Source organism: Zonotrichia leucophrys, chromosome 9 (assembly GCF_028769735.1).
Source record: "Zonotrichia leucophrys gambelii isolate GWCS_2022_RI chromosome 9, RI_Zleu_2.0, whole genome shotgun sequence".
NCBI lineage: Eukaryota > Metazoa > Chordata > Aves > Passeriformes > Passerellidae > Zonotrichia > Zonotrichia leucophrys.
The window spans coordinates 11,980,468-12,048,006 of NC_088179.1; the positions used below are offsets into that span (position 1 = coordinate 11,980,468).

At 40.0% G+C, this 67,539-nt stretch overlaps 1 protein-coding gene across 2 annotated transcripts; it reads right to left on the minus strand.

Moving 5' to 3' along the window:
* Nucleotides 1-2,275: 2,275 nt before the first annotated feature.
* Nucleotides 2,276-50,512, minus strand: PLOD2 (procollagen-lysine,2-oxoglutarate 5-dioxygenase 2). Of its 2 annotated transcripts, XM_064721202.1 has the most exons (20): nucleotides 50,231-50,512; nucleotides 35,592-35,683; nucleotides 34,191-34,327; nucleotides 28,615-28,778; nucleotides 27,387-27,499; nucleotides 25,460-25,523; nucleotides 24,635-24,732; nucleotides 22,862-22,963; nucleotides 18,117-18,242; nucleotides 16,369-16,490; nucleotides 11,792-11,896; nucleotides 11,407-11,532; nucleotides 10,085-10,226; nucleotides 8,835-8,897; nucleotides 7,348-7,461; nucleotides 6,875-6,940; nucleotides 6,321-6,425; nucleotides 4,854-5,000; nucleotides 4,502-4,627; nucleotides 2,276-3,469 (listed from the first exon to the last, which is right to left on the minus strand). In XM_064721202.1, exons 1-20 carry the CDS (start codon nucleotides 50,325-50,327, stop codon nucleotides 3,314-3,316), a joined length of 2,265 nt encoding a protein of 754 aa, XP_064577272.1. In that variant the 5' UTR covers nucleotides 50,328-50,512; the 3' UTR covers nucleotides 2,276-3,313. The 2 variants fall into 2 exon arrangements, with proteins under 2 accessions (XP_064577272.1, XP_064577273.1); XM_064721203.1 differs by lacking the exon at nucleotides 8,835-8,897 and having other exon boundaries at nucleotides 50,231-50,510.
* Between the last annotated feature and the right edge of the window lie 17,027 nt (nucleotides 50,513-67,539).

Sequence of the window (67,539 nt, forward strand, 5' to 3'; positions counted from 1 at the left end):
AGGCAAATTCAAAAAAATACTTACTCATTCCAGAACTGAATCCACTGAAGACCACATCCGAAATAAATCAGATAAAACTGAAGTTCTTCAAAAAGCTCATTGCAGTAGCTGAAGAGAAAAATCTAAACCAGTTCTTTCAAGCAGAGAAACAAAAGCAAAACTGGTTACACACATGTGGGAGGAAAGAAGTACAAGGGTCCTTTCTAGATTTTCTGTCTCTTTAATATTTCTATCACTGCAAAAGAGAAGCTGCTGTGGAAGCCCTGCACTGAATTAGCCTTTAGTCCATGAATACAGCATTTGTGGGGGAAAAGTCATTATAAAGAAACAGGCACAATCAAATAGGTTTCATTATTATTGCCTCACTGAAAAAAACCTATTCTTTTGGGGCTTGTCAGTCTTACTCCTACCCACTCACAGTAAGCATGATACAGTAATCCTCTGGGAACAAAAAAATGAACTGCCAAATTGATATTGGAATTACTTGTTGAACACTGATGTTAAAGAAGATTAAACATGTAAAACACAACCAAAAGCACTGAACATTTCTTAGGAGTACAGCTGGAACAGCTCACAAATATGAAATAAAACCAAGCTATATTCAGTATTTTTAAGCAAAAAGAGACTTCAGAAATCTATTGCCTATACACTGTTCTCTTACCCACACCACACTCTCTCCAAGCACTTAACAGTGAAAAGTGAAGCCTGATGAAAGCAGAACAAACAAAATACTTTACAAATGCCTCATCTGCTGCAGAGCACCCTTATGTCCCTGTACTCCCGAGGTTTCTCATGCACTGCTGGAATTCAGGTTGCTGCTGTATCCTCTATGCCCCAAAACAAACTTTGCTAAAGAGATATCAGTCAAAGGGCTTTTAAAAGTAACAAAATATAAAGAGAATCTTCTAATAGTGGCACTTCTGTTTAGTCTATGTGGTTTCATATCCTCATGTTCCAACAGCAGGGCAAAGCTTTCAGAACTAATTCAGGTGAACTGTTCAGAAAAAAATTCTTCTCCTGGCCTCTGTGAGTTCCCAAGGAGTTAATGAGAACACTTCCATACCTGTTGCTGTCCACTTGAATGGCAGCTGCCACCTTTTGCAAATACTTTATTGAAAGAATAAGTAAGAGAACGTTAGTAACTCAAACATGGCAATCACATTTTCCCTTCCAGCAAATGTGCAGCACAGTAAACACAGAGTTACTTGTTACTACGTGACAGAGTGAACTAAGAGTGCAAACACAAAAATTTAGCAGTAATTAAAGCCCTCAGGGTTTTCCTCAGGCAAAATATACACAAAAAAGATAAATTTTGCTGAGAATTACAGAATGCATAACTAAAATACAAGTTATAGGGGGGAGGAAAAATTCTGCAGAAATACAGAAACTCCCCTGTGCTGGAGTACTTTATTTCTGTGATTTTTTTCCAAGAAATCTCCTCAAAACAATAAACTGCCTGTTAACTGATCCAATGGTAAAAAACATTATTCTGTTCTAGGTTAGCCTAAGAGACCACAGACAAATGCTCAAAAAAAAGATTACTAACAAAGTCTGGTTTCATTCTGAAGACTTGAAGACTTTCTTATCTGTAAGGTTTGTTTAAGCACAGGCAGTAGAGAGAGAGACACTGAGACAGCTGTTCCACACCAGGAAACAAAGCTGAGGGATAGCAACCCCCAAATATTAGCCTAAAAAGCAAAAAAGTTGACAGTGTTAAGAGAAATTAAAAGAAAGCAAAAAATTTCCTGTCAAAAGCCATTCCTTTTCAAACTAGCCCATTTTAATGTATTATGTGGGTTAACTCACTTTGATGTATTTGCTTCAGCATAACTTTAAATATGGCTAAAACTCATTCCTCAAAACTGCAGGACAGGGACATAAGCAGATGTGGTTATTTCCAGTGAAAGACGAATCTTTGAAACTCTCTCCCAATCCTGGCAGCTGCAAATAAAGTTTCTGTTCAGAAAGTGTGATATAAAGCTTCTCCAAAGATACACAGTTAAAAAGTGAAGTACTGTTTAGATCATCAAACAGCCTCCATATAAAAACAAACCCAGGAACCATCACTCCTGCTGGGATTGTTCTGCAAGTGTAATGCAAGGCTCCATGGTACACAGGAACTCACTGAAATAACTCCAGTAGCAAACAACCCAAAATCTGACATGCCCATCTCCCATCTACAGATCATTAGAAAATATTTGTCAGTAAATCAGTATTTTAAGAACAGTCATAAATGCAAAGAAACTACCTGATACATCAAGTAACAGCTGCTCCATTAATTTAAAATTACCCTTTATTTTTCTCAAGGTTTTCCAACATGTTGTGCATTTTGGCACGGTAGACTTTGAGACAGTCAGCTTCAAGTTTCTTTAAATTACAAACAGTAGATACAGTAGGAATATTTTAAACCAATTTTTTCAAAATAAATGTCAAGTTAAGACCCTTAGCTTTAAAAGAGACTGCCACCATTTCATTTTCCTGATACAAAATTCAAGTAATTTTAAGAGTAGAAAACTGTCCCTATAAAACATCCTAGTAAAATTTACCAGCATTCTGAAAATAAGCATCAAATTTCCAGTATCCGTTGGGTGCAACTACACATTTAGAAAAATAACTCACTTTAAACAAAGGTCACTTGCTGAAGAAAAGTAAGCTTTCAATAGGATAAGTTCTCAGAACAAATGATAAAACATTTCCTCCTTAGATAACTGATTTAATCCTTGTTCCATCTCTGCAATTAATTTATTTTTTCTTCTAAGGGTGTACATTTCAGTATTGACAACGAATACAGAGATGTTTTCCCTTCGGTATAAACCAGCATATGGAATTATTGCTTACCAGAAACAACTGTAAACAAGATTCATTTGATTTTGTTTTTATGCTGTGATTTTCCTTTCTTTGGTTGGCATCAAATATACAGACCACCACACTTTAGCTGTGTCACTTAACTGACTGAAAACCACGATCAATTTTTCCGATGATTTTGTATTTAGCGTTCCTTGGGGTTTGGGTTTTTTCAATGAAGAAATGGGTTCACTGTGCTTTTCCATTTTCTCTCCTTACCCACTCTTTAGGACAGCAGAATGGAAAAACAAGTAGGACATGTTTACTTTGGGACTCAAGGCTCAGAGCAGATATCAAGAAATCTCCAACAATATTAGAACATTTTCTGTTTTCCTCCTTTTAGCCCAAAGTACCTCTGTTGTGTAGTAACAGTAACTTAGTTTCTTTTATCACCATCTTCCAGAAGAGATCTATAAATAAATGTTTATGTAAAGAACACTGTTGTTGAAGAGGACAAAGAAAAATAAAATTAAGGATCAATAAACGATACTGCAATGTATCTTGTGCCATTCAAGATAGGAAGTCCTTCGTGTAAATGTGTAAGTCTTCCTGGGTGCATGAAGCTCCATCCTTTCCTGGGGGACTCAATGGAGCAGTTGTACCTAAGGAATTTACATCCACCTCCCTGTAGTAAAGACACAAACAGAATAAACCCCAAACATTTATCTTGTGCTTTAACAAATTCATTTTTATATATCCATCACTTCAAATAATTTGCTATTATTAATAGGCTGAGTTTTTTCTTTTACCTTCCCTTAGCAAGGTTGTTTACATGACACTATCTTTAGAGCATTAATTAACAGACAAGTACTTGCAACTAGATTTCCCCTTGTCTTATTTAGCATTCACTGCATAAAAACTAATTCAAGCAACAAATCTGACAAACAGATCCTCAATAACTTCACTATAGATTCTAGCAGAGAGAAGCAAATTGCATTCACAGGCCTTGTTTTAGGACTGCACCCCTACCCAGGACAGCATTTAAACAAATCTTAATTAATCTGGCTGCTGCTTTCACTCTGAAGGTGTGCTTTTTAAAATAGTAAGTGTGCCAAGCACATTTATTGGTGTTAAGTACTATGAATGATAAAAGGCTCATAAACACAACAGGTTAAATTTCTCTGTCAGTAAAAGCTAGATATTATTGCCACTGCTCTGCCTAGCTCCACACTCTGGGGACTGTTTTATTTGAATCAGTATCAGACCAGAAAATAATTTAGCTCAGAAAAAAAAATGAACAGACACAATAGTTAAATTTCATTCTGTGGCTGATCTAAAAAAGAACCATTAAGAAAAATTCTACAGAAAAGAAGTCACTTGAGGCAACTTGGCACTATTTACACTCTTTTGAAAAATTAGTTTTCACTGTACAGAAATGAAGCATTTCAGAAATGTTAAAAATGAAATGACAAACATCTCCTAAGTTTTTCTTCAAACCCCTTCTCTCCCACCATCTGAAACCAGTTTGATCAATTCAGCCTGACTGCATCAACAGTTCTGGATCCTGGAGTTGAGCAAATACAGTGCTTGTCAAAAAGCCACAAGGCATAATGTATCTCAATTTGTGATGTGCATCTATTCCTTCTCAGCTGGGTCTCTATGCATTTGGGCTCTAATATTAGATACTCAAAGAACATTTTTTAAGGCAGTAACTCACCTGGAAGTCCTCTCCTACTTTGTTGAGGGCGATGTTGATGGTGAACGTGGAGGAGTCGTGGTGAGGTCTGAGCGACCGCTGTCTGTCAGGGCTGTATTTCACAACAAAGTTCAGCAGAGCATAGCCCTGCAACAAAACACAGGCAGACCTCAAGCTGTGAGCTGCCAAGTCACACACAGGATTCCTGGGAGTTTGTTTAAAGCTGAGTTAAAATAAAACATCAACAACATTCACCTTTAACTGCTGTTATGCCATATATAAACTCCCAACCAAACCGAAGAAGCGTATTCATTACAATACTTAAATTTAGTCACACCATGGAGTAATTTCTGCAAAAGCTTTTAACTCATACCTTGGTATAGTAGCCAGCAAAGACTTTTAGTGTGACTGGGGCAATGAACTCTCGTATGAAATGCAGCCATTCATTATCCAGTCCTATTTGCTTCATGTGAATGTCATCGGTTGGGACATTTTCATAACCTCCAGAAATGCGGCTGTCCTAGTGAAAACACCACAAATAGCTTGGAAACAGGAACATGGGATGTTTCTGACATTTCAACAAATATTTATTTATAATCTGCAGAATCACAGAACTGCAACAAAGCAACATTTCAGGGGCTGTCTGTACAGCAAATTCCACAGCTAACTGCCAAAGAAAGAAGTGTGCTGAGAGCAAAACCTCGAAGTTTTTATAGGATAAGCCAATATTCAGATGTGTCACCTGTAAATAAAAGGGTTTCTTGGGATAAAAAGTTTTATTTATTGAGCTGCAGATGCAACTGAAATTCTATCACATCAAGAGACTTCAGGCCTCAACTTGACAGGGTAATATATGATGAAATAATTTGAAGATAAAAGTATGTTAAAATTCTTTCCAGAGGCTCCTACCTACATAATTATGACTATAGTTTCTCATGGTACCACATTTATGAATAAGAGAAGCATTCGTCTGATTTTAGTGGTAGTTAATAAATACCTTGAATTCTCTGAGAATGTTGACACAATATCTCCTAACATTTTCAGGTAACTCCTTAAGGGGACAAGTCTGACAAATCAGTACTTAAGAGGTAAATGAGTAAAACTTGTCTGAACAGTTATCAACAGCTGCCCAAAATCAGCCTTGGGTAACTGTCAGGTACCTGCTCCAGAGCTGCACCCCTGTTGGTGTCTAATGTGCTGATTCCAAGTCTGCACTGGGTTTATGTGGCACAGCTCGGGCAGCAGGGGGGCTGCAGGGGTGGCCTTCGTGAGAAGCTGCTGGAAACTTCCCGTGTGGAGCCAATGCCAGCCACACCTGCCCCTGCCAAGGCTGCGCCCAGCAGTGACAGAGACAGCACCTCTGCGGCGGCAGTGCCTTTCAGAAAGGGGATAAGTGGGGAAAAGGTGTTTTTAAAATGTTGTTTCATTGCTCATTGTATTACCAATTGAACCAGAGTACAAAGTAAACTAATTTGCTCACACTGAGTCTGTTTTGCCCTGTGTTGGCCATTGAATGATCTTTCCTTGTCCTTATCTCTCTAGTAAAACTCTTCTATACTTTCTCTCTCCAGTCCAGCTGAGGGCAATGACAGAGTGACTTTGGTGGGTGCCTGGCATCCAGCCTGGGTCAGCACCAAAACATTAATTGAAGAATGCCTCTAAATCTACTGGAGAAGCAGCTACATGGTAGACTAAACTAAGCACTTCTTACCACAAAGCACATGTTTCAGACCATTGGCAATTGTTGGGATGTTTGTTTGTTGCAGGACACTGTGACTTACTGTTGTAAAAGTAGTTAAGATCACTCATTAAGATTATGTTTATATAGGATGACACTTACTTGGTGTTTTCCACCAGACCATTGCCCAAAATGTTCCATTTCTTCTACTAATTCATCACAGGCAGTGTCAGAAAATATGGGAAACCAAAACACATCTGGACAGGGCTACAAGAAAACCCCAAACAATTAGAAACTTGATTCTCAAGCACATTCTCACAAAAGCAAAAACACTAAGAGTATCAATGCACCCAACACCTTCTGTGCCTTGTGGCTCTTAATCACAACTCTGGTCTTCCCCATTACAGGTTAAGATGGAAAACAGCTTAAAACTTAACATTGCTTTACACAGAGAAAACTTATCCCAGCGTTTTAGAGAGGCAATGTTCATTAAATCACTGTCCCCAGTTGTCACAACTGATCATCCAACACAAGTGCTCTGCCCAGATCAGTTGCATAAAGCAAGCAGTCTATATCAAATGGCAGAAATTCAGTTCTAATCCAAAACATTAAAAAACTGTTTGGTCACAGACCAAAACAGTATTTGCATGGAAATATTTACTGCATGCCAATTTATTATCATTCATGCAAATTTCTAAAAAACTACTTTTACTCACCTGTTCTACTATGTTATCAGTGAAGATCTTTGAGTAGTTTGGATTTATGTAAGTTTCCTTCCAATCCTAAAAAAAACATTATTTAAAAACATTACAGCAGAACAACGATATTTGTAAGTGATAAAAAATAATTTCTATTCTATTCATTTGCTCTAATGAAAGCACCTGAAAAAATTCAAAATTTTTTTTTATTCTCATAAACAAACTCATTCCCATCATGTCAAAAATCATGAAACCTGTTACCTCAGGGCCACATCTCCAATTTCATGCTCTGGTCACCAGCTGGCTTACTGATATGATATATTGTCATTTGCGGGGATGGGTAAGAACCTTTTAGCACATGATCAATATTTAGCACACAGTAAACAAAAGTTCTCCACATAAAGCCTTTAAATTTCAAGTCCTTGATAATATATAAATTTATACTTTTTTTTTTAAATGAAATAACTTTTTAACAATCATTAGATGCATACCACAGGATTCTCAAAGATTTGCCAGAGGTCATTGTTGTAGTGGGAAGTATTGTAGTTGGCTGTAGAAAGAAGTCTTCCAAATTCATGTCTGTTGGTAATGTACATGAAAACACCCTATACCAATTAGAGAAAGCATCATTAGCAAAACTGTCCATCTTAGCAAAGCTTTAAAAAGGTTTTCATGATTGTGCTTTTATAAAATATAACCACACATTTGCACACATATATTGTAAAAGTGCTGTTAATTAAGCATCCTAATTTTCAAATGGTTGATTGTAATCACCAACTACTCTTCATAACTTCTTGTTTACAAGCATTTACTTGCATTTATTTTCCAAACACATTAAACCAAGACATATTGTTGAGAACATATGTAGAGTTATAGAAAGGAAAAAGCAGAGGAGTGATTGGTCGATTTGCTTTCCAGAAAACTTAAGCAGACACTGAAAGAACCTGATCTCAAACTGAAAATGCTCACAACACAAGAAAATCAACATCTAGGGTTTAGTTTCAAATTAAAACCTGAAAGAATAAGCTAATAATCAAAGGACTCATGAGAGTCAGAACAAGAAACTTATTTCAGAGTATTCACTACATGATCCGTCTGGTGAATTGGCCTGAAATAAAAAGATATTGGCAAATACAGCACACAAGAATATTCAGATCAGCATCCAAAACAGCTGAGCACTCTGAAGTCTGTTCATGTAATTATATGGAAGATATCAAGTAAGATACAGCTGTATTATCAAGCTATTAACAGAAGGTATTAACAGAACTCTCTTGATTAGAAGTAGTAGCAGAAAATAGTATTTTTAAAAGAAACTTAGGTTTTATGAAAAAATGTATTTTGAAAAGAAACTTAGGTTCTAAGTTTCTTTTAGAAACTTAGAATTCTAAACTTTTTTCGTTTAAGGTTTTTCAGACTAAAACTTTTTTTCTGAAATATTTGTGACTTTTGGATTTGCAGCAGATGAAGGCATTACCATTTGGGTACTTTGGTACTTCTATGTTTTTGTCTGAAAAAGAGTTAAACTGTTAGAAAGATAACGATTATGTTAAACATGCCCAGCTCTGGGCACTTATCAAATCATAAAATAGCTGCAGCAGGGAGAATAAGGAGGGCCTGGGTGAAATAAACCAGCTTAAAGTGACAATGTGGTCACAGAGGGGGCCTGGCAGACCTACAAGTGATCTGAGCTTCACTCCTTCCTAGGACTGCTCCATCCATCTCAGCTACAGAAGCAGTGTCAGCACACCTTGACCTCAGAAGCAGTGAGGAACCCCCTGAGGAAACCAAGAGCCTCTCTGAGATGCTTTCAGCTGGCATGAAAAACCTGTCCTGGCAAAAACCTGAACCTCAGCAGACTGGAGAGAAAGCCAGAGCAGTGTTTCATCAGAGGAAGTGGACAGAGGAGAAGTATCTTCCTGTGGTAGAGTGATACTGCATGTAACAATAACTAATGAATAAAAAACAAATAAAGCAACACCTTTGGGGCTCTGAGCATATGGAATGTTTCCGAAGAGGGGGAGTCTTTTTCCCTTTGTAAAGTCTAAAATGAAGGAGAATCATCACATCAGTTTTCTGACACAATCTTTCTCTTTTCCCAACTAGTTTTAGGTTTCCACAGGTACATCAGGGAAATAGCAGCCTTTGACCAAAGCTGATCAACATGCATCTCCAAGCAAAGCTCTTCATACACATGTCAAAGCTGTTTCCACCAGCCCCTTCTTATCTGCTGCAGTACAAAACCAAGCACGTTCCAAACCCTCCTACAGCCCAGACTGACAGAGGAAAAGAGGAAGCAATTTTCTCATGAGCCAGTCAGATTAGGTTAATGAGCACATGGAAAGCACAGGTTTTGCAGGGACTGATGCTGAGGAGGTTTGGATACAACAGGACTGGACGGGGATGTTCTGAAGAATCAGCACCAACAGAGGAAATCATGCCTTGTTATGAGGGAATAAAAAAATTAATACTTGCCAACTTTTCTTGTTCAATTCAGCAAAAATATTTTTCAATGCTATAGTGTCTGGAAATAGGTCTGGTTTAGGTCTTATTTGTCTCTGTGCTGAAACTAGTGTAAATATCAGTAGAAATATGGATTTACAGATTCATAACTTTACAGTACAAATAAGTTCTCTCATTTCTCCCAGGTTAACACAAGTAGCATTTATCTGATACAGTTTTAACCTATCTAGAAAAATTAATGAGTATTTCCTGCTCTCTAAGAAAATTCCTACAATTTCTTAAACCACCTAGGTTTTTATTTACCACTGCCCATCATTAATTTCAATATATATCTACTTAATAAAAAATAGCAAAATATTCCAACTTAGTCTGGTGGAAGTTTCACACTGTATAAAAATGTGCACAATAGAGATTATCCAAATGCATTGGTAAATTTTAAGTCACATACAGCAGAGCAGTTGAGCTCTCTTTCCTCTACTGAGGTTGTGCCAAGGAGAAAGATATTTTAACCTCAACAGAAATTTTCAGGGAATTTAACTAGAAAACACCATGCAGTCATTGTATCAGTGCATTGGCCTTGAAAAAACCTCTGTTCTCAACAATTTCAAAAATACACCTGAAGGGTTTTATCACACAAAAATTGGCCAGTACTTTGAATTAGAAGTAAAACATAATATCCAAGATCAATCAAGTGAAGCAGTCTATGAGTACAGCAGGACACAAAGAAATGTGTGTATTTGCAAGCAAGCTGTTTCAGATACACCTTACCATCTCCCTGGCATTCCTGCAGAGTGCCATATCAGGATCCAGCTTATCACGCATGAAATAGTTCTTTTCTTTCATCTCAGACCTCAGAGTCTGTCCCTTAATCAAGTATATATTAGCCATGTAAGGGATATTCCATACTCCTCTGTTGAAAAAAAGAAAAACGAACACAAAAATAGTTTAATGCTATGAAAACTGATTTGTTGCCTATTCTATTAAATCAGCATCTCTGTATTTGCTGACAATACTAAGCAAGTTGCAAGGAGAAGAAGTTGAAAGGTTCCCAAGACACTTGGAAAACTACATCTGGACATCTCAAAAGTAGGCGTAGGCAGTAATTCAATTTTCATGAAATACTGTTATAAAAATATTGCAAGGTCAAATTCTCTATGGAATTTTAACTACACATGTACTTCATGTTTCCATAGTTAAGGCCATCAGTCAAACTCTCATTTAATATTATTTTACAATACCAGATGGAGAAAGTAACTCCAAAACAGATTTTTAAATGAGTTTAAAGACTTCACTGAGACTCCACACAGCTGGTCTGACCTCCTCACACAAACACCCACAGACCACAGTAGGCCATGTATTTATGAGAGTTGAGCCAAATTCAACACAAAAGCATTGCTTTCAAAATGCTCCCGCTGCAGATTTCCCCCCTCTCAGTGCCACAAGCACATCTTTTAGAACAGTAGGACTGAAAACAAGCCAGCCCTATTCAAGCAGTCTGTTTCAGACCCTTTTGTTCTTCCAGGGCAAAGAAAAGCATCACCATATGGAACAGTGAAGCTTAGAACAACTGAACATCACGTTAATTTAGGGGAGGGATAAACCCAAAAGTTTATCCTTGACACGAGTATTGCTGAAGAGCTCCTTAAGATATACATGACATCATATATACACACAAAGAAGTTATAGCTGTTCCATTGATTAAGCATTTGCCCCAAGGAGATGACAAAGTCATTTAATGAATACAACAACCATTCCTTTTGCCTGAGGTTCCAGGGATGTAGAGTTTTGGGTTTGCTTTTTGTTTATCTTGCCTTTTTCTGTACTGGTGCACTGGTGAGCACCCAGACACCATCAGACAGGTACCAGTAATGGCTGTGTCCAGACCTGACACCAGCTCTTCACATTAAACACTTGGCTTTTTTTTCAAGCTGTGAGTGGGAGTAAACAAGTGTATTTCTATGAAACAGAAAACACAAAAATATAGCTAACCTCATCTCTCCAGGAGTAATACCATACTCATATCTTCATGCAATATGTTGCTAATAACCACTGGGTGCCCTAATTTTAACAATTAGTTTGCAGTTACTTACACTCTGTTCCCTTGCACAATGTCCACATAATCTTCTGATCGAGCATAATAACCATCAGGGCTCAGAGCACCCCAGAAATTAGACCAAAGCTTCCCGTGGCGAGTTACGAGTGGAGCAATTATCTTCCTGTGAAGTGACAGATTGAATAAGAAAATATGAAAATCTGAAATTGAAATTCACATCAGGAATTGCTGTTTTACAGGAACAAAATGCTTTGTGAATTGTTGGCCCTCAAGCCTGTTATGAACTATGGCAATGAAATACCACAAGTAAACAAAGAGAATTTAACTCTGCAAAAATAAACAGGATCATATTTTCTCTGGACAGACCCCAGAGAATCCTTTCAATTTAGAGGAAATTCTACAAAATAGGAGATTTACTATACCTGTTCTGTTCTATCAGTATTCTTAAAGTTTTTGGGTTTGTCAGGACAACATCTGCATCTATGCTTAAGTAATATTCACACGTTTTATCCTGGCGACAAAGGTCCCTAAGAGACAAAAAGGAATTATTAACTCATGTTAATAATAGTGTCCACATGGACAGAAAAAAAAAATCACAAATAAAACAAAGATTTTAAAAAACCCCAATCTACAAGTAAGCACTGAACTGATTCAATGAACTAGAAGTCCTCTGCAGCACAGTATTGTAAAGGAAGGTATCTTTAGACTTCAGTAGTTTCATTAACTAGAGGATTAAAATACATGGATTAGATGCCTTTTATTTTCCTTTTAATTAACTAAGTGGCCTCTAGCTTTTACCAAGTCCACTAATGCCTTCTATAGAGTGCCCTAATAGAAAATGGGGCAGGGGAAACATGCCATTAATTTATATGGCTGGGTATCAGTACAATCACTTAACAGTGAAGTATGACGTTATTTAGTAAGCTCCTCTAGCAACTGGCTGTAATGCTGTCTTTGGAAAAAGATTCCACAGATGCAATCCAAATGATAATTGAAACCTTATGGAGAGTGTAAGACAAAAACTTATAAACCTTTATAAGGAAACATATATTTAAAGACGTCTTTGTCTTTTTGACCTACAAGAACAACAAAGTTGGTAAAGAGAAATATAAACCAATTGCAAAGGCAGTGAATTTATACTGGAGAAAGTAACTGAATGTCTCCATACACTATTTCTATCAGTGGTGAATTTGATCTCAGAAGAACAAACTGCACAAATTCCCATGCCTTCAAGAGAAAGACAAAGAAAACACATTCTATTGTAAATATGAAAGATACACAGACTATGTTTGTATGTTTCTGGCAGGATGGACTTGCTAGGCCAAGACTTGGTATAGTGAATTCAGCTTTCCTATGCCATCAGAATAATAGGAGATTATAAGTAATCAAATAAACTTTTAGAGAAGGTGGAACAATTTCCTCAAGTCAATACTACAGAAATAGCTTCCTATCATACAGTTGGCATTATTAAATTTGTCTATTTTCCCTATTTTAATTCCACCATAACAGCTTGAAACATTATCTTAATTCTTGTTTTAAAATATCTATAATCAGAGCTTTAGTTAAAGTTCCACTTGATTTGATACCTTTTATACTGCACTTGGCATTAGATGTATTTTTTTTTCCAAAAACATTCAGCTCCTTTATCCTTATTCTAGTGAGGAAAAGAGACTTGAGACCAGATTTGATCCCAGCCACAACACTTTCCAGCACTGCCCCAAAAGCAGGTAAACCCTCTGCTGCTAACAAAAACATGAAGAGAATTCATTTTAATGATAAAAATGTGATAAAGTGGAACAAATTTATATTTAGTTATAGGCAAATATACCTAGAAAATTAATTACATAATAGCAAAATGCATTGTCCTTTAACTTTTGTCTGTTTTTCTGCCCCCTCATCCCTTTTAAATCCAGACCCAGGAAATTCTACTCCAACTGGTCCCTGTGCTTAGTGTTAGAAACCCTCCTGTGCCTCATTCACATAACAATCCAAACCACAAAATAAAAATTAAAACTTTTGGTCACACTCAGTCATTCAGTACTCAATTGAGAGCTCTCTAAAAGCATTCCGGTTCTAAATAGTCAGGAAATTTCAAGGTTACTATTCTGACTTATTTTTTCTCCTATTTCTTTCTCTACAGTGTTGAAGATTGGATCACCCCATGGCAGAACTTATCCTTCACATCTGACATGATGGCTTGTATCTGAAAATGCTGGAAGAATTAGGCTGCAAGCATGAAGTTCTGCCATTTGGTGATCCTTTGCACTTTAAGGTCACTAAAAAAATCTCCCCAAATCACTACAGGTTTCACATGGAGGGAAAGACAGTGATAAAAGGTTCAGTCAAAATTAATAAAGCAAGCACACCCTCCAGAAATTAATGCATCTTCTCTTCAGGCTTTCAGTGTTGCCCAGTAGCTTTGCCCAAGGAAATAAATGTAACCCTTTCTATCCTCATGGAATACTCTGGTTTAGAGTACTACATTCTTACAGTGCATGCTAACCTCTCCAGAGGTAGAAATCCCAGATTATATGTGAAACTATTTGTATGCATATCCACCTCACTCCCAGGAACAGTGGAAAGTGTTTTCTGGCAAAGCTCATGTATAAAATGCTTCCTTATCTACATTCAAAGGCTAAACTCTTCAATCTACTTGCTTTCTACCCCACCTGCTCTGAAGTAAGACCAAATGTTGAAAAGAAAGCTGTGTCCTTGTACATCACTTAGAGTAATTTCAATGCAGCAATTAGCAACAATTCAGAAGAAAGCCAAGAGTTTTGGTTGGCAGTGTGAAGCTCAGCAGTTTAAAGTATTTTGCAATCAGAGTGATGTCTGACTGAGTTTACAAACCACAATCCATCTGGAACAGTGACCTCATCTGAAAATGGGAGAATGTCACAGCTCTTCCCTTCATCACACTTTCCACTGAGATAGTCCAAGGTTCTGCTTGGTTGTGACAGAGACAAACTGTCCCCCCAATTCCTCTGCCATTGAACCTTCTTCTCTTTTTTTTAGACATAGTTTGAACTTGATTAATTACAAGTTATCATTTTCAGACGTCTCAGTTTGGAAATACAATTCCAAATATGCACTGCAAGGCCAGAAGGAGAACACTTAAATAATTTGACAGATCTCTGAAAGAAAAGGTGTTCCAGATACAAGTCTGAAGCCAAAACCCTGGGTGACATATCCTGCCATTTAGGGTTACATTTTGCATCTCTCTAGACAGCCACAATGAGCACATTCCCAGTTAAAAGCTTAGATAAATGACGTTTTTTATAAAGTTTTGGAAAATTCCTACCCTGTTCTGCTACTAATATTTTTGAGGGAAGAACAAAAAAGAACCAACTATCCTAAAAGAGAAATCCTGAAGGCTGTAAGTACCAGGAGAAATAAGATTATGGAAAACATACTTTTTATAAATAAAAGCTCAGAAGTGAATATTTCCCAACTTTCTGTTATTACTTGAACATATTTAATTGCTTTTCATGTTTTCTGTCATAACAAATTCTGTAACAGCTGGCTGAAATCTCATCTGCAACAAAGGCAAAAACAAAGATGATTTTTCCATCAAGAAAAAAAGAACTAGCTGTAAGAACTCATACCTTATACACAAAGGCCAAAAAAAAAGAAAGATATGGAAATGCCACTCCAGTGTTTCAAGTGTAAAGATGACAGGTTTCCAGGTCTTTGGGTGAGATTTAGTAATACTATAGACATTGATGACACTGAAGATTCTGCCTCACGTTGTCCATATAACAACAAAAAGGAAAAGGCAACTCCAGAAACTCCACCTCAGTTACACACAATATGCACCAAAAAAAAGTTTGTCATGAGTGTACATCTGCTTTAGAGAGTATTGGAAGCAGAGAAAGAATGATTTATAAATATGTGAATGGGTGCTTAGACTACCACTGGCCATCTGCAGCATTTCCTAGAAAGGCGAGGGGAGAGCTGTGGACCTCAGCCAGAGATCAGCCTCCAGCACAACAAAGCTCCATTCAAACCAACTTCCAAGAACACCACAGAGACTCAAGACCTTAATTCTTTCAGCTGAGCCTATGAACAGCCTATGCTCACCCTCTGAGCAGAAATGGCCTTTTGAAATCCACTCCTGTGCTCTGACACTCAGGGAAGATCTGGCAGAAGTGTGAGTCCAAGTGTGATCATGGAATGAATCCTGCTGCAGGGCCACAGCAAGGTGCTCCTGACCTTGCTGGGATCCTGGGCTGAGAACTGAACTCCATCATCATGTGGCTGATGTGCTGGGAGAGCCACAAGCCACTGTGCAGGAGCCAAGCCAGCTGCAGCACTGAAGGGACCCTGCGACAGGCAGGGCTGGCAGGGGACACAAACTCCAAGGCCCAACTTTGGGCACAGAAAATGCCAGGTTAAAAAGCTAAAGTTTTGGATAGTCTAGTAAGAACAAAAGAAAAAAGCAAGACCAAACAAAGTCAGTTGCCTTTGTGAGAAACTTCTGCTTGAGCCCTTCTGAAGGATATTCCTGCCTCTTTGAACCACAGGAAGAAAGAGAATTCAGTCACCCTCACATCCAGGTCAAGCTTTAACCATATGCTTATTTAAATATAATGTCACTTAAGAAAAAAAAAATAAAAAAAACAGAGGAAGCACTGGGACAAAGAGCAATTGTTAAAAGCTATCCAATGCAAAAATGAAAAAAATTCTGCAGTAAGGTAGCTGGAAAATAAAAAAAAAAATACTATGCCTTGTCTAGGCCATCATCACAAGATAAGATGACAGACTGTTGGAGTAGCCCAAACCAGAGAGATTTTTCCACAACAATCAACAACTTTTTATATTAGACAGAAACCATAAAACATTTGACAATTCATGTCTTATGTCTAGATCTTTTCTACCACAAAAGCTCCCATTTTCACAGGGGAAGATGTAAACATTAAAGGCACAAATAATACACGTGGCAAGATGAAAAAATGTGAGTGCATTCATCACTATAACAGATTTATAGATTAGAACCTACATTCCCATGTTCCGGGCTTCTGCTTGACTCAGGTTTTCTTCAGGTCCAACAATTTTAATATTTCTGATAATGTTCTTGGCTTTTTCCCAGAATTTCTTGATGTGCTTTTCATGGTAAACCTCCTGTAATCATGTAAACATTTTTTACTGCAAATGCAAGGCACCAATAGGTATGAATCATGAACACAGTGTCCAAGAACACACTGTATTCTGTCCTAAAGAAACAGATGCCAAACAGTGTTTGAAGATATTCCAGGATATCTGTCATTAAAATGAACCTCCTCTGTCCAAAACTTTAGGAAAATAATCCCACACATCAGCAGTATTAATCAAAGCTGTACAACAATGTAAAATTCACAAATTATCAATGCAGTATTTTTCAGGATATTTATGTTACAGTCTTTAAAACCCACCCTACAACCTCAGTGGCATGCAGGAGTTTTTTATGCCCCTGCAGAATCACTTTAGAGAGGGAGCTGAACCTGTACCAAATTGTACAGGCACAGCCATTGTTTCTTTAAAATGCAGTCCCACTAATTGTTTCTTTAATTCCTATTTACCCTCCTCCTTACCTTTCTATTTATCTCTATTTAAGAGCTCTCAGCTGCACACAGTCCTTCCAAACCAGTGCCCTCATTGTAGCTTTTGCCTACTATGGCTGCCATTAGAATAATTGAAATATTGGGTAGGGGTTTTCCCCCTCTATAATAAAAAGCTGTTCAGTCTTTATATTCATTTCAAACACCACAAAACTTTTGGCTGAAGCTACAAAACCAACACAGCCTGCAATTCCCATGTGCCCATCACATTTATACCCTCAAAATCCCCTAACAAAACCACAATGAATACTTTAGAGATAAGCTCTACTTCTATTATTGATTCCCTTTTTGCTGTCATATCAACAGCAATGCATGCACGCTGAAAAGGGGTACAACTAAATTTTACTCCCATTTCTCTTCCAGCCTCATTTTTTTTCCAAAATAATTGCACACATTTGACATCTCACTCATTAAAACCACAGAATTATTTGGGTTGGAAGGGACTTGAAATATCATCTCCTTCCAACACCCTTGCCTTGGGCAGGGACATCTTCCATTGGACCAGGCTGCCCAAAACAGCAATACTGACTGGAGTCACTGGGGAATTATCAGCAATGCCAGATCATTAGGTAATTAGCAGGGAGTGTTCAAAAACAACTTATCTGCAGCGCCAGTCAAAATATATCTGAACACACCAATCTTTCCATGGATGCAGCAGGAGTGCCAACAGAAACAAAAATATCAAAAATTTCACTGGGATATTAGCAAGATGAAAGCAAGGTCCCATGTCAACTATCAGTTGTTAATACTTTGGTGACAATTGTTAACAATTTGGTGTCATTGTTGCTCAGTCCTGAGCAATGGTCAGCAGCTGGCCCAGATGGTCACTGCAGGCCCCTTCCAGCTGGAACTGTTCTGTTCTTATTTTACTCTATTCTTTTATGTCAGTCAATACTTCCTCCAGAAGCACACACTTCAAAATACATTTTTTTCATTAATTAAATAATCTAAGCAATTTCTTTAAATAGACTTCAGTAAGTCCTGACACAACTTCATTTAATTTTTCCAGCTCTGCATACTACAATCTGAAGGATTATCTCTTCCTATGCATTTTAACTGTGTTCTTATATCAAATCCATGTACTCCACACTTTGATTCATTGCATAATTTCCAAAATTGAAATTTTGTACAATGATAAAGTCATACTTACATTATTATGAACGAAGATACTGAGTGCCTCCCGTGGATAGTCCAGAGTCAACAGTCTGTCTAAAAATTTAGTTAGGAAAGGAGTGGGTTGTTCAATGAAAACACCAATTTTTACTCTTGGATATTCCTAAAAAAAATGATATTTTGATACAACCAATAAGACTTGCCTCTTTTTTAAGATTATTTATAGTAAAGAGCAACTAACGTCATGTAGTAAACTTAGTACACACAGCTTTCAAACAATCAAAGCCAGTGTGCTCAGAAGTGCTATGCACCCCATTTATTTCCACTGGCTTCACAAAATAAGCAAAGATAATAGATTTAATATTAGTATGAAACACACACTGGAAGTAGAAAAAAATGTAATATGGTTTTTAAATTATTACTTAAAAAAAAACTCCACTAAAACAGCAAAAGAATCATTTAAGGAAATACATCTAGAACAGAATGGCAAATTTTTTTTTTTTTTTTTAAGGAACAGACACAGATTACATTTATAGGAAAATATAGAGGAGAGCAGTTTTTTAAAAATAGTCAAAGAATAAATACCACTAAATACTTTACTCAGCTGTACCTTAAGCCAAAGACTGCAATACCCTTCTATAAGTGTATATGCACTATTTCTCCTCATTCATTTTAACTGGGCTCTGCATTCCTTCCCTACTCACTGATTTTAGAGAGATCTTTCATAAACTAACAGAGTATCCTTACATCCAAGAATACTGAACTTTTATGGCCCTTATCTTAAAGTGAATTCACATCTTTTGATGGTATTTGGCTGCTTTGTATGTGCTTGATAGAAATCATGAGATCATGACCACTAAAAGAAACACAGACAGCACTTTTTGTAGTCCTGAAATGTATTACTGCAGTATGCAAGACAAAAAAATTTAAGCTTCAAAGGCCTCAACTCCTACACAAAGAAATACACTGACTAGAAATTATTTCCATCTCTAAACCAGACAATTACTATAAAAGTCTAATCCATTACAAGGCTCAGAGAGAAACCTTATATGAGCATAAAAGGCTGCCAGCTAGCTCTTTAAACAGGCCAACACCCACTTGAGAAGTGTCTGGATAAAGCATCAACACATGCTGAGGTTTCACAGTGTCTACATGGGAACCCAGAAACACCCAGTGCTTGCCCTGACCCCTCCTGCTCACAGCTGCAAACCTCATAAGGACTGCTGGGGAAGCAGAGGCACACAGACACCCCAAAAACTGCAGAACAATCAGCAAAGCACTGCTGTGTCTCCACAAAGCACCTGTGCCCCTCTCTGGTGGCACTGCTGAGGCTGGCACAGGCACTGGTGCCTTTGAGCTTGAGAGGGTCCCCAGGATGAGGTGAGAGATGAGAACCCATGTTCTTAGAAGGCTGATTTATTATTTTATGCTATTACATATTATATAATATATGGCATAATATATAATATAATATATAACATAATATATTACACATTATGTTGTAAATTGTACATTATGTTTATTATAATATAAAACATAATATGCAATATATACCATAATATACAATATATGTTTTATATTGTATTAATTATATTAATTATATTTGTTATATTATATCTATTATATTAATGCTATACTACAACCATACTAAAGAAAAAGGATACAGAGAGAAGGCTTAACAAGAATGAATAATAATAACTCATGACCGACTCCTCAGAGTCCAACACAGCTGATGGTGATTGGTCATTAAGTAAAAACAATTCACATGAAACCAATCAAACATGCACCTGTTGGTAAACAATCTCCAGCCACATTCCCAAGCAGCAAAACAGGGAGAAGCAAATGAGATGATGTTGGTTTTGCTCTGAGGCTTCTCGTCTTCCCAGGAGAAGAAATCCTGGCGAAGGGATTTTTCAGAAAATGTGACAGTGCCAGGTGCCACTGATGGCCAGGGACAAGGAAAGCTGCCCAGGCTAAGCTGGGCACACTGAGCTACAACTGCTGCAGCCTCTGTACTTTGAATTTTCCTAACTCAGAGTCATTCTCCCCTTGTTCTCCAGGGGAAACAGAAAGAGGTTCAGGTTGGGTGTGCAAAGGCTATAGGGACAATGAGGAATTACTGACACTGCTTCATTACACTGAAATGTGAACTGCTTGGCTCTGAACACTGAAATCTCAGTGCGACCAAAGCACAATGGTGCTTAAAAAATTAGGGGGAAAAATTCCTGTAAACTGCATCTCCTCAAACCACAGAGGTCATCAATTCAGACCTTGGTTTGCCACAAAAAGTTGTCACTGCATAATCTGAATCTAGGTCACAATGAGCATTTTAAATATGTGAAATCAGAAGTTGCCTCTCAGCAAAACTTCTTTGGGAATACCCAGTTTGCACCCAGAAGTTGCATTTTCTCTGATAGATTTTCTCATTTCAGTGAGGTCATGTATTTGAATTTAAAAATTTACTTTTTAATAAACAGTAGTTGAGTGTAAGACAGTTTTTGGAAGAAACACAGGACAATGTCTCAGTACAACTGCACAGAACAAAGTCCAGGATCTCTTGCCACAAGAGTTGCCAGTGAAATGAGGAGTGAGATCATCCTTTTCAGCCACACTGGAAAGTCTCCATACCAGTAAGAAGCTTTAGAGTTTAAAAGCATTTCTAGGGAGGTTAAGTTGGGCAACAAACTTAATTTAGGTTTCAGAAAAAAAAAAACAAACCAAAAAAAAAACCCCAAAAACCCACCAAAATCCTTAAGAAAGTAGCAACAATTTGCACTTATTGAATCCAGTTGCCCTCTTCAACTTATTTTCCATTATGCTGCTTCTACTTGAACAGGTGGTTAATTTGGGGGTGGCACAGGCTGCTGACATTACCAGAAGAGAGAAGTTACTGAGTTTTTCCACACCTCAGTCAGGATTGCAGCCCAGAAGATCCTGTTTCTGTCAAAAGGACAAGGGCTGAGCAAAGACCTAGCATATGTACCTCTGAACTCCTTTATAGGCAATCCCAAAAAGAAGCAAAATCCTCAGAAGATATGAATGTATAAATGCAGACAGTTAAATAAAACAATATGGAGAAAATCATTAGAGGCACAGAACAGGAACTGCTCTTTTCGCTGAAAATTTCTTGTTAAGTAGCAACCAGACTGGCCTGAACAGAGAGCACGTTCAGAAAATGAAATCCTGCTGGTACTTAGAAATTCCTGAAGTAAACACCTCCCCTGAGGCCAAGGAAAAGCCTTGTTATTTCTTCTGGCAGAGTGAGCGAGGCATGGAGTCCAAAGAATGCATTACAGTAAAGAAGACACATTCCAAGCAGATGTATAGAAACTATAGGAAGCTTTCCAGTAAATCATTGCATCCCCCTTACTGGCTTTCAGATTTAACTGCTCCAAAACCACATCACAATTACTAGCACCGCTGGAAAAAAAATCTTTGACATCTTTTCCTCAGGTAAAATTTATGATGGGAGTGCATACACTATCTAATTATAACACCATTCAAATGTTATCTTAAAAGAGAAAATAAAATTTAAAAACAAAGAAAGAATCTGAAAGTTATTAAAATTCCAGCAAAAACTTTTTTAGTTTATATTCCAGTCCATTAGCTACTTATTGCCCAGAAATTGTTTCACTTTTTCCTTTCATTACAAAGATAACAAGCCAGTATTTCTTTCATGCTATCCTTAACATGCTCTTCCAAAAAGACCTGTTCTCATTCAAGTCTTCAATACAGAACAGAAATGAAACATCTGCTGGAAAGATCCTGTTAGACATAATCAGAATTTACTTTTTCATCCAAGTCTTACAATTCCACATGGTAGAGGTCAGTATTTACTCTGCCTCAAATTTACTGTGTACAAGCTGAAATATTTACAGAGACATGAAAGACAACATGCTTGGAGTGGAAGAGCCAAAGCTGCCAAGTACTGGATACACACACATGCCATGTGTATGGGTGTATTTGTCCTAGAAGAATGCTGAAAACTGTACTGTAATCCACATCTTCTTTTACAGAAACACATTTGCTTACATAATACAAATATTTGCATTTTCCTCCACAAGGCAAAGCAGTTTTGGACTGTTTAATCTCAAAAAATAGTAATTGTAAGCATGTTAGTTGACTATTAAACCCTATTTGCAACAGAAGTTGCTCAAATGATGCATTTTGGCTGTCGCCCTGATTTTTTGAGATTTTCTAAGCCTTCTGATGTTTACATTCTTGTAACAAACTTTCTCACACACTTTCTGTAAATAACTTATTGCTTTGCATTCTTTTGTGGAGGAGGAGAAATTTGATGGACTGTTGGTTTGTCCAGTGTCATTAGAGAGGTGGCACTGTCACCCTCCAATCCACTGTCACTTTTGGAAAACTATAGATGTTGGAGTCAGAAAATAAACTTCCTTTTTCTTCACCTTGAGAGCAGTGGTGTGTGCACTCGTGTTTTTTCGTGTCCTATAGCGACATCTGACTATTTTGTAGGTCAAAAAATCTGAAATATCTAGAGTTTTTCTACCTCTTCCAAAATTCTAATTGTTCTTTAGAACCTTGCACAATTCAAAAATTGCTCATTCACCCTCAGTGAACAGAGGTGAAAATCTGGAGGTCTTTTGGGTACGGCATCATCTTTCAGCACTATGAAACTGATATTAAAATACATGTATAAAAATACTCCTGAAAGTAGTAAAACACATTGCATGAAGAAGCCACTTGGCCTCAGGAATCGCTGAGCGCCTCTCAGCTGCAGCCAAAGGGCCTTGCTCCAGTGCAGAGGGCTCTTACCTCGACTGCTGACAGGTCCAGTAAGTCCAGATCACAAACAGTGCAGCCAGTTTCCCGGGTCCAAGCGTTGGGAATATAGTTTCCCAAATAATTCAGGTGAATCTGATACATAAATGAAGAATTTAAATTCATGAAAGCTGCAGGCAAAAGATGAACTGTACTTTTAAAACAATTCAGGTTTACTCATTCAATCACTTGTCACTAAAACAAACATAAAAAAAACAGGTAAAAATTTTCTCATTCTTTTTGTTGAAAAAACAGATTACATATGCACCATGAAGTCTACAAAATAAGTATCTCAAAAATTACGTGCACTTGAGGTGAAAAATAAAACTGTTAGACATCAGAATGTAAAAATTATTTGGTACACATTTCGAGAAGTGTATCTAACCAGGGCAATTTACTAATCTGCAGATTGGAGAGATTAAGTACAAAGCAGGAATATCTCATGAATAAAATACTTTTATGTACTGGGAGTGATTTATGGGAGTTTTTTTTATGCTAGTTTATTTACAAACTAGAGAAAACTTTTTGCCTAATATACTATTGCCCCTTTGATTCCATCCTGGGTTTAAAAAAGAAGAATTTACCTACACTGATAAAGTGATGCATAGCAAAAGTTTCCTCGTTTTTAAAACATCACTACAGGCAGAGGTGGAATCGTTTTTGTTTAATGTAGCTTAACTCTTGGATTAATATAAGAAGTTGCTATGCTGTTTATACAGAACCTTTCCTTTTATTGGCAACATGTCGGCAAAGCCAGTGATGACAGAATTTGAGGATTTAGTTGAGGTAAAAATGGAAGGACTTGGTGATACATTTCACCCCTACTGAGTGGTTATAAGGCAAACAGATAAAGGCATCATTATATTCACTGACCCCAAAATCAAAATACAAGTATAAAAATAAAGAAGCAGCAGTCCCTGGGATATTAGTGACTTTCAAACTTTACTTCATTTTCCTGAAAGTCATTTTCCTGAAAATAAGGAGCTACAGTTAGGGACATTTATTCAGAGGAAATCAGAAAGTAGTCGTGCCCAATCCTTCATCCAACAGACACTACTGTAAATGATCCATCTGTACCCTTCTTTGCACAGAACAAAGAGATTCAGCTGCCACATTACCAAACACAGCCATTTCCCTGAGAAACTGTGCAGGGACCTCTGAACCACTGAATCCTCACACATGAACAGAATCTGTCAAAACAGCCATTTCACAGACAGGGCAGACAGGGCTCTAGCATGTGCCCAAAGCTGACAAGCCATGGGCACAGTGACAGCAGTGATCAGTGACACTGAAGGCAATGGCAAAAGAGACTTTTCTTCTGCCTTAATGCAATGTATTTTTATATATGTGTATACACACACCTGGGTCTAGGGTAGGAAGAGCTGTGTTACTGTTTTATGTCCCAGCCCATCACTCTTGGCTAGATTATCCTGCCCCTGTTATTCTGACTTAATAACCAGACGGACATTCTGCACTGGCTTCAAGAACAGCTCTGTTTTAGAGAAAAAATTAACAAAAACTTACTTGCTTCTAATACCCCACGCTGTGATGATTTTGGGAGCAAAATGAGTTGTTCCAGCAGTAATATCAAGTGACAGCAGAATAACATGAATTCAAAGGGGGCTTTTATCCTCTCAATTCCTAATAACAATAAATGGAAATGTGCACTGGTGGTGTGCTATGACTGTTTCATACTCCTACCATTTTATTTTTTGCCTTCATGGATGTTTTGGCTTTACATGAAAATAAAATCAAGCTGTCACTCACTTTAGTTGGACCATTTCCATGAATGGTGACTGGTAGGGTGTCATAGACTGAATTCCTTGCTCTTACTTTTCCTTCTTCAAATTTCAAAAGGACTTCATCTGAAAATCAACAAAGCAGGTCAGTAAGTTCATAAAAAAGCCAAAATTTCAGAGTTTTTAAGTCCTTGATGATACAATATATCTTACTGTTGCTATCATTGTCAGTATTATTTATTTAGAAGCTTTTGTTGACTTTTTCTAACTAGATCTTGAATTCTAAGCTCCTTATGATAAGAAAAGTGACATCAAACTTCATAGTTTCTCATCAGTAAGTATTGCTATTTATTGAGAAATCAGTTATTTCAGATATGATCTGACTACAAAAAAGTTGTTCCAAAATTAAAGGTCAGATGTAAGAAAGCAAGTTTGCACAGATGCATTTTTCCATTTAAATTCATGACAGTTAAATAAAGGGAATTCTACATTATTCAATTTCATTATGTATAGCTGTTTGCTTGAGAACATCTAAAATGCAATTTTAATTACTAATCTTACTCCTGTAATTGAGTTTTGGAAAGGCAAATAGAAAAATTATCCTTAACTCCATATTTACCGCCAACTTCATTTATTTAAAACGATTTTTTCCATTTTAAATCAAATATTTTACAATGAGAGCATTCAATTCACAATCAACCCCAAAGACCTGTAACTAATCTGGTGATCAGCTTTACCCATCCAAACACTCCCTTAAAATAAGCACATGTTAAAGAACTACACTCATGGTTAAGCAGAAAAAGAAGTGTTAATAACAGTTAATGAATCACACAATGTCCAATCATGCACTTACCAACAGCTCCATTTAGGGTCTGGAAAATCGCACATTTGTGGTCCAAAGTGATGTTAATGCGCTCCTGAAATCAAAGCACCAAAGCTGTTGAGGCATCCTAAAAGCCAATGTTTTTACAGTCACACTGCAATTATACCACAGTGGCAGCAAGGAATCAGGGAGAATGTGTTCTTCAAATTGCTATATTTGTCTGTATTCTCAAGTTGTGCAGTTCTATAGCAATTATTTTGCATATGCAGAAACTTCAAACTTGAAGGATAAAGGTCATAACTCGCCACAGGAACTGCAATTTTGCAGTATAAGCCAAAGACAATTTGTGTCATAAAAAAAAAATTAACTACTCTTGGCCAAGAAACAAAACATGCTGTGTTTCAGTCACAAAAATATAAAAGTCAAATTTACGTATCATGTCAGGATGGAAAACACTGGTGGTTTTAAAACATGTCCCTAATGTTGTATTACTAATCCTAGCTTACTTAAATACCATGTTTTACCACTTTTAAAATGCTGATTCAAGTATGTAACATTTCAAACATGCTTAAAAACAGATGATGCCCTTTTTTTTGGTCTTCCAAGATCTTCTTACACATTCCACAGCATTAGGCACATTATTACTACAGAGAGAATCAGTGGTGATGTACAGCAAGCACCATGGAAGTGTTTTGAATCATGGTGCAGCAGTGCTCTGCACAGATACACAGCTCTGGTCTAGAAGACAATCCATTCAGACAACCAATTATGTTACTTCTGACTTGGATGCAGAATCAGCTTTAATATCTCTACACCCTGTCTCTTCAATTGCATACCTGGCATCTGACTGAACTTGCATGTAAGCAACTCAGTCCTTACAGGCTGGAGGGAATTTCCCAAGAGGAGCAGCTGAGGTTTGTCTCGTTTAGAGGAGCTGCTCCCTGCAGCCTCCTGAGGAGGGCAAGGGCACAGGGAGATGCTGAGCTGGTGGGGATGGCTCAGCTGCACCAGGGAAGGTTCAGCAAGCATTTCTTTATGAACAGGGTGGTCAAAGTCTGGATCAGTTCCTAGAGAGGTTGTCAAAACCTCCAGCCTCTCTAGTGCTTAAAAAGCATTTGGGCAAGGAGCTTAGTAACACTCTTTAGCTTTTGGTCAGGCCCATATTGGTCAGCCAGTCAGACTAGATGATCACAGCAGGTCCCTTCCAACAGAAATATTCTGTTTCTGAATCTGTATCCAAACAGAACTGATTTTCCATTAAGTTATGCCAGAAACAACATGTATATATTTCAAAAGCTTTGCATCTGCCTCAAGCACACAAATTACCAAAATCCTTCTCATAATTCCTCTATATCAGTTTCTAAAGTCTTTTTGCATCAATATATTGTCAGCTAATCCTTTATCCCTCTTTTTGCAGCCTTAGGGACACATCTCTAACACCTATCATGCTTCAATGCTGCAACTCAGCAGAGAACTTTGTTAAGTGAGGACACAGGAAGTCTTCACCCAAAATTTACAATCCAACTTTATTGAACTTATTTGCACAGAAAGCTGAAGGCAGGATCTGAAGTGGCAGCAAGCCAAAGTATAAAACACTGGATCAGCAAGTAGTTCAGTGACACCCTGGCAAAATGCCACATTCTCTGGCCATCAAACTGCCAAGTACACGGGACCCTCTTTGAGATAAATGTGTCTGATCATATACCTCAGAGCTGCTATTTCTAACAATGAAGCACAACCTGCCTGGGGCTGAAGGCAGCCTGAAATAATATATCAAGGCATGACCCTTTGGGGGCCTGTTCATCATTCCAGCAGTAGGAACTTCAGGAGAACAAACAACTGTCAACATGGCACTCCAGTATAGACAGCATTCCTTCTCCTTTCATCTCCTGGTATTTTATGAGGAGCAGCATGTTATTTCAAGCAGAAAGAAAAGAGAAAGCGAGTCACTACCTACCCTTGCCAATGGGTCAACATAGATTTTGGTGTAAAACAGCTGGTCATCATCATTATCCTGCAGATTCCACTGCTGCACAATACGATTTATGGATGGAGCATAACCAATAAATCCTGCAACATCACACACACAGGTTATTTCCATAAAAAACACTACCCTGCAATGCTGTCCAGCAACCAGGGATTTCATTCTGAGTGCTGCCAGTAAATAAAAAGTAGGAAATTTACGAAACTTGGCTCAAAATCCAATCTTCTTCCTGAGGTATGTAACAGGTCTGTTTCAAAAAGTTCCAATTATTACTTATTGGCTAGTTCCAGTTAATAATTACTGGCTATTTTTATACTAATGGTATTTTAAGGAAAAAAATAAATCAGATCTGCCCAGGATAGTTCTGAGAAGGCCAAAGCATGATATCAGACTATCACTTTCCCAAGAAGCTCATCTGTGGAAAAAGCTTCCTTTTCATCAATCAGTTCTTACTGGCAGAGATGCCTGAATCTAAAACTGCCAGAAATACAATGAGAATTCAACTCAAAACAAACTTACACCAAAATAAAAAAGCTAGGACAGATAGGTGAGGGAAAGAAACATATTTGCACACTGAAGAAGGGTGCCCCAGAAACGACACACTCAATAGCTTCTACACAGCACAGTGAGAGTGTGTGTATCAGTGCATGTATTAATCAAGTGCTAAATTATTAGCAAAGCTGGCATTCAAAGGAGGATTTCAGAATCCATCTGTCATTGAGATTACAGGGAGTAGCTCCCACTCCTTGCAGGAGCTGTGTAAGCCATGCTGCCAGGCCAGGCAGAGCTGCCAGCACATCCACCCTGCATGCAGAGAGCTCCAGAGTTAGGGAATTCTGTGACCAGGCTATAAATAGCACGTGCTGCTCTGCTGGGCTTGTGCTCTGCATTGTTCCTGCAGCAATGGGGTCATCCCTACACAGCACTGCACTGCCATGCACAGCTGCTGGCTAGACCCTGACCATATCTATCTGCTTTTTACATGTTATTGCCAAACACACACTGTGCAAATGTGAATGAAAACTATGCCTGAGCAGTGAAGAGGAGCTATTCATGTGGGGAGGGGAGGAAGATGACAGCATACCCAGTCATCAGATTTGTGCTTGGGTAATTCAGGAACAGCTCCACATGCAACAAGCACACAGAACAGATAACAGAGATGGGTCATGCTCAAGTTCAAGTGTTTGAGGATCCCACTTGCCTCCTGAGTTCAGGAATCGTTTCCCACTCCGGACAACAGGATATTTGTCTGCCAGCCTTTTATCTGGCCAAATCAGTCCATCTGCTGCAAACACCACTTTGTGATTTGTTTCCTGAAATTTCCTTAGCAGCTCTTCGGGGCCCCCAGCAAAGATAACATCAAAGCTTAAAAGGAAAGAAAATACATCTGTTAGGTTGGTTTCATTTTAATGTTACTGTGTTCAAAACTGGACTATTCAAATTTAAAAATCAAACAGCCTCTCATTCTGAAAAATGACTCAATTATATCATATTTAACCACTATGTAAAAATTGTATGCCCTTCTAGGAGCGATACTTCAATCAGTACTACTTCTCCAAAGTAGTTTCTCCTCCTGCTTTTTAGTCTTACACATTTTGGACATTCGTTTTTCTTCACATTTTGCTTACGTGAAATTGATTTTCCTATTTTGCTTATATTTTTAAGAACAACAATTAAAAATATCAAACTTCAACAGATGAAAAGTAGGACTGAAAGATGACTTAGATGACTTTCACTGAGAAAATCTAGATGATCTTGCTCCTAAACACAACAGCATTGACTCTTAGATCTCAATGAAGTCTAGTTCCCCATATGCATCCTAACAAGGCATAGATTTCTCCTTCAACCTCTTTAATGTGCTAAAGACTTAAAAGGCTCAAAGTATACAATACCTATTTATGAAAAACTTTACCTGCCTTTGAGTCACAATTCCTATTGAGGATAATGGCCTAAAGGTGTGGGGCTCATCTTTGGCTGTTAGACACAGCCAAAGGCCAACAGTGTGCCAAACCAGAATGAATCCTGCCTGGGTTTGGCCAAGGTCCTGTAAGAATGGAGCATCCCAAGCCTGGTGGTTTCTTGTGGCTGAGCCAAATCTAAATCAATGCCTGGTGGGCACAGGGGGTTGGGAACACCACCAAGCAAACAAACCAATCCCCCACCATGGGCAGGGATGCCACACACTAGACCAGCCTGCTCAAAGCCCCACCCAATCTGGCCTGGACTCAATTTGCAGAGATTGGGCATCCACAGCTGTTCTGGGTGACCTGTGCCAATGCCTCCCACTTCAAGGCTCACTTTACACAGCAGGAAGAATGGCACAGTGAAATTAGAATCACATCACAGACAGTCTCTGGCTGAAGCAGCAAAAAGTTTTAATGGCAGCATCTCAGCCTTGCAGTTTCCTCATCTGAACACAGGAATATTCTTGTTCTACACATACACCTTAAAAATTGAAAATCACTGATAACAGGCAAAGTAACAGCAGAGCTACCAAGAACCAAGGTCTAGCCTTGACCAAGACTTTTCTTGCAAAGACTTTGAGCTGGACTAACTAGGACAGCAGCATTCCCACCTGCAGTACACAGAATATTTCACATTGCAATGGATTACCCAGCAATAGTGCCAACAGATCAGCCATTACTGACTTATTATAGTTCTGAAATTATTCAAGATGTCATTTCTTCAAAAAGGATTTCATGAAATTGGTTTAAGAGAACTGAACAACAGCTGTCTTGCAAATGTAAGAAAATATTTTCACCACAAAGCAAAGTATGAACCCTGGAGAGGAACTGTGTTATGTAGTCTATATAAGTAAGTGGTTTTCTGAAAACTCTTATGTTTTTCTGCAACTTTGGCAGAAGACATGAAAGAAATTGTACATTTTGGACCTTCCCCAGTTTCACAAAAAATGCTAGTTTCTGCCCAAATTTACAGGAATACATTTCACTCCCTTTTCCATTCAATTTCTGCAGCCCGTCTCAATGCCAGACCAAGCCTGTAGAACACACAAGAAACAGGAGACACATTGCAGACAGACAAAAAGAGATCTGTCTGAGCCTTTAACTTAACAGCTCATGGCAGGCTGTGCTTCTCCTCTGTGAGCAGGGTAGTGCTGCTGCTGCTAGGGCTTACAGCTGCAGGAAGGAACCCAACACCCTGGAACATTGCTTCCAAGGACTGTCATCCTGTGAAAGAAAGCCAAATTGAGCAACAGGCTGGGCCAGACACAGGCTCTGCTTGTGAAAGGGATATGCTACTTAATAGAGCAGAGCTTATAATCCTAAACCCAGAGCTGAGCTGCTAACCTGCAATGGAGATCATGCAGCTCTATTAATCCAGCTGGAACCCACACTTGCCATTAATGGTCAAGGCTCTCTTGTCAAGAGGTGACTTAATGCCACCACACCTCTCCCTGGGCAGGACCTCCACCTTGCTGACAGCACCCTCATCAGCTGCTTTATGAGGCTCCCACTTTTCTCTCCATGGAAAGGAAAACTCCTTTACACCCATAAATGCATCATTTGCCTTGTTTACCCTCTGTCAGGTAACATTTGGCCTATTCAGACCCCACCTCCTGCTGGAAGGGGGGATTCACTTCAGGTCTACACCACTAAAGCCATCACAAAACAGGCCCCAAGACTATCCTTGACAGTTTTTACTGTTATTAGGGATGACACAATGACTTACTTTAAACAAGACTTCAAAATTTGACAGGGAAAAACAGTGCGGACGTATCCAGGAAAAAGCAGGCTTCCCTGGCAAGCAGGAACAGCTCAGAGACTCTTTTATTTATTCTTTATAAATCCTCCAAATTAAGTAGAAAGCAAGAAGAAAAAAAAAAAAAGAAATAAAAAAAACCCCAGAAAGTTTCCACAACCTAATCCCATTTCCTGAAGCTCCCAGATGCTTGGGACTGGAATCCATTCCTCCCTCCCTCCCTTTTGCAGCAGCAAAGCATCCTGGCTATGCACCCTGCACTCCCACCAACACAGGGAAGCAGCAGCAGACACTCAGGTGCTCTAGAACTCAGCATGCAAGTTTTGCATCCTCAACTTCAACAATCAGAACTTGCTACTAATGGAGCTGCAGGGTGAGAACTCAAAATACAAGATAGTGCCTACTAGTGACTAGCAATGTCACAAAACAGACACAAAACTATTTTGTCACTCAGACTGTGTCCCCACCAGGACCACACCTTAACCATTTTGAGATACACAGAAAATATAATTATCCCTTAGTTTCTGATGAATGTTAAAAAAATACAACAAAACAAACAACAAACTGAGAGGCTTCAAAATTCTTCCATGATACAAAGAGATGTCTGTGAGAGTTCTGGATGAACAGTCACAGCACCAACCAATTTATCCAGTCTACATTGGCAATTAGCCAGTTCAATCTGAAATGGTCCAAAACAAACCAGAAGCTGGCTCAAGCAAAAACAAGCCTAATTTAAATAGTGTTCCATCTGCAGACATTTTGCTATCTACACATAGGCACAAGCTGTCCACAGAAGAAGCTCAAACTATTTCCAGAATTCTGAGCCATATAAAAAACTGCTGAAAGAAAAAACTCCAAACTAAGAAACTAAGTTTGTTAAGTAAACAGCTCCCTAGAAATTACTTTCCTAGTTAGAGTAAGCAAACCAGACATTTCCTCCCCCCCTCCCCCAAGATTAATATTCAAAATGCTTCACAATGAATATAACAAAAAACACTTGAAGAAGAAAGGAAGTTCGTGACATTTGTATTTTCCAAACTTACTGCCACATTGATCAGCGTTTAAATTGCAAACCAGGATTTCTGGAAATATAAAAGCTCATTAGAATTAAAACATAACACCAGAATCAGCAAACTGTTTTTTTCTCTCCTGTCTGGAATCAGTTCCACCAGCTTTAAACAAATATGTACTTCAGATTTTGGACTTCAGGGACTTGGGAGGCCTTAAATCCTGTGATTTTTCATGGGAAGAAAGATTATGGCTTTTGCACTTCGACACACATGGTCCTCTGTACTCTCTCATCTGTGCCAGCAGACAGCCTGCCCCTCCAGGGAGCAAATTATGGTGGAGAAAGATTTGAGCTAGACCTCTGTACCAATGTGATAATAAATTTACATATTTTACCACACAGGAAGAAAATTGTTATGAATTAGGATAATAAATTCAGAAACAAAGAAATTCGATGTAAGTAGAAACCATTTGGGAAATGCTTGTTTTATCTGAGCTTTAGCACAAAAAAAATCTTTGAAATTAACCTTTAAAAGTTTCAGTTCTTGTATGATTAGTAGGACAACACTATGGATGAACAAACAATGTATTTACTTTTAGAAAGATTCGTTTTTCATTTAGGAAATGCAAAATTGAACAAGTCAATTAAAAAAGAAATTCAAAAACTGGGTGTGTATCTTCAAATTACTTCCACAGACCTAAGCATGCTTAAAAATATTTAGCATAATAAGCATCCCTTATAATGCTTATTTATAAATTAGTGACAATTATTTAGATTTTTTGCTTTCTAGGTATTTCTGTTACTCATCACAAGAGGTAAACTAGGAACAGAAAATTAAGTAATGTATTTGAATTTACCACCAATTTAAGGGCTACTCCAACTTTCCCAAAGTGTTAACTTGTGCAAAACAAATTAACTTTCCATAAATTGTCAGTGTTCAGCCACTTTGCCTTGTGGTGATGTCTGCTGCGCAAAACCTGCCAAGCCTTGAAAAATTGCCCCTAAGTTTCTTCAACTGTCAAGTTTTAAATACATAAAGCAGGTTAAAAGCCGAGAGAGAATTCTGGGGCAGACATTCCAGCATGGTACAGCAGCAGGGGTGAACTCATCCATGACTGTCTCCAAGCTCACTCTCAGCTCCCCTCTCCAAGGCTGCCTGTCACCACTGGAGCTCCCTGTCCCCGATTCCAGACACGCTCCCACACCTTCCTTCAGTGATTATGTCAGAGCTGTGACCCTGCTCTGGTTAATAGCAGTGTGGAAGGGCCTGGTGTCTGCTGCAAGCTGGATTCTGAGCTACTCTGGCCATGCTGCTGCCACAGGAGGAAAATAAGAGGAAGAGAAAAAGCAGAGGGAAGCAACAGAGAAAGTGTGTTTTGAACACATTTGAGCTCTATGCTTTCAGTGACAGGAGAAGCCTATCTGGCCTGCAGGGAGGATGTTCACGCATAGCTGTGCTGTGAGCTATAATCTGGCACCTGCAGCAGCACTGTCTCTCCATGTTCCATCACACAGGGAGCACAGGCACCAGACTACATCTGACACCAAGACTCTTGTTTCAGCTCTCTAACACACAGACATTCTCCTGTTAAATGCTTTCCTCAGGGAGCCATTTTCCAGCTTCCTCCATATCACTGTTACTTCATGGAACAAGATAATGCCTCTGGTCCCTACTGGACTCTTTATTTCTGGAGCTGCTTTTGCTCCCCTCCCATCCACACTCCCAGCCTGCAGCCACATCCTGCTCTCACTGCAGCTCAGCAGGGAGAGGACAAATGCCTGCCTAAAAGCCTGTCAGCTCCCAGCAACATTTTTTTACCCCCTGGAGGCAGCAGAACTATGAACAACTCTTACATCTGTAAATCTGTTAAAAAGTAACAATTGCTCCAAAAGCAATCCACTATTTTTATGAATGAAGAAAGATGCCAACTCTCTCAAATAAAACAGTGAAGAAGAAAAGCATCATGAAACTTTCAGCATGTCACAGGATCTACTTCTGCATGTCTACCCAGAGTAAAACACAAGGACAAGAAGCCAGGTCTGCTCACCATTCCACAAACAGTACAACCAGGTCCTCCTGGTCAGCATAGCTTCCAATGCCCTCCTTCAGCAGCCGAACCTTCTGCCCTCCGCCAATGGAGTTGGGCAGCTCACCACCTTTCCATTCTTCACCTTTTCCAAGAACCTGCAATAAGAGGGGAAAAAAAAGCACTTTTTGCTAGTACCCAAACCCATGAGGCTTTTTTACAGCAGACCCATATTGAAAACAGATGCTAAAGCAGAAGCAACACATTAAAGCATAGCAAGCCAGCACTTCAGCATCGTAGGTTTTCCATGTCTGAAGGAACATTCATCACAATGACATCACTGCAAAAACATGAGAGAGACATTTCTTAACCAAATAAGAATCAAGCAATTGCCTGCTACTGCCATTTACTCAATTGTGTCTCCTTCAGGAAAAAAAAATAGGAAGAAAAGCTAAGGATTGTTTCAAAATCTGTATTAGAAAAACATTCTGAATAAGACCTTTAAAATTCCATAACATCCCTTTAGGAACAGGAGGCACAAAAGACCTAGGTGGATCAGGGTATAACTAATTAAAATTGCAAGTTTTTTGTACAAAAAGGAAAGGACAGGTTTTCCAGTACACAGCTCACTGCTAAAACTGAATTAAACATAAAACTCCTCCCCAGTCAAGCAGTACAGCAGATTACATGTCAAAAAAGAGGAAAAAAAAAAAAAAAAGCCCTTTATGTATTTTGAACATAAAGTTTTTGGAACATATAAAGCCTGGAAGAAATACACTGCATGATGTTTTGGAAAAATCTGCAGAGCTAAAAGATGTATCCAGAGCTCATGCGCAATTTTGGGAGAAGTTTAGGTTAGTGCCCTCCCTTTTTCCCAAGGTCATGCAGAGGCCAACCTAAGTACGTGACACATAGAGACATGGAGCAAGGCAGAAAAGGCTGGAAAGAATGATAGAGACACGTAGTCCTCTCAGAAATTACAGGCTCCTGGGAAACACAGAGAAATTTTCAGTTGTGAGCCTCCCTCCTTCCTTTCAGCAGTGTTCCAGCCTTGCTTAAGGAAAGAGATCCAAAGCCCTTGAGCGCAGTACAGCTTCCAGAAATGCTCATATAAACAAAATCAGCCACACTGAAAAACAAGGCTCTGTGATAAAGTGTGCCAGAAGCTGTGGGTGAGGAGGATGCTGACCATGATAGCTGCAAACCCCTGAAGCAGCTCCTAAGGCAGAGGGAGCCTCTCCCTCCCACGGTGGCTCAGAGGAGCATCAGCAAGTGAGCAACAGGGAGAGCAGCAAGTGCCCCTCCTGCCCCCCAGGTCTGCTGCTGTTCCCTCTGTCCCAGCACACAATGAAGCTAAGGCAAGGTCAGTTCTGTTTCACAGCATGGACAGCACAAACATTTGGTACAGAACACACACAATACCTTTACTGTGTAGTTGAAATGCTTTGCAGTTCGCATGAAGCGGTGAAAGCCATCGGTTTCTTTAGTTGCTACAGTAAAGACCAGAAGTTTATCTGAGGAAGGAAAGGAAAGAACATGTATTAATATGCTTTCAGGGCACAGTTTGTGACATAAAATGCAACGAACAGCAGCACTAGCTCAGGGAGCTCTATGACTTTCTGCATTTCATTCAAAGACAGAAGGCAATTATGCTGTCACAGTACAGGTGTGAGACCTTACCAAACAAAAACTGCTATGGGCAAGGTGCTGTATTTAAAATTATCCTCTGGAAGAGAAAGCAAGTCTATCTACTCTGTAAACAACTAGTTCAAGACACAAAAACAAAGATAGTGTGACTACTGGACAGGAAGAAATCTTCAAAACAAAAATAACTTGCTACTTTTCAGTCTGAGCTAATGCTGTTACTGCTTACCTCACAGCAGTAAGAGAACTTCACCCAACCCCAGGAGCTCCCCTGAAAGCCAACAGTGCATACTCTTCATGAAAACAAGTCAAAAAACCCAACCAATGAAACCAAACCCTCAACAAACAGCATTTAGTGCTTTTAAGTCCTTGGGCAGAGACAGAAGAGCAAGGAGTTTGGTTTTTTTATTCAGAGCATAGGTACATTACATCACTGCTAATTTTGCCCTCTTATTGCACACAGGCAAGTGACCATGCAACCAATTTCCTCCTCACATTCCAGAGTTTTTAACACAGTTCAAATGGGGTCATGAATTTCCTCTAAATAGCTTCCCAATTAAACTACTGAACAACATTTAGAAACCTATGCAATATGCTGCATAATGAAAGTAAATAATTTGAAGCTATGAGGTTTTACCCCTACGTATTTAATCAGACCAGCCTGGATGTCAGAGTACATTGCAGCTTCCCCAATTCAGGCCAAGTTCAAGCAATAGCTGTGCTTTAACCAGGGCCCATGAGATCAATCCTTACAATAAAATAAAACTAATCACCTATGATGAGTATTCCAGACAGAGTGCCTGTTACTGCATTACTTGCCAAAAAAACATCTTTTGGATTTACCTTCCTTAATCCAGTAACATGTGCAAGAAGGGTCTGCTATGGAAAACCTTCCTATTAACTCTTCAGCCTCATCCACCACCACAGACTCAGCAGCCCTCAAACAGCCAGGACATCATCCTGAGTGTATTCAAACCACTCACCACTCCCCATTTTGTTTTATGTGACAACAGCAAAAGTTAACACAAAAGATGATGACCCACTTTCCACGTTGTAGAAGAAATGCACTTTGCAAGTCATTCATGCAATGCTCTGCAGCCAATACTTCAAGTGCATTGACAGAGTCAGGCAGAAATACCTGTCAGAATACAGACATAGTTTGTAGAACAGCATAAAACCATCTGCTCTAATGAAATTCAAGTTTGTCTGAAGTACCCACAGCAGGCAAACCCACTCTGCAGACCAGTCTCATGTGGCACTCATACTGTTACCACTGAAACATGGCTCAGATTCAGCCCTGGTCACCTCCAGAGCATCCTGCCAGGTGTGACAGTGCTCTGGCTGCTCCATCCTCACCAGCAGCTCCATGGTGTACGTGGGGTACAGCAGGGACAAGACAAGCACATGTGATATTGGTCTCAGTTCAAGGGTGTTCCTGACTCAGGTGGTGTTTCTGCAAATTGCAGAACACCTGATCTGCTTTGTGACCTTGCTCCTCCCCAGACACTCCTTGAACAGGTGTGACCTTTAAGCAGTGACAGCACCCTGTGCCCAGTGCCTACACCACCAAAACCAGCCTGTGCCTTGAGCAGGGCTCCTCCAGCTTTATCTGACACTGCAAGTTCCTCAGCTACAGATGACATCTCTACCTGCCCTCCTCACTACACACAATTTGTGGATTTCTCTCACATCCTGCTATTGCCTTTTTTCTTTTCTTTATTTTTTCCCTTGGGTGGGAGTGTCTGGGAGGCATGTCTGTGAACAGGAGGGTACAATCCTTTTCCTCAAAGGCCCTCGAGACAATTTCAACTGCCAGCTCTACTAAACCAGACAGTCCTGCAATACAATATGCAACAAAGAAGAAACTAGAAATATTGTAAATTCTTCCATCAACTCAACTTGAAAATCCAAAAATTTTGGAAAGTCACATTTGGAAGATAATTTGCTCCACCTTTTTCCCCCCTCTTAAGTGCTAGCAGATTTTTGTAGCAAAAAATCAGAAGAAAATCCCCTAAATACATCTCAAAAGGACAGGAGAACCTCACAGTGCAATGAGTTCACATGGACTCACAAAGAGACAGAAACAGAGCAATAATGGCTCAATACCTTTCAAACAGCTTATTACAAAGATCATGGAATTTCAAGTAATTCTACTGAAATCACCACAAAATGAATAAAGACCATTGTATCTTAGACTGTGACTAAAACAGAACTGAAGGCAGATGAGGATTTTCCTCTATGAAGGAAATTAAGGCTACTTTTTGTTCAAGCACTACATTTTCAAATTACAGGGAACTGGAAAAATCTGATCATACCAGAATTGCATCATCAAGCCAACTGGATCCATTATTAAAAGTTTCCTAGGTGACCAGCTCACTGACTAAACCATGGAATTTGGTTTGAAGAAGGCATATTTCACACCTACACATTACTAAGAAATGCTAACAGCAAAGATCTCAAAAATCTGTACTTGACAACATGATGGAAATGACAGAATGTGGGCTGCAGATTGCTTCCACAGTTACTAAGTCAAAGAAAGTTTAAACTAACATACAAGTACGGTTTGGCAAGCAAAAAATAATCTACTGTTCTTTATGGGATATTGTTACTCTCTCTTAATGGAATACACATTATTCATGTATTTCAAGATTCACTATGGAGTCTGGTATGTTACTTGACTTTTGTGGAACAGGAGGAAAGAGAATAATGTGCCAAATCATAAGGGATTTCAGCCTGAACGATACAAAATGAAGAAAGCTGAGCAGGCAAACAGTTTATGCTGATACGAAATGTTAAAAGAGCCTGCACTGCATCACCAGACAACTAAGCAACCTAAATGGGCTGCCAGATTGGGGGTTGCAAACGGTCACAGAACAAAAGAAAGTTATTTAAAAGATACTATTTACATGGGAAATGTTTTCCTTTTAACATGCTTACCCATGGTCTTTTTTAAAATTAGACTTGAAGAAGTTGACGAGGCTTTATTTTATGTCTTTGTTGCACCACTGACTTTTAAGTGCAGGTGGTACTTAAATAATTTTTAAGTGCAGCAGAACTGTAATTATAGCATTTGAAGTCCCCTTAGAATTAGAGTTTTCTTTCTAGATTACTTAGTCTTTACTGGGGCCTCTTTTGTTTTGGTTTGTTTGGGTTTTGTGGTGGTTTGTTCTTTTTTTAAGCTGTGTCTGACAAAGAGCAGAGAAACATGCTTTTATTCTATATATAGTATAAATAGAGAGACAATGGAAACTGCAGTAAATGATAGTTACCTTGGCACATTATAGAGGGTATTAATAACCAAATGAGAAAAGCAGAACCATCCTCCTCCAGCTAATAAAAATATTAGCCTAGTTTCTGTATGTTGCTGTGACTATATTTAGATGTGATAACTTGCACAGTTTCACTGGCAAATTTCCACTAAACATAGCATGGGAGATGTTTGTTTCTTCCAGTGGAAGTGAGTGAGGAGAATGCTTCTGACCACTAAGTGCTTCTGCTAATTTTTTTTCATCTTTTTCAACTTCACTCACTTCCAAAAAAATCTATTCCTTGCTTACTACCTTTAGGTACAACAATTTCTTGGAACACTTATCCCAGTTGTGTTCAGCACATGGATGCAGTGACTTCCATGATCTCTCAGGAGTGTCAATGCGAAGCACAACATTCCCAAGGCAGCAAGTTTATCCAAGAGTCATTTCCATTTCAGGATGTGCTCAGCTATTTCAGCTGCTGCCACCCACAGTGTCCCTGGGCACAGAGCAGGCTTGGCCCCAGGATGCCCTGTGGGTGCAGAGGCTCAGGGCTGCCCCAGAGCAGGGAGAGGCTGAGTGAGCCGCCAGCAGCATCCCTGTCTCCAGCTGGGCAGTGAAGACCCAGGCACAGCAACGGAAGGATGTCTGCAATTACTCAGACCCCAAGCTGCCACTGCAGCCTGATACTCCCCAGTGAGAGAACAGCAAAATCCCCACAAGGAATTCCAGCTGCAGCCAGACACCATTCCTGCTTCACCCTCCCCTCCACAAAGCCCTGCCTTCCATCGAGGCATCTACCCCAAGGAGCTCTGCTGTGTGACCTTACACACAGGCTGCAGTTCAGCCCTGACCATCCACCCCACACAGGGACAAATACAATCCTGGGAGTGTCTTCCAACAGGAACAGCATCCTCAAAGTGCACAAACTTCAAGAGCACAAACCTCAATTTTTCTACATGCTTTCAAGACAAGCTGGAGGTCTGCAGATAACTAGACAAACACCAGTGGTGCCAAATGCAACTTCCCCATTTATATGGACTCAGCCTGGATGCTCACGATCCCAAGAGCCATTAGGACAGCTTCCATGAGACCAGGAACAAGCAGGTGGTGCCCTGGTTCCCACTGGCAGGGTGCTGAGATGCTACAGAGGGTGCGGGCCGGCGGCTCCCCTGCACACAGCCTGCCAGAGGCAGCCTGGCACTCACCCAGGGCATTGCTGAGCTTGGCATTTATCTCCACAAGTCAGTTTGTGTAGAAAGGAAATGTAAACCCTATGCTGAAGTTCAACAGGAAGGCACGAAAAAAAAAAATCTCCCAGGAGCTCCATACCAGGTATGCGTTCAGTTACTAGGACAAAATTGTGTCAGACAGATTTCCGATAGTTACACCCACAAAACAGCTGCTCTGTTTTGAAAACAAGCCTGAGAGGGCACGAGTTTAGCCAAGAAAAGTATATCCAGTGACTAACAGAATTCATTTTTACATGCAAATTAGAAACCCTCCAGCGCACAAGTTGTGAAAGACAACAACAGTGCACACGGAGCACATGCAGCACGTTAGGAAATCCAGTGAAAGTTTATCAAAACAACTCACTCTTCTAGCCTGTTTTTTCTGCTACCTTCAGGGACCTGGCTGCATCATAAATATTTATTTCCAGCAAGAAGATCAATAAACCAGAGGCTTTGCCTTCAGTGAATTGCCTGGCAAGGTCTAAGGCAGGAACTGCTGTGGCAGGACCGCTTTAAGTAGCGGTGACCTTTCTCCTCGTATCCTGGCAAAGAAGCATGCAAAGAACTACAGTCATTCCTCACACACCCACATGGTTCTTATTTATCTTGAATGAACACTCTCTGAGATTACTACATAATTTCTACCAGGGGTTGTGGGCACTGGTATAGTAGCTTCAGAGCAGCCAAAACTGAGGATATTGCTCACAGCCACACAGAAGCTGACATTTAGTCCTTGGATTCTACTACAGACTTCTCTGGAGTAGAAGTGAGCTGCAAGATCAAAGGACATCTGTTCATGGTACCACATTATGACATTAAAATCTATCTCTGTCTTTAAAACTGGTAGCTTATAATGGTAAACAAATTATGTTCAGTACTTGTAATACATTTTTATCCATATTCTAGTGTCTACATTAAACAGCTTACTTCCCTGTTTTCAGATTTCATCCCACCCTGAACTGCTCACCACAGGAATGATTGCTCATTTAATTGAAAGATTGATACCCAAAGTCAGTTATTACAATATGCAAAATAAATCAACAGCAAGCTAATAAATTAGTTGCTAGATATCACAGAAAAAGATTAGAAACTGGAAGGATACTAAGAATACTTCTACTGGTTTAAGGAAAAAAAAACACATCCACACAAAATGGAAAAAAAATGTCAGGTAGCACTAAAGCATAGGCTGAACAGGTACCTGGAAGAAGCGCATGGATGGATCCAAGCTGATTGATAAAGCTGTGTAATTATCTACTATGTCTCCTGAATCTCTGGTAATGTGGGAAACCAACAGGATATAGTTTCCCACCAAAAAAAAAAAAAAAAACAAACAAAAAAAGAAAAAGAAATAAAAAGAAAGGAAAAAACCCAAACAAACTCCAAGCAAAGCACAGGCTTGATTCAGCATGACTTGACACCTCACAGAAGCATGCTTCTCTATCACTGAAAAAATGCACTAAAGCTCAACACAACTGAAAAATGTTTTCAGTATGGATTCCTCTTGAACTTAAAGAGCATAAAATCCAATTCCTCCACACGCTTTCAAGACAAGCTGAGGCAGACAACTAGAGAATCACCATGGTGCCAACAGCAACTTCCCCATTTATATGGACTCAGACTATATGCCCAAAACCCCAAGAACCATTAAGACAGCTAAAATACCACAGAGCACTTCCAAAATCCAGATCTTTTAGCACAACACAATCTTACACTTACCATTGACGAAGACAATATTAGACTTTACAAAAAGGAATTTGGATTTTCCACTATGAATAGGAGTTATTGCCTAAACTTAGGATTCTGTGTCAAAATATTTGAAAATCCGCATACTCTGAAAAGATGTCAAACAGCTGGAGATGGGAAAAACCCATCATATACAATATAACCATGATTATAAGTTATACCTACAGACATATGCTTGGTTACTGTAATCCAGCAGCAAACAAAGATCTTAAGTACCCAAGGAGAAAAACATAAACTATATGTGTATATTTGCATATACGCATCCAGTGAGAGCTTGTGATGTACATACGCTCAAATAAAGCAGTAAGCCAACAGAAGAGTTTCTGGTCAAATAAAATTTTTGGCATAAAGAGAGAAAAGACAGAGCCATCCGACAGCTGTTTATTTTCCCCCTAGGATTCTTTAGAAACACAACAATGTGCTGAAATAGCAAACATGATCATCTTCTTTTCTCAGGAAATAAATGTGCATTACACTGCAGGAGGGGGAAAGATGACTGGGGCATAAAACAATAATACTTCATACTTGGGAGTCCTGAAGTTTTTTTAATCTGATCTTTATACAATGCTCAGTTCAGAACACTGCTGCATGCCTCCACTCACCCCACACTTCACTGCTTCCCCAAGAGGCAGACTGGCTTTAAAGCCCCACTAACCACAGCCATGATCACATAATAAGATTGGATTCTCTGTAGTTCAGTAGTATGGTTGGATTGATGCTAAAAACTATCCTTGGATGAGAGACAAAATATGCTTGAAAAGCTCATGAGAGATCAGAAAGTGGTACAAGTTAAAATAAATGACAAAATTAGAATTAAAAGATAGCAAGTTAAGAGCAGTCATGGATTGCCAAACACCTAGTACATGCTGATTTTCTATACCAATACAATTCTTGTGTGAGAGAGAAGGTTTTCTAGGAATGTCTTTAAAGACCAGAATTTGAAGAAACTGACCTTACTGTACAGATCTCAGTATCTGTTTTCTTCTCTATGACAAACCTCCCTTTAATTACTGCACTTCTATACATACAGGTCTTACTGCAAAATACAAACAGTACACAAACATTACCTTTGTAATTTCCAAAAACTTATGAGGTTCTTCTAAGGTCCTTCTGTCTTTAAGCTGTTGCAAACAGTTTATAGCCACAATTGGCATTTATGATTATTACTGGCATTTATCAGCCCAATGCATGGGCTGTCTATGGATAATCCTTCCTGTGCTCTTCCACGTTATCTGTAAATCTTGCTGAAGTTACTGAGCAGTAGCTGTTGGTGTTGAAGCTGCCAACAGGGTCCCAAGATAAGGAAGAGACCTAACAAAGGCAAGAAGCTTTCAGGAGCTCTCGAGGGAAAGAAATATACAAGGTATCATTTCCCAGTTTCAAATAGCTGTACTGTTGCAATTTCCTCAGCCATGGTATATGCCGCCTGTTACAGGGCTCTCCCTCTTCTCATGTGTTTCACAGGAACAAAGAAGCTGAGCTAGCAAAAACACATCCTTGCACTAAGCAGGAGCTGCTCTCAATTTTCTCACAGTAGAGAATCTATGTTAGATCAGCACTTGCTAACACACAGCCCCTGGACAGGACACTAATTTGTTTTTCTTTTTTTTTCCTACGAACTGAAATTCCCTCAGGCTGTAATTCACAGCACGCAGTGGTGTGAACAGGCACTTTCCTCTCCCGTGCAGAGTGACTCAAATGGCAAGTGTACAGAGCTGCTGCTCACTGCTGTCTTTTATTGGTGTTTCTGACATCACACCAATACAGCAGCTTAAACAGTTACATTAAAATGATCAAATGTAGAACAGAGCCAGGTCAAAACCAACTAAATAAACATTTGTGACACACAAATCACAGCTCTTTCTGTGTATTTCTATGCCTGCCTACACACACTTTCAAAGGTTAGCAGGAACTCACAATATACAACTGACTGATTTCAGGAAACATTTGAAAGCTGATTATATCTCAGCTCTTAACTTACTTTCTTTTAATTCAGAAGTATTGAATATATAGTCAACAAGAGCTCATTAAGAACTGTATGTGCACTCATCAATCACGCACGTCAGTCCCGAGTGCAGCACTGGCCAGGGCTCAGGCCTGCACTCACTCTAATGCAAGATTTCCTTGTTTTGATAGTTAAACAAAGCCAAATACAAGCAGCAGTAAAGTGCTTTTCCATCAGCTTCAGAGGACTTGGATGAGATTCTGCATACTGAGTCAGCTCTTCTGCAGTAAAGCAAAGATAAGATGTGTTCCTTAGTTCCCAAACTAAGACAAAAAATTAAAATCCACTGTTTGTAAATGACATCATTGCCATGCATGAAGGAACTCCTAGCTGCCTAACTTCCTGACAAATGAGGAACAGATCAGGTTGCAGCTGTTTATGGGTGCCCAAATAGAAATGAAACCACAAGCATCTTGAGAGGGAGTGGAAGGAGTCATGGCACAGGCTGTGTCTTGCCTGAGCGCACAGCTTGGACAGCACACTATAAACTGTCATCAGGGCTGTGCAGCTGAGAGCAGGACACAATTAGCATCAGCTGGCTAAGTGAGAAAGTTTACTCAGCTTCTGCCTTTTTGCAGCCTTGCCCTCTCTTGTCTCTCTCATAAATATGTATCTGCAGAAGAGCATGCTCCTTCTTGGGCTGTTGTTTAACAAACCCAGCTGTTTAAACAGAAGCGGTCGCACACAGCACCAGGCATTCTGAAGTCAATCTTTTGACAGTTAACCAATCCATCGATGAAACTCGGCAGTTAAGATTTGCAATCATAGTTTCTCCTTCAACTAGTCTTTAAAAAAAAGAAACCAGAGAGGAACTGAGCTGGAAGTGGGGCCATCCTGAACATCCACAGCTGTCCCTCGCTGTCCTTCGTGCCTGCGCTGCGGTTCATGTTGTGAGCAGACGCTACCACCCAGATCAGTCAGTTCATTTGAAAAAGCTGCCCTACAGCTCCACATCTGGCCCTGTGTCCCAACACTGGACACAAAATTCTTCACACACAAGTCACACTATCTCAGAAATAATTAAAAAAAAAAAAAACCTATACTTTTCAAAGTTCCCTTTTCTGTGTGAACCAGAAATTCAAACTCCACACTTGTGCCTTGTCCTGCACAACTCAGTCCTTCAAACTGTGAAATAAAAATTCTGTCCTACTTGAGACACAGGACACAACAACACGGCATGTATGATGTATATTTTAAGGTGTTTTTAACATCATACATTTCACCCAGCAGCTTCGAGTATTAAAGTTATGGGCCTGGTTCTGATCCAACACAATGGCTTTACAGTGAAGTAAGGCAGAATTAAGTAAAATGCTTACAAAGACACTGTATTAAAGATTTATGTGAATTAAAAAGTTAATCTATTTTTAATTTACAAAGAAGAAAAAATTAAAAGAGCAATGCTATCAGATGTTGATTAGTTTCTGCACAGCTGATTTCAGCAAGAATGGGCTAATTCAGCACATTAACACAGAACTACAGATACAGAATTCATTCTCAGAGGAGTGGCACTTAAATAACAAGTCTATTTTTGTTAAGCACTTTTTTGTCCTTGTTTCCTTACAGTATGTTTTTATTGATTAAAAACACTGCAGCTTTAAAAACATACTTGCTCCTTCCTTACAAAAATAGATATTTGGGGGAAACTGCAACGTTACGTATTTAGTCTCCTTATCACCAGTATAATCCATATTTTTAAAATCAAATGCACCTAAAGAAAAAATCGAGAAGCAGTTCTATAAATCCTAAAGCTACTTGTAGTATCAGGCTGTGCTTGCAAGCATGTATTCCTTGAGAGTTAATTATCATTTATTCTCTAGAGCTACATTACTACACATGAGACAAACCTGCTGCTAGTCTGGTCAAGTTTTATTCTGTGCTGGAGAGAACCCTGCTACTGTTTAATTTAAGAGGGATCAAAAATATTCTTCCCTTTCCAGCCTGTTTGCAACTGGTCTCTCAAAAACTATAAAAAATTAACATTATAAATGAAAACAAAACTGCCCTTACTGCAAAAATGCTTATTCCCCATGACAAGGGAATTCACTTAAACAGCATGTCAATTAAATTGCAATTCAGACTGGCAGCTCTACACAAATGGAAAGATACTGCTTTTGATTACACAGTGCAATAGTGCTAATTCAACAGACAAACTAAATATTTCCCCATGAAAAGACAAAGTCACTTATGCTTAAGTAAGCAACAGTGAAGGAAAAAGCTAAAAACTTGCCCATAAATGATAACTCCCCAGAATATGCCACCAACCTAAAGAAAACCCTGAGAAATAATGTTAGCTTAGATCCTTGACAGAAATACATTTAACACAAACCACCCCTGACTCAGATAAATATAGCGGTCATTCCACTGTGCCCCTTCAGTGCAATTTACAGCATCCAGTGCTGATGAAAAAGGTCACAACAGCTTTACTTCTTGCTTTAACTGAAAATGCATTTTACAATCAAAGTTGCAGTAACCCCACCATATATCAGAGCAAAGCAATGACACATCCAACCCTGGATTAATTAATTAAGCAATTCCACAGCTTAATTATTCCACAGTTTAATTATTATCTTCACGTAAGAAAAGAAAGAAAAGCCTGACCAAAAATCTACAGGGTTTTTTTTTGTTTATTTCATTTGTTTTTTGCTAAAGAGATTGGCATTGTGCAGCCTCTAACCCAAGTGCTACAGAGAATTCAGACTGCAAACCTTGGGTATCTTCAAGGATGAGTATTTTTCAGGAAAAACTACATGGTGAAACTACAACTTTACTGCTCTGCACCTCTACCACAATGTTTGCTTATTTTTAACTAACTTCCAAACACTCACACCTCCCACTACACACTGTTTCATTTGTCATTCGCAATTTATTTCAAAGCTGGAAGCTAAGGATATCTCCATGAGTAGGTAATTCCATCTAAGTGGTGCACAGTGATGGTACCTGCCCGATGTGCCCCAGGCACAGGTAACCCAAGCACTGCCTACTGCACAGTCAGTTCTGCCTTCATCACCTTCTGCTTTTCCCCTTCTCCTCTAAGGAGCAGCTTTTTCATACAGTCCTCACAAAAAGGGTACAAAACCCCCAAGAGATCTGGAGGAGGTTTTTCCACAACACGGGTTTACGCAGCAGATTTAGGTACTGTGGTGACAAGGGGTGACAGACGTAACACCAGTAAAGAGGCAAGAGACAGAAAAGTGGGCAGAGAGACAGGGGCAGGCACAGAGAGCTGTGCTTATAGACTCTCCTTCCCCAAGGATGGAGAGTCTGTCAGTACTTCTAATAAGTACATCAGGATGGTTGAATCACTAAATTTTCTTGTTTGGGCACCTCGGGTCACCCAGAAGGAAAGGCCTATCGATCGCTGTCACTCAGAGCACTCGGGCTGAGCCCAAATTAACAGAAATGGCAGCAGTACATGCTGTATCCCAAAAAGCAGTACATGCTTGCAGAGTTACACCAGCCAGCAGTTACTGCCTGAATCATCTGTGACCAGCACTTGGGGATGCTGGGGTGGAGGAGAGCCCAGTGGCTCAGTGCTCCACAGCCAGCTGAGCTGCCACACCTCCCAGCCCAGCTGCTCTGGGAAGCCACCCACGCTGCTGGAGCCCCCCAGGCCACCCGTCCTGCTTTGGGAGGGCACACAGACAGCCACAAACCATGGGGCCCACTTCAGGCCCTGCCTGACGGCCACCATCACAACCTGGGCCCCAAGGCCTCAGCACGGCCCGGCCGAGCCACCACAGCCGCTCTGGGGAACAGACTCACAGGCTGCAAAAGCATTTTCCTGCAAACAGCTGATTGATAAAACATCCTAGGTGAGAACATCATTTACATCTGCTGCCAAGAGAGTGTCTGCCTCTCACGCAATCACAAATGTCGTTCCCACTGACTTTCTGCGTGTCACAATAAGCAATCTGCGAGCAGCAAGCGTGCTGCAATGAAAATATTTCAGCGCTGATGTTTTAACACAGAAACTTTTGCATCTCCAGCACACAGGAGCCAGTGTTTCAGAGCTCAACAGTGCTCTTCTCTGTGACTGCCTGAAACATAACCCTGCGGCCAAGGAAGGAGCAGAGGGATTTCTGCAAACACGCTTTGCCACAGGGCCGCACTGATTGCTCCCTGTAAGCGGTGCTGTGCAACAGGCAGCTCTCCCAAAATCACTTTTCCAAGCCTTTCTGAGGAGGGTCTGATTCAGACAAAGATGCAGCTTGGCAGCTGGTTCCAGACAGTCTTATTAGAGCTTTTGTTGCAAGTAAGCTGGACTGCAGTAAAAACTGACATGTAAATTGCGCCTTCACAGGCTGTTTTACACTGAATTGTACAAAGAATCAATAGACTAGAAATTGAAAGACAGATTTCTAGAAACAGAGGCACCATAAGGTCTGTTTACTGCATTACTTCTTCAAGTAATACAGCACAGACTTGGGGAAAAACATTTAAGGGTTAAAACTGGAATAAAAACAAGTAACACAGCAGGCAGTGTCTGAGGTCAAGAAACTGCTCTCAGAGTGGTTTCAGTTCAGCAGAGATTGCTGCAACTCAGGTTGCTCCTGTCTAAATTAAAAAGAATTAAGATCTTCCTGCATGAACACCTTATATAAACCCAGCAGTGCTTTCTTGCAGTGTAACTTGTGTAGAATAATTTTTATTATTGATACAGAAAAAGCAGTCTATTTTTGGGCTGCTGAATCATACATGCTGTCTGGAATAGGGACTCTGCCTTGCACACATTTGAAAAGCAGAAGGATTAAAGAAGAATCCTTACCATGCCAGCCATTAGTTTACACCAGCCTGAGAGCTCACATTTCAAGTGCAGTTAAAGTAAAACATTATTTGAACAGATATGTTTGCAGGAATATCTGTTTGCCATAACTAATTTCCAAAGAAGTTCAACTTACAGTCTCACTGCCCTGAAAACAGGGATAGGAGCTCAAATTTTGCTCAAACCTGTCCCCAGGGGTGCAGCAAAGGCTGAAGGGCAATGCTCACACTCCCCAACACGCAGCAACCACACCATAGCCTTCAGAGAAATATTCTGAATGACCAAAAGTAGCCAAGTATTACAAAAACTGGAAGTCAGAACTTCTTTGAGTGGTCTGGTATTCTTCAACAGCTTTTTTTTTTAATTATTTTAACTTTTTATACTACTTATGAACTAAAGCAGCAGTTTTAATATCAAAGTTAGAACCTGCCAACAAAACTTGCTGCTCAAATAAAGAAGCCTCCTTGTTCACCCCAGAAGAAATTAAGCTAGATATTAAAAATAACTTGATAAGTCTTGAGAAAACAAGCCAAGAAATGAAATTATTTTGGATTTCATGTGATAATAACGTAGTGTGATGAAATACCTTTGTATGCCTAGAATAGAAATCAGAAGTACAGACTCTAAACAGTATTAGAGCCAAAAAGAGGTTTTGGCATATTGTTGGACATACATGTGTTTGGACCCCTCCATCTGAGGGAATTTCCTGTATACATTATTTTACATGCTCAAGATAAAATTTCTTTCTACATCCTGGCTCCTTGAAGCAAACACCACCACAGGAGTGAGAGGCAGGGAAGGCTCTGCATGATGGGAAGGGGCACTGGAGTCCCTGGCTGACTTTTGCACGAAGTAGGAAACCTCATCAGCGCTTGCTCAAGTTCAGAGAAGCAGTGACTGATGCTATTGCTTTTCCGAGCACTGGAAAAATATGTTCATCAACACCTTGTCTCGTGGAGACGGGAGAAAAAGGGCGGGGGAGCTGGCCACGAAAAAGTTTAGGAGCCTCAATTCCCCTTAAGGAATCCTTTTTTTCTTTTTTTTCCCTTAAGTGGAATTAGGCATCTATGAACTCCTGGGCGGGTTAAGACACTTTCAGCCGAGCGCTTCGTCTCGACAACAACCCGGCGGCGTCTTCCCGCAGCGCCGAGCCGCTCCGCGTTACCGTGCGGGGCAGGGACGGGCCGGTGGGGAATAAATAAATAAATACCAAAATAACCCGGCCAAGCGGCGGGTCCCAGCGTTCCCTTCCTGGCGGATGTTGCCGAGCCGCCAGGCACAAAGGGACCGATGCCGCACGGCCAGCAGCGCATCCCCGCCGCCCGCACACACCTCCCGCGGGCACGGCCACCGCATCCCAGCCCCCGCACTGCATCCCAGCACTCGCACCGCATCCCAACCCAACCCAGCCCCCGCACCGCGCTCACCTGCGGGCCCGGGGCTCCGCTCCGCCGCCGCGGGCAGCGCCAGGGCCAGCAGCGCCGGCAGCAGGAGCCGCGGCCACCGGGCGCCGCTCCTCGCCATCTTCGCCCTCCGCACCACCGGCCTGGCCGCGCCAGCAGCCCCCGGCAGCGGGGAGAGGGGGAGAGGGGCGGGCGTGGATAAGGAGCGGGGAGAAGGCGCCTGGGGACGGCGGCGGGCACACACCGCTCCTGCTCCTCCTCCTCTCCGCGGCGGGCGGCAGCCGCGGGCGCTCCCCCCGCGCCCGGCTTTATACGGCGGTGGGAGGGCCGGGGCACCGGCGGCGCTACAGGAGCCGCTGTCGGTCACGGTGCCGCCGCCGGGGAGGGGCGAGCGGCCAAGCCCCGCCTCGGCCCCGCCGCCGCCGCCGCAGGCGCTGCACAGGCGCGGCCCCGAGGATGGGGAGGGGAGCGGGAGCGGGGCTCGGCTGTGCCCGCCCGGTGCTGTTTGCTATGCCAGCAGCTACACTCGCCTGCTCCGCCAGACACTTGCTCAGTGCTTTCACTGGCCATTATGTGTCTATAAACGCATTCCCAAAGATGTGGTTTTGTTGGGACAGTGTGAGTACCTGGAGCCGCCGAGCCGTGAGCCCATAGAAACGACGCGACCCTTCCGCCGGTGCGCCCTGATGGCATCGGGAGCGCGCTGCCCATCGCTCTGCTTGAGAAGGACACGTCCGTCAAAACCTCCATCACCGCAGCATTCAGCTGACTTGGTTCGTTTGTCTAATCAAAGCACACAAGACTGCTACATTTTTCCATTAAATAATAGCCAAAAAAAAAAAAATCACTGCAGGCAAGCTCGGTGATGATAAAGTGTACTGATCCACCTTCGCTCTTTTTCTTACTGTGATACAAAGCATATTCAAGTAAGTACCAAAAATGTTTGAAAGTGGCATAAAAAAGCATATTCAATACCCTAAATTTTTAAAAGTGACGTACAAAGCATATTCAATACCATAAATGATAAAAAGTGACATACAAAGCATATTCAATGCCATAAATGTTTAAAAGCTGCATAAAATTTTAAAAGCAGATGTCAACCTGTTGGAATCAGTATAGATTTACACCTTGGAAATACTATTTGAAGACCAAAGGCATAATCCAAAACAAAAATTAGTGGTGAAAGTAAGATTCATGTATTTGAGTTCCACATATATAACCATCAAATAGACACCTCATTTTTTATCCCAAATGTCTCTATGGACTTAACAGATGTTCTTTTTTGGACTTACAGAGAACAGGAAAAAAAGGGGAAAAGAAAGGGGAAACTTGACGTGGGCTACTACGGCTCTAAGTGTGTGCTGTTATTTGGAACCCAGGGCACAAACCAGAACCTGCATTATTCTCCCAGATGTCTTTATGGTGAATTGGAAGAGCTCATTCTTTCTGGATCAGACTGCACAGACAGCAGAGATGAAGAGCAAACTAAATAAAAGGACTGGGTCTTTGGTCTGAAGGAACTTCTGCAATGTAGAGGCTCATGAAAGCAACAGCTGAGAACTAAAAATGTAATTATGTAATTGATGGAGAAACAAAAACGATCCTCCAGTCGTTGGGAAATTACTCATTATGTACTTTTTCCTCCCACCTTTTCCAGGCGCACCAGAGAACAAATATGTTGTGAATGCAGACAGCATGACCACATTACTGCACACATCCATGAACAGCCTCTGCTCACTCCTCCAAGAAGCAGCACCACTGCTGCTGATCATCTCACCACATTAGCTGAAAATGAGCAATGCCATGACTGGGATGATCCTGCAAGTACATCTATCTTCAGATTTGGTTTTTCAATAAACTAGTTCAAGAAATTTGGCTAATGGAAAAAGAAGATGGAAAAAATAGCTAATCTATCACAGCTGTAGGTTTAAAGTAGAAAACAGTTTAAATAAGCATTTCAAAAGAGGTCCTCAACAGATGAAATCTCACCTCAGATCCAATACAACTTAATGGTAACGCTTGTACTGAGAGATAGAAAGTGTAATTGCAAAGTTGAAAAAAAATCCCCATTGAGAATAAATTACTAAAGACACGTAGAACACACTTATTACCATCAACCCTGAAAGAAATCACAGATTTCTTCAATAAAGTCTGAGAGGAAAAAACAGGACCATTGGGTACAATTTCAGAATACCATGGAGATGATGTCATGGCTCCCAGGGATGGAATGGAAATCAGACAAAGCTTCAGCCCCTAGAATTGAGAGTAAAATCTGATGGTCACGTACATACCAAGTGCTTTGAGAAATCACAGCCATAAGCAGATGCTTTCACTAGAGAAAATACATAGGTCCTGAAACAGCACTGTTAGGTGGAAACCAATGGGCATAAAGAGCAGAGAGTGTCCAAGAGGAATCCTAAGAGGCATTTTGTTATCAAAATGTCCAAGTAAACAGTAGCAGGGAAGAATGAAAAGAACTGGTGAAAGAACTCTGTAAATATGCAACAGTGAAAGAAAAGGAAATAGCTGGCAAAGACAGATTTCTAAAGTAGGAGGGAAATGGGTTGAGGGGACTGTGATATAAACACAGCTCATACCTGTAAGTGCAAGCCCAGACTTGGACTAGAAATTTATGCATTTTCTTGTTATTTTCCATGGTCTCTTGAAAGCTAGTTTCAATTTTAGACTCAGAAAATGCAAGCTTTGTCCCCAGAGAGAAAACAGAGCTGAGAGCTACCCAAAACATTGCTTTGAAAGTGACAGATGTGGTCAAGACTTCTTCTACCCCCAGAGGCTTTGCTCGGACATTGGCTGATGGAAAGGAAAATGCTTGTGAAACTCCAGAACTGAGCTGCACCAGCTGTGCAGTGCCCAGGGGCTCTGTCTTGCCCTGCTCTCACAGACACTTGGGTTGGAAACGCTGCTTTTGTGCACAAATACCAACTTCAAGGCCTGAACTGGCAGCTAGTGGCTAGCAGGGTCTTCAGCTCTCCTGATGCTTTTGCAGGCTGCTTCAGGACTGTATTGCTGGTGTAGCATCTGCAGCACTTAAAGCATTTAAATCCTAGAGCTCCTAAGCTGAAACTTACCCTCAAACCAAAACAGTTTTAAAGAATAACATAGGCAGTATTGAGTGAAATGTCCAAGTATGCTTGTTAAGCTACAGAGGTTAATTCCTGAAGCAATTCCTATGGATGTTCCAAGAAACAGGCTCACATTCTTGCTATTCTCTCTCTTCATTTCTTTGATTTTTTTACTTTATTGAGCCTTTTCCTCTTTCCTCTGCAACAAGGCAATTTCTTCAGAAGAAATTAATACATTTTGTTAAGTAGGCATGGAGGACAGCAGAGAGTTTTAGTTGTGAGGCCTTGAATGTGGGAGCCCAAGGATTTTTTTTATCCTACAACTACAGCAGTAGTGAGGAAAACAAGAATGAGAGCAACTACAAGCAGTTCTCACTTCCAAAATTAACTGTGTAAAGTGATTTTCTAACCCCATAATCAGCTACCAAATTTATTTATTTTTCAGACCCTGTGCATTTTCAACAGCTTAGCAATAATATCTGAAATTAGGATGGCAAGAATTTGGGAAAAATTCTACAGGACCTCTGCAGAAGACAACAGCTTCCTGAATTGTTTCTAATTCCTTCAGTAGCTCTTCCTCAATATCTAGAGAGTTCTTTTACAGTCCCAGTAACTCCCTGTCTGTATTTGCCCATCCATACCTCCTTTTCCCTGTCTCCTAATTGTCTGTAGGAAATTATTGTGAGGTTAGAAACCCATCTTACCCAAACCACCACCAATTTTATATTTCAGAATGCACGAAGCCAATGCCACGTGGAATGGAAACAAGGACAGTTCACTGCAGTACCACTGCAGTCAAGGGGAGGCAGGTCCTGTTGCAGAAAGCCTTCTAAACCACAGAAACTTCTTAGGAGACCTTTTCACATCCTCTAATTACTCTTCATCTTACTGTCCTTAAAACAAAAACCAGTGTGTGCAGTTGCAGTGCTTTTCCTCTCCTTGAATTTGCCTCACCTTGCATCTAGGCCTCAAAACCATTCTTTTATTCTGGATCCCCACTAGATTACTTTTCCACAAATGCTGAAATGGAGAAGCATTGGTCACTTCCTTCCCTAACCTTGTAACACTAAAGTTATTCATTATACATTAATTAAAACAACAAAAAAAAAAAACATTGATGAGTGGAAAGCCACAGACAGAAGTGATTTTCAACAATTCCCCAGCAGCAGCATTCCAAGAATACAATAAAATCATCGTGCAAGGATCCTAAGTCCCTAACCTCAACAAAGATCATAGTTTTCTAACAGATAATAAAGTTTTGTCTGGGCAAAATCAGATATTCTCCATGTATTTTCAATAGCAGCAGTCATTAGTTATTTGCTATAAAGAACAAATTGATTCATCTCCTATTCTAGATTTTCCTCTCAAATGTCTTTCTTGTTTTGTCCTCTCTGTGTGTTACAGCAGTAATTCCATAGCAGTGGTTTCACTGCCTGGGTCAAGTGGATAGAAACTATAAAATTAAATAAAAGGTTTTGACTTCTTGCTTATATCATGGATCTAATTTATTAATCAAAGTAGTTACATGAGTTCATTTTTGAAATTAGATTTGTAAAAGACCTTTGAGATAGTAAGTCATACCAATTTTCCAGTTACATTATTTACCTAGTATAATTTCTAAAAAGAAAATACTAGTTTTGAATTATAAATTCAACACATATCAGTATTTTACATGAGTCGGGAGTAGCTGAAAATAGATGTTTGCTATTATTGAGTAATACTAATAGGAACTGACATTCCAAATTAATTTTAAAAAATAAAAACCCCTTGTCAGTCATGGGAAAAAAATTTCTTCAGATATATTTAGTTTAGATACCTAAAGTTATTTAAATCTGACCACAAGTCAATGAAACACAAGCATTAAATTATAATTAATTTTTTTCTTTTTAAAAAAAATATCAATAGGGACATGAAAGTCCATCTGGAAATAACATGGCATTAAACTGTGCATCACACTGACTTAGTATTTGTGTGCAAGCCTGTAATAAGCCTCTTAAGTACTTCAACCCTAATAAGAACTCTTCCACAGACAAAATATTTCCAAAGAATCAGGCTAAATGGCACTGAATTCTAGTCTAGCAGTCTGGAAATAGTTTCTCTTTGGTTGCCTCCCTTTAATTTAAGCTCAATTTCAACCAGAATATTTCTCGGAGGTGCTGCCCCAGTGGTGTGATTATGGGTGTGATCCAACCATGGCCAAGAGCTGCCAAGTGCTCCTCATCCACTGATTTCCAGGGATGCTCAGCACCTTTCACTGTGGAGCACTGGGGGAACCTCTTGGGTTGGAGTCATGGTTTGTTTCTTTCCCAAACCACCCAATCAGAAATTCCTTCATTTCATTCACTCGTTTATAATTTTAGCTATAAACAGCCCATATGAGCAAAAGATTAATAGGGTTAGCAAGCATTTCCAGGGTATAATTGGCTGTCATCCCATAATTACTCAAAGAGATTGAACGAGTGGCTTTGAAATTACAAGGAGAGTTGCATTCTTTTACTGAGATGGGAGCAGCAAAACATGAATAGCCATGAAAAGCCCTGCTAAGTTTTTGTCTGTGGTCCATCCTTTACCATTTAGGACACGGTTGCTCCAGCCTCAAGGGTCTATCCTGTGGTACAGAAGTCAGTGAGCACCATAAGAGTGTTAATCCTGCTGATCTGGCCTTAAACCAGCTCCATTAGTAATTTGGTACTGCTTCTAGTGGACACAAAGGTCTGATCCTCATTTTTCACTTCCATTGCATTCATTTTTATGTGATTTATATAGGCAAAGGAACTGAGAATTAAATCCTGCAGAGTAATCCCTGCTGATCATGGTTGATCTTGTAAAGATTTCACTCCCATCACCCAATAAACTATAAAATGCTTCCCACAGCCTCAAATGAGAGGTGTTGAAATGCACAATTCATCAACAAGACTAAAGCGTTGCTTTTGTTATAGTTTGGGGATGCAGAAAAGAATATAAGAGAAAAGGAAGCAACATTCAAGAAAACTGGCAAAAAGAAAAATAATTTTAAACATTTGCTGTGTGGGATTAATAGAAACTAGTAGAAAAAAATGCCTTTAAGAAATGTTCTGGAGCTGGGAAGTGATTGGAGTTTTGTGTGTGTCAAAACCCCATCACTGTAGAAGTGAGCCTGTGGTGTTGAGCAGGCTGAGGGGTTTCACACGTGTGTGATCCATAGGGGAGGGGAGCTCACAATGGGTTTTGCAATAGTTCCCCTAAAACTGGCTATTTTTGTGATTTCAGAAGACCAGAGGAGAGTTCTAGAGTGGCAGTTTGGGAAAACCACAGGAGCAGAGAACCATGTCTCACAAGTATTCCCCTACGGGAAGACATCAGATTTCATACCCTCTGTTACTGAAATGGTTTTGGTCAAAATTTCTTTTCCTTCTTCCCCTGCTCTGGGAGTTTTATGTCTGTTCTGTCTATCCACAATGATCTCATTCTCTCCAGCTGACTTGTTTGAGGTAAATAGAAACTGCTGTCCTAATTTTGACAGGTAGTTTTTTTAGTAATTTAGTTTGATTTATAACAAAACTGCCATTAAATTAGTCTTATTCCTACTTCCTGTATGATGCAAATGAGGAATCCCAGATGGCTTGAAAACAACTTCTGGCAGCATTTCTGGAGCACTAAATTCAAGAGAGAAAAGAAAGGAGATGGTCTGGCCATTATTTGGCTGCTGCAGAGTCCCTTTCCACAGAGCCTTTCAGCTCCCACTTTTCAGCAGGCAGTGTGTGAAAGAGCAGCCTCAGGAAAGGTGAAGGAAAGCTAAGAACCACAGATTTTTCTTAATTTAGTGGCTGGTCAACATATTATATGGCTTTTCAATACCCAACTATTTTGCCTCATGACAAAAAAACCTTTTACAGGGAGAAAAGGTGGCAGCCAATAAAAACAAGGAGAGTAAAAATAGCATATTTAAATGAACAGTTAAATACAGTTACCAGGAAAGCTGAGGTTGTGAGCAGTGTCCATGGCACAAGCAAGGAAGGAAGAAAATCTCATTACTCAATCAGTATGGGAGTGTGCTTTCAGACTTAGAAACATTTAGGAGCTTTACACCTTTGATGGTTTTTTCTCATCCTCTTCTCCCATCTTGCACTGTGTGTGTACACAGCTTTATTTGTTAACAGGGGATATGAAGGCATGTTGGGTTCAGATCACTCCTAGAAAGCTCTCTCTGCAGAGCAGGGATCCCAGCTTTGGCTCACACTTGTGTGCTCCATCACTCACTCAGTTGCTGAGAGGGCAAGGGTGAGAGCAAAACATTCAGAGCTTTAACACTGAAATGGCCAGGAGATACTGAAGGGATGAAAATAGTGTTAGGTTACAGGCTGTGTGCTGTGAAAGGGAAATGCATCCAGCCTGAATGGTTCTTCTCTATTGTGTTTTTTAGGCCAGTGAGCAGAAGCACACATCCTTTTTTATAAGGCTGGGAGCTTGACTGTTCTCAGCTTACACAGGAAGGGGCACAGAAGAGGCAAACTTTGATTAGCAGCACAGTTCTGATGAATGTTATCCACTCTGTGTTCAAGACAACTCACCTGTCTACTGTTCATAGGGAGACAGAAATAAATTGAGAACTTCCAACAGAACCTCAAGAGAAGTCTTTTCAAAAGATTCTGAAATTTAATTATTTTTAAGCACATCACTCAACAGAGTCCAGGAGAATGGCTACTTTGAATTCAGAGGCTGCAATTTGTGCTTATTTAGTTTGGATGCTCAAGAAGATGAAGTCTCTAACTAAAATAATTCTGATGACTTGTCAAGATTGGCAAAACCTGACATTGGCAGTACATTTGGTTCTGGCTTTAGGAGGGTAGTTTCAGGGGTAATCTGGCTCTTCACATCCAGACAATCCTAAGCCTGTGGTGTTCAAGGCAACATACAGATTGATTCTGCATTAGGGAACACGATGGAAAGAAATTCCTTTCTATTTAAGGAAAATGAAATGAACTTTATGTATTGGAAGGCAGCAATATCCTCCACAGTGGGGAGAAAATTGTGATGGATAAACAGCAGAAATCCCAGGCAGCCCTGCAGTACCCCAGCACTCTGAATGGCTGCTCATTAAGTTCCAGGCAGAATTAAGAAAGTGGCCAAAATGGCACATAACCTGAATATCAGGTGCTGACATACCTGGGTCTCTGTCTTCTTTTCCCTCTTCCTCAGGCTTTTCTCACTCCAAGAGGATATGTGTAGTTTAAAATGCTGTAGCCAAAATCACTTCTGTAGAGTTTAGAGGATGGAAAATTGCAGTACTCAAGCTAGCAGTACCCTCAGACAAACTGTGCAGGCAGCCTCTGTTCCAGGGTACCTCAAGGAGGAGGGACACTTGGTAGGCACAGAGCACTCATCCCCAGGAGGTCCCACTAAATGGCCAGGAAAAAGCCAAATTGTTGTCATGGCAAAGAAAAGGGGTTGACACAAGTTCCATTTCTTTACATCCCTGTACCAATGTAAGGCCATACTGGCCTTTGAGACATTTGCACAGTAACAATGTTCTTTGATAAAGCCAGAATGAAATAAGGAAAGCCCTCTAGCCCCTGCATCTAACTCTGGCAGGAAGCTATCTAGCAAATTATCACCTCTGCAAAACCCTTACATACAGGAAAGTCTTATTAATGTGGCTGTCCCATTGTGCTTACGTTCTGCCTGCTACAATTTAGAATTTAGCTGAAAAATATGACTGCAGAGCTCACTGTGGCTCAGCTATAATGCTCCCCACATGTAGTGAGAATACTGATTATTACTTGCATTCAGGTTCCTAGAGTGGCATTTGTACATGTGATTCAGGAAATACTGAGGTCAGTAATGCTACTTTTGTTACTCTGCTTGGAAAAACTACATAAACATTCATGTTAATCCACTAAATTCTTCCTAACCAGAGATATGTGATATAAATTATAAGCAAAATAAATATCTTTATATCAGCTATTATCATATTATTTCCCTTTCACGTATCCTCATTTTCAAGATGCTTCTTGACAGAAGTCTTTCAAAGATAAAAAGTGTTTAGTAAACATCTTTCCTCAGCAGGAACATGAAGTAATCTTAGCAGATTATTATGAATTAGATTTTGCTATGGGTATCAGTTTGGTAAGTATGCTATTGTTTGACTCCAGAGAGGGGTCAGACACATTGTGCACAGGATTGTAGTGACAGCCTGCAAAAACCTATTGAGCACCACCTGGGCTAGCAGGGGGCTAGCAGTGTGAATGATGATGTTGAGACTCTTACTAAATATTTACTGAGCCATCAGGACTCCTCAAATCACTGTATAAAGCTATTGTGAGGTATTATTATTGCCACAGGCTATTCATATTACCCAATTTAAAGGTTCACCCCCCAAGAGGTAATAGTGATAACATCCCCAGCTTTCCAGTCTAAAGAATAGAAATCACTTGCTTCCAAAACAAAAATATAATCTTTAAGTTGGACCCTGGTGAAATAGCTACCAAAGCCAGAGAGAGCTCTATGACAGAATTTCCAACACCTGTTGAAGACAATGTAAAGGCAGGAAAAAAAATCCCCTCTAAATCACAGATATTCAGGAAAATTTATACACTGCTGAAGTCAGGCTTCTGCAAAATCTCTGTGGCAGACTCTTTCTGTTCCTGATACCTCATGTGTCTTCTTCCAAATGAGTATCAGAGAGAATGAAGTTTCTTCTTGTTTTAGTAAGACCAGGCCATTTAATCCTGCTCTTCATCTCTTCCTTCTGCTGTTCATGAGCAGCCCAGATTGCTGTTTATCAATCTACATTTGTTCTGTTGAGTTATTACAAATAATTCTGCAGTTCTCAAACATAATTCTAGCTTTTTATTCCCCCTATGCTCTAGGACTGTAATTGAGACAGCTGATGATGTATGTAGCTGAATATAAACTTCCATAAACAGAGGCTGTGAGCTGGAACTCAGCTGCACGTAGGCCATCCACACACTCTTTCCACTCTGACTCTTTCTCCCTGCATCCACTTGGGGAAGTTGTTTAGGCTGTGATTCCCCTGTGGCTGTTTCCACATCACACCAAGGACCAACTGGAGTGAGGAAAAAACTCCTGGCTCAATATCCACAGCTCTCAGCCAGCACACCAGGAGTCCCCGGTGACATGCACTGCTTTTCTCTTCTGAAAGGGATCTGCACTCTCCAGGCAACCTTCAAAGCCTTGCAGCTCTGTTTGTGGGGCCTGTTCTCTTCCCCTCTCCAAAGACAAGGAACTTGCTGCAGCAATCAAAACTTTACTGGCTGTGTTTGTTTTTCATATAGTGCAGACAGGGGATATTAGGTAGGAATTTTCTTTACAATCACCGTTAATATCATTTATTCTTGTTCTTTAAATCCCAGAGAAAGCCTAACCTTTTCCCATGGAATTTCTTTAAAGTGAGTCACAGAAGTCAACTGCTGCCCAGGCACTCACAGGAAAGGAGGATTTACATTTCATGTGTGTTTTTAGGAACACTCTCCTGTCACGCTATTCATCTCCAAGACTAAATTAGGTCATTCTTTTGCTTTTCCCCTCTTTGTATTGTAGAGGAAAACAGACATGATTTATCTGCCTGTCATTATGGAGGAGGCTTCATCCTGAATTTGTCCATTCACTTCTAACTCCAGGCAAACTTCAGCCTGTGATTCCCATCATTTTGGGGCTCCATAACCAGAGAGCATGACTGGGCAAAGACTTGGATGCTTTGGTGATTAAACATTTATAAAACACCTAATTTAGATGGTGGGTGGATGAGAGCAAGGAAGCAACACTTCTCTGCGATGTGGTCTCCTCACAACCCACTGGAAAATATTTGGCAGTGAGCAAAGATGCAGAAAGCAGGTACCAGCAAATGTGCTTTGTTTCTCCATGTGTGCTGTGCCTGAGGTGCCTGTGCATGGCAGGTCCCTGGGGGACAGCAGGTGACACTGGCAATGGATGAATTCTTGAATCTTGCACCAAAACACCTTTGGGAGCTGCATATGTAAACTTTCAAACCAAAGTAATCTTTTGCACTTGGGATCTGTTCCATTAATAGCATGGAACTGATGGGAGTTGGAAGAAACTCAGTTACTGCTCCACAGTCACAGAAATCTCCAACAAACAGGACACTGTCTAACTAAGTCTAATATAATCATTATTTCAAGGATCATTATTTAGAGAATTCCATCACATACAAAAATTTTAAACACAAAATTGCTATATTAACAGGAGCATCCTCATCATGCTGCCTTTTTTCTTTCTTTTAGGGGAAAAAAAGGAAATATAGTTCTTATATTTTAACATGAGAAGAGACACTTGATCAGGTGTTCTGACCAGAATGTCACACTCACTGCATTTCTCTTTCATACAGTCATATTACAGCCAAACATGGGCATGTGTTGGATTAAAACATTTTGGCCCTCAGCAGAGTAAACTGTTGATGCCGTGCTGACAGCCTGCTAACAGCCATCAGCTATTGCTAGAACTGCTGGGGGAGTTTGCAGGAAGGCATTTGCAAATGCTTTATCAATACAGATTTACCTCAGCAGCAGAAGGACAGACAGCAGCACTTGTTGCAGCCTGGGTGGAAAATGCCTTATTCTTCCTCCTAGCCAAAGAAAAAGCACCTGAATCAAAAAGAATTGCAGGGAGACAGCTCAGGAACTGTCTGGCATGGATGCTAAAAGTCTCAGGGAAGGAATGAACTTCAGAAATTGCAGCAGTTTTCCAATTTTTACCCGTAATCAGCCAGCACACCTCCAAAGAAAGCTTTTCTTTCCAAAGAAGGCTCTCATCACTCTTTTATCCAGTCACTCCAGACTGCAGCTTGATTATTCAGCTGAGATTTCAAGCCCTGATATTTTTAGCACCATTTTCTTGCTTTTTGCCTTTGTCAGCAGGTATAGTTGCATTTTTAAGTAGTCAAATTCTAATAATAAATGTAGATTAGTGAAAAATCCTCCAATTTTTACCTATATATAAATCCTGCTCTGGCTGGATCTGAGCTGGGATGCAGAGATTTATCAGTAGTGTTAGGTGCTCTCTGGACCAGGTAGCTCCTTGCCTTTTCCCATCCTGGCTCAAAGGATTTTGAAGTCAAATGTGTTTTGTAGATGTTTACACCTCAATACCCCTCAATACCTCATTCTGAAAAGATAAAAACTTCACTTGTGCACACTTGTCTCTGCAAATTTGGTTTGAGTTCCTCTGATAGTGAGAATTTTTGCTAAATTTCAACACATAATTACTGAAGTGCAAATCCTCAGGAAAAACAATTTGCTGAAAAGATTTCATATTTGCAGCTTAAGAGATGCTGATTAGTTGGTATTTTACTCTGGAAGAAATTGTAGTATCTTCCTTAGAGCATGCATAACCACTGATTTATTAAATTTATTTTCATTCCTTTTCATTAATATGCAATTTTGAACAAATATTTTATTCAGCTATGCATTTTGCTTAAAAATTTGAACACCATAAATGGAGCACAAGCACTGTACAAAAATTTAGTTGATTTATTCAACAGATTTTGCCTTCCTCTGTCTTGCTCTCCTCTCTACCACTACCACATTAGCTAATTCTCTTTTTCTTTTATTTTCTTTTTTTTTTTTTTTTTTTTTTTTTTTTTTTTTTTTTTCTGTTACACATAGGTAAGTACTTGTTCATTTCAATGGCTGGCTTTAATTCTTGGTGCAACCTAATATTAGCTTACCACCTCTAATAGCCCTTCCAAAGTTTGTTCAGTGGAAAGGACAGGGCACAGTGAGCCCTTGTCTGTGCTGAAAAACTTTGCTTGTATTTCTTTTCTGTCCCAATTTGGCACCAAGCAGAATACAGACATAAACAGTGTCAGCAAGCTCAGCCTGTCTGCTGAAAGACCTATATTTTCCACGAGCCACAAATTCTGCTCTCAGGAAAACTAGATTATAAAACAGTGTGCCTCAGTCCCTGTATACAGTCATATGCAGTGGGATAAAAAAATAAAAGTTTTATACCAGTTAAAAAGCAAGACTGGCTGCAGGAGCAAAGGAAGGCAGGATTTAGGTGTTGATGTACAGGTCTTTGCCAGACATACACACTCTTGCAGTATGAGGATTCATTTTGTTCACATTCCCCAGAGCAAGTGTTGCTCTGTGTGGTTATGTGTGGCTGGAGAGAGCCACAGTAAGAGCAGGAGGCTGAACCTGAGCTGAAATATTGCCTGAGCTTGGGAAAGATCATAAAGAACCAAAGGAGCAACTTGCAGCATGTACAGACAGCTGGAGGGAGCTCCTCAGTGATGTACACGACAGCTCAGTTGTACAGCAGGGTGTAGCCAAACAGAAAGCAGCCCAGCACAAAGAAAGGCTTGTGCAAGGTCAGATACCCTGGGAGGTTGTGCTGTTCAAGTTGTGCACAAAAAATGCCCATATCCAGGAGAAACTGTACACTTCCACAAGAGCAGGATTACACTTCAGAGCAGGAACGTGCAGCCAAGACCTCAATTAGAAAACACTGCTGTACTGATGAGCTGGTCATACACAACACCAGCAAAATGCTGCTGTAAACCCCAAGGTCAAGGCAGCCCCAAAGTCTTGAGTGTCTTCAGGGCCAAAACATGTGACTGGGTCATTTAAATTAGCAAGTTACCTTTTGTTTATACTTCTCTTTTTATGAATAGCTTTAATTATAGCCTTCAGCACAAGCCTCAGTTATCCTGGGAGTTTCCATGCAGCATTTGCTGCCCACAGCTCTCTCCTGGGGCTGCTGCCAGCTCAGTGAAGCACCACGGTGCCAGCCTTGCCTCCCAGCCCCACAGGCAGAGCCATGGCAGAGCTGCAGTGGCTGCACACTTACCTTGAACTGCCCCTTTGTCCTTGCAGTGATGTGCAGTAGCACGGGAATTTTCCTGAGGCTGAGCATCTCCATGGCATTCCCTCTGCAGCACATGAACCAAGGAACTGGAGGCTCCTGACCAGTGGTATCTGCACTAGCCCACTGCCCCATCTCCTTTTTGGCATGCATTTTCCCTTGGGACTAAGGGTGGCTGTGCACCAGGGGCAGTGGAGCTGCAAGGTCCTGGAGCTCACAGCTCTGTGCTTGTGCTCAGCCTCCCACCAGTGTCTGCCTGCTCCTTGGAAAGGCAAGCAACAAAGGAGAAATACTGACTGCCTCAGATGCTACCACCTGCCCTGGTTCAGTAACTAGGCCAGCTAAAGGTTAAACCAGCCGAGGCATAAGTAGCAAGTTTAAATTTAACAAAAATAAAAAAAAAGAGAGAGAGAAAAACAATACCAAAGCCAGCAGCCCACATCACAGCCATTCACACTGAGCCATCTCATGTCTAGGGGGCTAAATGCACCTTAGACATAAATCAGTGACTTTAAACCAGCAATGAAATCAGCCTGTTTCCTTGATGTACCCTGCTGTGATATATTAATAACTTTTTGCTTTCTGTAGTAAATTCTGTCAGAAATCATAGTCCAATTCCAAATTATACCATTTATCAAGACTAATGCAACTTTAAGGACATTACACAGTATTTTGTCTAAGTATTTTAAATCAATCAGGGTTTAACATGCACACTTTTTAATTTTCCTAGTGGTGTGTAATTGCATTTGAAGCTTAGGATTTTGCTGCTTTGGTGGGAAAGACACATCTAGCTTTCCACACTCTTGTAGGGAATACATACTTTGGAGATAGTGTAATGTGAAATTCCTCCAATGAGAAAATCAGAATGACATCTAAGGAAATTGCCTGTAGACCTCAGAGCCAGGTTTAAGCAGTGGAAAGATAATTTCTGTGCTAACACTGCCACCCATCGAAAAATAAGAGGCACAGTCATTGTACATCCCTGTTTTCCTCTCTTCTTCCTCTTTGGTATGCTGCAGTGTTTTCATGGATATTTTCTCCTCATTGCTGTCTTTAATAATGTGAAGCTATCAGGAAAAAAATTGGAAATAAACTAAATCTAAGTGGTAGGTCAAATATAGCTATAAACCAGAAGATAAATTCTCTCCAGAACAAAACCAGTAATGTATGGAAGTCTCCCTGTGAATGGTGACAGGGAGCTACTGAACCCCAGCACAAAAACATGGCATGTATAACCATACACATCATGAAATTGCATGTAGAGCCCTGACCCAACAGAATCCCACCAGCTGGGCTCTTCCCTCCACCCTGGGAGAGCTGCACTTTCCCTTTGCTAGAGGGAGAATCTCCCTCTGACCGCTTGCTGTTTTCTCTGCAGTTCTTACACCTTTTTTATCTCCTGCCTCACGAATGTTAGGATCAAACCAACATGATTGCTTTTTTCTTAACATGGCTCTTCACCTTGGAGTGGAGTGGTGTTTTCCCCTTGATGCAACCCAAAGTTGTTTCCTTGCCCTGGCTGTGGGAGGTTTCCTTATCTTCAAGTGTCTCTGGTTTCACAGTTTGTTCCCCAAATCTTGCTTTCACCATTTCCTCTTGCAGATTATTAACATCCATATCATACAGTGGCCATTAGCAGTGAAACACTTGAACCATGCAGTTTTACAGCAAATTCCCTAGCACAAAGATTTGATTTTCTTTATTATCTCCTGCATTTCCCAAGAGTTACCCCTGCACCTACAGCAGAGGGAGTTAATTTAGCTCAGGAAATCAGCTGCTCTCTCCTTCCCCAACTCACCTTTTGCTGTGCAGTCCTGCTCCCACTCTCAGCTTCTGGTCAAAGTTATTCTTGTTAGTAAAAGCACAAGGTACATGAGGGATGTAAAGGCTGTCCTTGGGTCAACAAAAACACCCAAGGAGACCTTTTAATGAACTTTGAAAATATGAACTAAAATGATTTTAAAAGGCAAACTCCTATACTTTAATACTTTAAAACAATGCTCCTTCTTTTTTCCAATTAACAAGGTTATTAGAAAAAGCCTGATCTTGCTTATAACTAAAGTAGTAAATCACTTTTTAAAAACACTTATAACTTTGTTTTCTGGAAAGTGGAATTAATATGCTTTTCTATTGAGCAACATCATATAAATTATGGTTTTGTGTACTATATGAACACCAGGGTTTTATTAAGCAACTGCATTTCCTGTGCAACTGGAGATGATAAACCTACCAGGATGGCACAGATGGAAAGGTCATTAACAGAAGTAGAGAAATCCTTCTGCAAATCTCACTCTGTAAAGGGTTTTATGTAACAGCTCAATCTCACTGAGATGTTATTGAATAACAGGCAGCATGCTGGAAATCTTCTAATGCTTTACACAGCCTGGATTTATGGACAGGGGGTTAAATCATTGTATTGCTTATTGTCTGAAGGATGAAGAGTGGAGAGGTCTGGACTGGTGATTTATTAAATATGGATCTGTTATGATTCTTTCAAAATGAAAAAAAAAAGACAGCTCAAAGAATGATTTATTCTTCATTTAACAGAGTTTCAGAAATGAGGAAATCTCCACAAGTTCTTGAAAAATTTAAAGAAAACCATTTTTTCAATTAAATAGCAACAGAAAAAAATGAGATGCCAAAGGCGATAAGATACTGTTTGGGTAACTAGAGAGTTAGGCCTGGACAGGTTTAGTTAGGACTTCCCATGCAATATTTTTACCTTCATGAGAGAGTGTGAACTGTTTCACAAGACACAAGTTTATGAGCTGTGTAACCAGTGTCAGAGTTATCCAGTTCCCCTGCTGATGGAAAGTTCCTCCAAGTCCAATGCTCTCTCTGTTGTTTTATGATCTGAGGTTGCAGAACTTCTTTCCAGTTCTTACCACAATTCTGGCAAATCTAAGATGCTTAGCTGCCACTTCTTACTGCTTTGCTGGATTCACTTTTTCTCTCAGGTTATCTAAATTTTCACCTTATTTACTAATTTTGCTAAATACATGGCTAAGGAATAAACTGCAGCAATCTGACCACTAAACTTGAGCAGCACAAAATCAAAAAAATCTAAATGGGCAACAGCAAAACTTACACAACTTCACTATTGGATTTCACTGCATTTGAGAAACCTGTGTGTAAGCACAGATATCTTTGCTTGATTAGTCTTCACACAATTGTTACTGCTTGGAACTGAAATTGTCCTTAAGATACAAGAATTACTACATTGTTTTCTTACACATCTTGATGGGAAGTTGATCTTAATGATTTGCATTTTCTCCTTACTGCCCTGCAGAGATGTACATTAATTTTTCTGTGTAATTTTGTATGCAAGGTTATTGGAGCAATGATGCTTCCAGAACTTAGGGTGAATAACTAAGAAAAAAAATTAAAGAAAAAAATTTTAATTACTTGGAGGAATGAAAACAATCTCCT

Bases quoted from the DNA above. Each gene is read 5' to 3' on its own strand.
- PLOD2 (XM_064721202.1), bottom strand. From the start codon at position 50,327: ATGGCGAGGAGCGGCGCCCGGTGGCCGCGGCTCCTGCTGCCGGCGCTG. The intron at 18,243-22,861 runs GTAAGAGCCCTC...CATTTTTTTTAG, and splicing joins TGGACCTGTCAGCAGTCGAG to GAATATCCAAGAGTAAAAAT. The intron at 3,470-4,501 runs GTGAGTTACTGC...TCTTTACTACAG, and splicing joins AAGTAGGAGAGGACTTCCAG to GGAGGTGGATGTAAATTCCT.